Genomic DNA, 72,089 nt, shown 5'->3' with positions numbered 1-72,089 from the left:
TTATTGCATGTATTGGTGAAACATTATCAGAGCGTGAATCTAATAAAACGGAAGAAGTGTGCGTTAGACAGTTAAAAGCTATCGCAAGTAAGCTTATCTTAAAGTTTATTTCACACTGCTTTATTTCATATCTGTTCTTCAAATCATATTCTAAATTCTTAGTATGTTTTACTAGTATTCATACAAATATTATGTTGAATAAATTGCTATTTGCCTTGTTGATTTTAATTCTCTCTCTTGAAATGATTGCACTTAACTGAACTGACGGTCATTTGTCTCACATCCAGAATTGATGATAACTACGTAAAATTTTATGTAGTTCGTTATGTTATCATTGATTTCACAGTAGTATTATTAATAATCACCTGATATCTAGAAGTATATTACATCACAAAATAATCACTACTTTTATATGTACTTCAAAGTGTGAAAATCCTTAATTATCATTTCTTCACACTTTCTCTTGTTTTATTTAATTTCAAAAAAAGTATTTAATCTTGAACTAAACATATCATTGTTTTAACTTCTATTCTGTCAAAATAAGAGATTAACTTGGTTACAATAATGAGGATTACTTTTTTGTTGTTGAGCAAATAAACCATATTCATTTTTTCTGTTCTCCTCAGTGAAGAAGAATCTTTAATTTTAAGTTGGAAAGCTAAATAAATTGAGAAAAGTTTTAGTTGTACTATTAAAATATTGATCAAAATGTATCTAATTACTATTCTTTCTAATAAAAATGTTTATACAAGAAAAATTTGATACGATTAAATCTTTCATTTACTCATATTCTTATCAATCTTTATTTAATATTACTGGGCAACAAGTAAGCGACTTACAAACTGATTTTCATCAGAAGGGGTTTGTGGAGATTTTTTAGAAATTTTCACAGATTGAAATCATGAGTCAGTTGAAGCTAGACCACCATTGAGATATCAGCTCACTGAAGACAATGGTATATGGTAGCGCAACTTCGTGGATTGGTTGAAGTTAGACATTAACACCGTTGGATGCCGGCTCAGTGGTCTAATGCTTAAGTGCGGGCGCGCGAAGCCAGTAGGTCCTGGGTTCGAGCCCCGCGTGGTGCGGGATCGTGGATGCGCACTGCTGAGGAGTCCCATGCTAGGACGAAACGGCCGTCCAGTGCTTCCAGGTTTTCAATGGTGGTCTAGTTTCAACTGACTCATGATTTCAATCTGTGAAAACTGATTTTCATCAATCAGTGATATCATTTAATTATGTTGATTTCATTAATAAAAATTTGTGTATAACTAAATAATGTTATTACATGAAAAACTGTTCTACAAGTTCGTGGTCTTGTCATTGATCTCAAATTATTCAAAGGCTTATGTTAATAATTTAATCATATGGACAATCATCATTCAACCATATTGTATCTATGCTTACAACTTATCAACCAATATTCTGTTTATTCAATTCACTGATCGAAAATTCACTCATCAACTTTTTTAAAAAAATCCTTCTCCCTAACAGTGAAGATAAGAATGCAATGTTTGTGGAAATTTCTCCATATAAATTCGTACGGTAACTGGATCACCAGTCCAGATTAATCGATATTCTTCCTGTTTTATTCGTTGATGGATTAATGATGTTGACGTGTTGTAGTATGTGAATCTTCCGGCCTGCCTAGTTCGCATAGATTCCATTTCATATAAGAAGGATGTATCAGTTGTTTGTAATTAGAAATTAACTTTAGATATCTCAAATACATAGCATAAACATAACTAGTATTTTAAAAATCTAATCAAGACAACATTTATAAATTGTGCCTATCGAAATTATATACTCCTAGGATAACTAATGACGATCTGTAGGTATCATACAACTATTTTCTCTTATTACACAGTTGAACGTCATCAAAAGAAAAACCCCACCAAATTAAAATTCTTTTCTTTGTTGACTGCCTGACAAATTGACTGACTACATTTTATTCAAATTCATCACTGAAAATTTCTTTGTTGAGTCAAATATTTTGTTTTAGTCCAACAATTCACATGAATTTAGGAAGTGGTATTTTAAATTGTAAAATTTTAAATAAATAGCAGATATTGAGTCAGGTACCAAACAATGTTTCAAGTCCAGTCAGCATTTAGTTCGATACATGATAATCGCAATTACTAGATGTTGTGGATGCGCAGGAATAGACCAGTAATTATCATGTTAAGTCCAATGGTGTCCTTGGACTTTAAATGGACATTTCCTATTGGTCGATATCTGTTCACTTGTTGAATATTGTACAAAATGTTGTTCTCTATTTTATGGTACGATGTGGTATGCTTGATTGGTATATAAACAAAGTATGTTTGAAATATAATGATTCATATCTCCGAGGCTGTGACTTGTGTTCTGGACTCAACTGACTGGGCTAGACAGGGAAGCGAGACCAATAGAGACTCTAGGCCGTCCGTACGTGTTTACGTGTCATTGAATCGATCGATAACACAGGGTAAAAGTCAACCACAACTTAAAGTCATAACACTAGACAAATTTGTTCCTTATTTTATTATTCAAGTTTAGCTTACTATACAAAACCATCAAATATCTTGTAATAACTTTAACTGAAATAATACCATTTCATTTTAGATAAGATTAAATCGGCTGATGAATGGAAACGAGTAGTTGTAGCATATGAACCAGTTTGGGCTATTGGAACAGGTAAAGTTGCTACACCACAGCAAGCTCAAGAGGTTCATAATTTCCTTCGTAAATGGTTTAAAACAAACGCACCAAGTGGAGTTGATGAAAAAATACGTATTATCTATGGTGGTTAGTGAATCTTATTTTGATTTTCTTTTTAATAAACTTTTAGTCAATTGTTCTGTTTTTATTATATTTATTCAGTATAAAATTCTGTAATTAGATGACTTGACATTACATTATCTGATAAAAGTATCATATACTGAAGACCTTGGATGAATAATAAGCCAATCAGGAAACATCACATAGTTATAAAACAATTAACGATACAAAGTAATGAAATAATGGTGAAATAACAGCTTTGATCGTGATAAGTAACCATAACACGACAAATCATCCCTTGTAAAAAGAAAAAAGGGTATATGAATACATATAAGAAATCGTGCTAGTGTTGTGAGTTATCACTCTATAGAGTTCTTATCTGAAACTTATATCAGTTATAATACAGAAGATTTGGGTTAGGTATCAACAGTTAAGCTCGAGTTTTGAATTAAGTTTACAAATAAGGGTCAGGGTTTTTAACACGAACTGACATTAGCATTGATGAAATGCTTTTCCACCTTTTTTTCTAGAGGCTGACGAAATTTAGGGCTAAGATTTCGAGTGAGGGTAAGAAAACGAGAACATCTAAATACTCGTGATTACCCAATGAAGAACGTCAAGTGCCTTAACATTGTCTGCTTTTCGAGCGAGCATTTTATGTAATTTAGCTTAAGGGTCATTTAAAATCTACTTTATTGTTTCATGATAAATATCTTCATTGATTTTAAACATTTTAAGGACCAATCAGGTGGGCCACACCTCGAGCCTTCGACCTGAAGGTCTGATCCACAAGGCAGTGGAGCATCGTAAGGAGATGCAGTCCCATGGAAGCCAGTGGCCAGCGATTGGTTCATACGCCATTTGTTCCTTCAGGTTACTGGAGCCCATGTTCACCATTAGTTTTGAATCAGGGTTTTCCAACTCCCCTAGATGGACTGTTCGTGTCCACCAACCCGGTTAAAGCATCGGACATTCGCTTTTCGTCCTCTCAATTTCGTGGACAACACCCCTACCACGAGAAGGCAATGAGTAGGACTTTCCTGGCGGAGGCTATATACACGTGGTCATGTGAAAGCATTTGGAGAGGTAGAGCGAACTCTCCTCACTCTCGGCAGCACCAGGGCATTTGCGGGCTTGTTTTAAATTATTATTGTGTTGATATTTAAGAGTGAAATTTCATTATTCTTTCTTTGGTATTTGTGCTTTTTTTGTGAATTGTTCCAATATAACTATTTCATCGAATAGATATTTTGTGGTTAGCACTAGAATTCAAAATGAATCTATTATCCTATATGAAATTTATCAATTAGATGTATTTGCACCTTATTGTTAATATTTACATTGAGACTCAAATTCATTATCTTTTGATTTATACATTTGTACATTGTCCACTAAGCTAATGAATCTAGACAACCAATTACATTTTTTACGGGATATGATGACTCTATAACTGGAAAAAAGTGTCTGAACTATTTCACTGTTGACATTCATCATTGGATTTGAATTCTTCTTGCTGGAATATATACCTATTGTGTTGTATACTGACACTATATGCACATCGTTTACAGTAGATGGATTGTCACTAGTAGTAAAATTGACTATACATTTTATATTATTTTAGACTAATCAGCTGGATGTAACTTAAATACTTCACTCCTAATGATAGACAGATCTTCGCATAGAACAAGTCAGTGGCTCTCTGAACTCAGTAGCTCAGTGAATATTGCATTATCTTTTAACGTGAATGGCACTGGGTTTGATTCCCAACATGGATATTAAAACCAAAAAGCAGGTGAATGCAACTAGAGAGTCTCAAACAGTATAGTAGATGTGTCTTGAAATCCCTCGCTGTCTATAGTCCAACTATTCAGTTATTAATCCTTAGAAATGCAGTATTAATTTTGAATGTTAACGTCAATATCTATGCTCTGTATTAAAAAACGTATTTTTTTTCTTTCTCCTTTTATTTACTACACGCAAAGGATCTGTAACTGCTGCCAATTGTAAAGAATTAGCTCAACAACATGATGTCGATGGATTTTTGGTTGGTGGGGCTTCATTAAAACCGGAATTCACGGATATATGTAAAGCCAAACAATGTTGAACGTTTTGTCAGTCTTCTTCTTCTTCTTACTCTTCTTAATTTTGTCTCTTCTCGTGTCAGTTACTTCCCTTTTTGTATTAACAACCAAAGCACATTATAATTAGTGGTATTTTAATGTCTAATGTAAAGAAATATGACTACTAGTTCGAATTACTTAATTAATATCAGTCAAGAAAATAATACTTGTCGATTTAGTTCATTATTTCATTTATCGTCCCTTATATTTAAATTTCGTATGTCCTAAATATACCTTGAATTAATAATTTAATAAGTTCTGTAAAATTTCGCTGGGCCTTACTTAATATAGAATGTACAAAACTTATTGTCCGTATTGTCAATTAATTAAAACAATTTGACGATATTTTGTACGTTGAAATTGGTAGCTTGATATTGTTAGTCCGAGGCATATTAAAGACAATAAGTTTCAGCAAATGTTGCTGTAAGAATATCTAGAAAAATGGAAGAGATATCGATCATGTTTGTAATCAACCAACTTCGGTTGATTATTAGTTCACATTAAAGTCTATTCATACATAGTTTTGAACCTTTGAGATGAAGTCAACAATTAGAATTTATAAATGGAACCAATTTTCTAGCACTTGGTTAATTAAATCACAAGTTCTAATGGTTGTTCACAGTTAATCCTGCTTTAAGGAAAGTGAGACCTCTTCAGTTTACTGATAGCTGATTTGTATAACTCAGTAGTCAATCATTCTTCAGTTTTATATAAGTTGTTTGGTGTTCCATGATTGGCAAATATACTGCTTAGTTTCCATTTTGATAACTATATCAAAAAGTTTACTCCTAGAAGTCGACAAAAATATAAATGATTAATAGTTGAATAACCCATCTAGGATTGATTTTGTTAATATGCTTCAATACTTAAATGAAAATGATAGGTGTGAATACCACATAAATTCAGTGAAATGCCTACTCATAGGTTGGGTGTCTCAAGTATTCAAGTAATTTTAATTTATAAAAGTTAACTAACTTTTGAAAAAGTTGAACTGCCTATCAGCTACAGTTTCAAGTATTAATAAACGAATTCAATCGGAATTGTGGAAAGATATAGGCATATTCAAATGACTCAAGTATCAATAATAGTGGGAAATTTATTAGCAAATAAATCACTATTTAGACTAATGAGGCTAGAGTACTACTTTTTTAACTGGAAAACATTCAAATGTTCAATTATCTGAAGATATAAAGTAAAGTGATGATCAACGACATCAAAATGTCCTGCTATTACTAACATCAAACCTAAAGAGCAAAAAGGTAACTGAAAATAGTTAAGAGATTTTGTGGCTTTACATTACGGATTGATTTTAGACTATCATTGTAAACAAAGAATCACTGATAATCTGTTTCTTCATAAAACAAGACTCTAGAGAGGTGCCAGTACATTACTCTAACAGAAAGCGAATTCAAAACACTAAATCATCGTGGTGAACGACTACCACTTGAGCCTTTAAGTTTGTATCTTACGTTTTACATTTCTAAATTCAGTCGACTTGTGACACTGTACAACCATCTTCCAATTTCATTGGTGAGTAACTGCTTCACTAGCATGATTGAACTCTCCTGGTCACGAATTCGAACTAGAGATCAAAGAATTACCGCTGTAAGTTAGTCACTAGTAAGCAAATAACGATGTTTTTGAGTCTGGATAGCCTTTATGGCACGCACACATTGCTGTATTAAGATCTTAAACGTAGAATTTTTCTCTATACTACTGGTAAATTTTCGTAGTTACTCATTAAGCGTTTCCAATAACAACTTAAAAGCTCGTTATTTTAAGCTCAATAGAGGTTTTACAAGTAGCATTGATTGATATTTACTTGTGGTTTTCATATGAAGATCATTAACATAATAAGAATGATTTTAGCTTTTCTTGGGGGGGGGATTTCCTTTCAATATCTCTTTCTTGTACTTGTTAAATTCTGTTAAAAACTATGATAGTGAATAATTTAAAAAAATATTCTTTGTTTACAGTTCCGCTAGTTTTAATATCAACGAAATGTTCATTTTATCGATAGAAGATTCGATATTTTTGTTAAGTGTATGTAGATGGAATCTATATAAATGTGCAACTGTTTTATCTAATGAAACCAGTTATTTTAAATATTTCAACATCACATCTTAGAAGTCCCGCACTAGGACGAAACGGCTGTTTATTATTTCCGAGTTTTCACCGATGATCTTAGGTTGGTCCATAATATCAATAAAATTATCTCCATAATCGTTGAAAACTGTCAAATTTTATGAAGTTCACTTCTCTTTGGTCAGGAATCTTGTTCTGTAATTTACTGTTATCAGATTCAGTTCTCATGATGAGCTCGTTAATTTTCGATCTTTTATTCAATGATTATCAAGTAATTGTGAAAAAATCTACATAAACAATCATATCACGTAATACACAAGAAAGTACTAAATAGTAGCTATAGTATCCAAAGTAACATTTTGCTAAGAAATAGATGAAATCTGTAGGGCTAGAATGTATTGAAATCAAAAGAAACTTGATGAGCGATTATTTCTTTTTGAAGACTAGTTTACATATGACCATACATTAAATACAAACGACTTATAGTGGTCTATCAATTATCCCTTCGACTACAGATGATAGTGAGCTATCGAATAGTGTCATTTACTCATTTCTACACTATAACTCCCTTTTTTATTATTCAATATTTCATAGTTTTCGATGTTTTTCTAATTAAAATAAATCCATGATGTAAGTTATGGATTCTGAAGTAATGGTTAAAGTTAGATATTAACACTGTTGGATGCCGGCTCAGGGGTCCAGTGGTTAAGCCCTCGCGCGCGAGACTGATAGGTCTTGGGTTCGAATCTCGCGAGGGGGGAGGGATTGTGGATGCGCACTGCTGAGGAGTCCTATATTAGGACGAAATATCCATATAGTGCTTCCAGGTTTTCCATGGTGGTCTAGCTTTAATTGAATCATGATTTCAACCATTGAGATTTCTAAAATCTCCACAAAACCCCTTTTTGGTAAATTATACTAGGACGAAACGGCCGTCCAGTGCTTCCAGGTTTCCAACGGTGGTCTAACATCAATTGATTCATGATCTCAATCAAAAACTTAACAAACTCCACAACCCCCATACTGATAATAACAAATTATTGGACAGAGTAAATTACTTTAAGATTTCCATTCATTCATGAGATACATGTTAAACCAAACAAATCACATGAAATAAATTATACCATGGAACACTTCATAATGATGTATAAGAAAACACCAATTACAATATAAAATTACAAAAAGTAAATGATATTCACATGGATTTAGTTAATTAGGAGATCTGATTCTCAAAGTATTGATCACTTATTCTCATATGAATTACAGATATGGAAATGAAAATTTGTATAAAGTGAACTACATTTGTTTTAACAACAGAAGAAGAAATAAACGTTTTTATTCAAGGTTAGATTTGTTTTATTACTTGTACAATAATATAAGATGAGAAAGAACTCTTAGAAAACCTATTACATGATCGCAACCGTTAATTAAGTAATTTACTTTAAGTAGTTAAGTATAATGATTTCAATGAACGAATATAAAATAATCATTAGTGTATAAATAAGCTTAGATTTATCGAAAATCAATGAGAACGTTATTCATTATACATTAGAATGATCAATTTTATAATAATCAATATAAAATAAACTTTTTTTTTTAAGATTGGACCAGGGCATGTATAAAAGAGTTAACCTTAATAGGCCTGAAAAAAACAAACTCATTTGCTAGTTATTCAATATTTCTGATCGATTTTATTCAGCTCTTTGGGCTTATCGTATAAGTACCTCCAAATGCTCTGATACGGCCGAGAGTGGGGAGAGTCATCTCACCCTCTCGAAATGCTCTCACATGGCCACGCGTATATAGCCTCTGCCTGGGAAGACCTACTTACTGCCTTCTCGCGGCATTACTGTTGTTTACGAAATTCAGAGGACTAAAAGACAATGTTCGGCGCTTTAACCGGGTTGGTGGACACGGAGAGTCCACTTAGGGGAATCGGAAAACTCTGATTCCAAGCCAATGGTGCAAATTGGCTTTCAGGATCCTGAAGGAACAAATGGCGTATGAACCAATTATTAGTCACCGACTAACACGAGACTACATCTTATTACGATGCTCCATTGGCTCATGGATTAGACCTTCAGGTCGATGGCTCCGGGTGTCACCCCCTAAGAAAACCACCTGCTTCGGTTTGGGCACCCGGACAGTATCACAGCCCTCACACAAATCAAATGAGATTTGTGTGGCGCATATGTATTAGGTGTCCCCTTGTACCAATATTTATATGTTCAAATAAATGAAATAAATAAATAAATATCATATAAGTAATCGTTAATATTTTTAATAGACTAACATTCCAATCTTTGCCATCTTTAGCACTTATTCGAAAATATCACAGAATCCGCATGTTAATCTATTAAAACAAATTATTCGATGTGTACATTAGATAAAACTTGAGGCAAAACTTTCAGCATTACTTTTATGTTTTTGTTCGTCCAGGTAACAGAAAACTATATAGTTTTATTTGAACAGTTAGTTAACATAATTTCTTAAGTTCATTAGCCCTTTTGAGGAATAGACTGTCAACCAGGGATCTCTAGATAGTTCTGTTCTGGGTTCTACGTTTCAATTGTTAGTATGTCCTATCCTTAGTCTTGATTTTTGCTTCCAACTCCGTAAGCCAAGTTTCGGCCTGTACAAAAGAACGGTTTTAACGTCAATGTTGAAAATTCCGGTTTTGGTCCTGGGTGGCAGTTGTTTTAGGCTTCAGATATTCTTCAGTTTTAGGAATATTGCCATTGATTTGTCGAATCATCTGTCTGTATCCAATGTGTCCATCGAATTCTTCGCTTTTCCTGAGATGTGAAGGTCTCTCGGAAAATGACCAGAAGAAATATAAATGGCAAGAATACGCATTCTTGTCTGATATCAATCCTCTGGTGGAACGAATCTATGTTCAACAACACTATGTTGAAAACGTTATTTGATGCCGATGGTAGTGTTACCCCTTTGTCACGCACTAAAATCTCTTTTCTTTTGTATCTTGATAAGACGTCTTTTGTTTCAGACCGTTAGTACTTGTTCTTCCTCCCGAATCTTTCTGAAGGAAATGTGGAGCGTCTTAGCAGCTACCCTTAAATTTTACCAATGCCTCAGCCAGTATACCGTCTAGCTCAGCCGCTTGCCACTCATTATTCTGTTATTGGTGAGGTATCATCTGTACGGGAGTTTGTGCGAGTCGTTTCGACATCCGGTGGGTTCAGTGGAGCTGACTGATTCAATAATTTTTTTCAGTACTCTCGACATCTGTCCTAATGCTCTTGAATCTCAATTGCTTGTTCTTGACTGGTCACTTTGATTGACTTAAGTTTCCTTATGGCTCCTCTGTCGTATAGTTCTTCCATGTTTTTCCCGTTTAGTTTTTTCTGAATTAGTTGAAAGGTCTCCCTCTTATGTCTGTTTGTCAGCTCAAAAGCTTTTCCTGAATCGTTTGTTTGCTCCTGTATATTCAGCCTGTGCTATAGCTTTTCAGCCCTTGTTTGGATGATGTTAACTGGTGTCTTCTTGTACTTTCTTTAATCTTGTCCAGAGTGTCTATGAAGATCCATTCATGCTCCTAGGATGTCGAAGTTCTTGTTTCTTTAATCTTTTTCCAGTTATCCTTCATCATAGTTTCCACTTCATTGAGTAGATCTTGTAAAGCTTGAAACTCATTGTTAAAAGCGATCCTGGACTTTGATCTTGCTAACATCTCGAAGGAAGGCTGTACTAAACTTTCGTAGTGCTCTTTGTCCAGTTGTCCACTGCTTCTTTAACTTCGATTTTAGCTTGGCTACCACTAGGTGGTGATTAAGTTATATCAGCGCTTCTCTTTGCTCTCACAACTTCCATGAATTTTCTAGGTTTTCTGTTGATGTAGATGTGATTAATGTGATTCTTCGTAGTGCAATCTGATAAAACTTATGTATTTTTTGTCTATTCGTTTGTGGGGAAGAGTTGTGCCAATTAAAAATATTTTTGAAAGTGCATAGGTTTACCGGTCTCTTACCATTGTCGTTTTTTCTCCCATATCGCCAAATGGTGTTCTTATACCTGATATAGCCTATCCCGAGCTTGGAGTCTATACCCTCCGTCAGGATGGTCAAGTATTTTTCTGGGAATTTTCGAACACTGAACTGTAGCCTCTCATAAAACTGGGTGATATAGTCTTTTCTATTATTATTGGTGAAAAGAGATTGATTTGTAAGATAATTATTGATTTCTAAAGATTATGTTTATGAGGAGAGGATCTCACTTATTTCAAACAGAGGAGAATTTTACCTCCACATTTATAGAGCTCCAGTTTCAAGCATTGTCCGATAATTCTGCATACCTATATCCCGATGAAGTACAAGTACCAACAATCTGGAAAGAAGGACACCTCATCAAGATACCAAAGAAAATCGATTTCAGCAACTGTGAGAACAACAAAAGCATCACTCTTCTATCAATACCAGGAAACGTCTTCAACAGGGTATTGTTAAACAGAATGAAGGACTCCGTCGACGCACAACTTCGAGATCAACAGGCTGGATTCCGTAGGGGTCGATCGTGTACAGACCAAATCGCAATTCTACGGATCATTGTAGAACAATCAGTTGAATGGAATTCATCACCCTACATCAACTTCATTGACTACGATAAAATATTTGATAGCGTGGACAGGACAACACTATGGAGGCTTCCTCGACATTACGGCGTGCCCGAGGAGATGGTCAATATCATAAGGAATTCCTATGATGGATTCAACTGCAAAATCGTGCATGGAGGACAACTGACAGACTCGTTCGAAGTAAAGATCGGTGTCAGGCAAGGTTGTTACTTTCACCCTTCCTCTCTCTCCTGGTGACCAGCCGGATCATGAAGATGTCAACATCTGGTGGGAATTACGGCACACAGTGGACATCTAGGATGCAGCTGGACGATCTAAACTTCGCAGATGTTTCGGCTCTTCTATCGCACATGCAACAACAAAAGCAGAAGAAGACGAGCAGTGTAGCAGCAGTCTCAGAAGCAGTAGGTGTCAACATACACAAGGGGAAAAGTAAGATTCTCCGATACAACACAGCATGCACCAATCCAATCACAATTGACGGAGGAGATTTGGAAGATGTGCGAATCTTTACATATTTAAGCAGCATAATTGATTAACACGGTGGATCTGATGGAGATATGAATGGGCGGATCGGAAAAGCCAGAGCAGCATATCTACAACTGAAGATTATCTGGAACTCCAAACAACTGTCAACCAACACCAAGGTCAGAATTTTCAATACAAATGTCCAGACAGTTCAACTGTATGGGGCAGGAACTACGAAAGCCATCATCCAGAAGATACAAGAGTTGATTAATAAGTGTCTACGCAAAATACTTCGGATCCGTTTGTCAGACACCATCAGCAACACCTACTATAGGAGAGAACAAACCAGATCTCAGCGGAACAAGGAGTCGGGGCGAAGCGCTGGAAGTGGATAGGACACACGTTGAGAAAATCAACCAACTGCGTCACAAGGCAAGACCTCACATGGAACCCTGAAGGTAAAAGGAAAACAAGAAGACCAAAAAGCACATTACGTCGAGAAATGGAGACAGACATGAGAAGAGTGAACAAAAATTGGACGGAACAAGAAAGGAAGGCCCAGGACAGAGTGAGTTGAAGAATGCTGGTCGGCGGCCTATGCTCTATAGGGATTAACATGCATAAGTAAGTAAGTAAGTAATATCCCGTGATTGAGACCATGAACCGACTGATGTTGGACCTGGAAGCACTGGACGGTCGTTTCGTCCTCAGCAGTGCAAATCCACGGCCCCACTCGTGGAATTAGAACCCTGGGCGTTCAGTTTCACGCGCGAACGCTTAACCTACTGGACCACTGAGCCGGCATTCAATGGTGTTAATGTCCAACTTAAACCAATCCACAAAGTTGCGCAACCATCTCCCGACCTCAATCGGTTCATGATCTCAATCGAAACTTCACAATCTCCACAACCCCTATACTGATAATATCCCCTGATCGTCAGAATGGGTTATGACCTGATAGTTTACAAATCACCTCAGATGTTTTCATAAATTGTTATAATAATTCTACATGTGCACTATTTGACTCCAACGGTAGTGTTAGAATGAACTTATTAGGTTACTGTGTTTAGTATTTTTTGACGAGGTAGGTTTACTAAACACATGCTCAATTCACCTTTTTTTACCCGGGCTTGGGACCGGCGATAACCCCAGTGAGACTCCAATAGGTGTTAATCAGTCAGGAGAATAGAATTAATAATGTTCGATGCTCGCGCGCGAAGTCACCCTTGTTTATGTAAAACTACGTTGATTTTATCAATAAGACATGAAGTTAGGGTCATACGGAGTCAGTTTATATTGTTGTTTATGAAACAATCATGTCACTATAGAAATTTTTTTATTGCCTGACCCCAGATTGAAATCATGAGGAATACGTTAGTAAATAAAAACCTACAATTTCACGCTAATTTTACTGAATTCTAAAAAATTTCTTTCTTATGGTAACTCAGATTGATGTAAACGATATTCCTAAACTTTTCATTTGTTTAAGATACATAATTTTTAGCTAAAATATTTTTATACATCATCAATAAGTTGATCAAGAACTGATCTCATTTTTTCATCAAAAAAGATCACTCATGAATCGATAAACATAATTTCCTAATTTCAGTCACGAGCTGATCTTATTAAGACAATCTTCGGAAATCAGGATGTACTATATAGCCGTTTTGTTCTCGTATAACTATACACCAACAAACCAGGAATCAAACCCAGGACCTAAAAGACTCATGGTAAAAGATTAATTTCCAGGTTAAAAAGCCAGCAAAAATGTTTTACATTTCTAACTAAATACCTTACTCCCAACATTATTAAAAACTTGGATCCAGGTTCAATGATTTCAAGGTTAAGTGCTGGCTATGAGTTTTTAAAGCTCTAGGTTTGTTCCTTGATAGGAATATGAATTGGTACTACTGAGGAGTTTAATGCCTAAGGATTTTCAATGACTGTCAGTTAGTGAAGCAATTTATGAAATCTAATAGTCTTCCCATACCTTCCTTAGAAAGAATGGTTTTGAGTATGCGATTAGTAATGAATATTTAACATAAGATCAATATTTTACTGTAGACATTTGAGGCTTGTCTTCAAATTATACCGCCAACTTAGACTCATATTCTCATTTCTTTGAAAAACTAAACTCTGATGTTTATGGATCTCGGAAACTAAATAAGACAATGCTTGAGTATTGAATTTTGAATGATACAGAAATGCCCGTTTATTGGTCCAGGATGATATGCCGACAGAAATAATGTTTTACATAGTTAAATCTGCTGTCTTTTTTTGGCGAATAAGCTCAAGTTCATAGATAGCACAGTATATATCAAAAAGAACTTTATAATGTTTGCAAATTGCCAGTAGATTAACAAAAAACAATCCGATTTTGAAATTGTAATAAATAAAACTAGATAGGATACTTTACAAATAGTAAAGCAATTGCATATTTTGGTCATGATGCAGGAAATAATTGACAAAACTGTAGAATTTCAGATAGTGAATGATCAAATTTTTTGCAGTACTTTTTAATTGAGGAAGATTTTCAACAAGAAAAAAAAGCTACAGAATTCATCTTGTTACTTGATTAGTCGTGTATTTGCGAGGAGATATCAAAAATCTATCGCTGAATTCCTCCCGTGATTACTGGTGTTGTCGTAATGTTGTTTTTCAAATGTTTCGGAATCACCATAAAATCACCCTCAGTGATAAATGCACCAAATATTTTAAACACATTTACATTTATCACCGCTAATTTTAAGACAGTGCAATTCACTCATATAATCACTGAAGAATAAGTAAATCCTGAGACTTTGTGAGTGCTGGAAAACCATGATAGCATTATAAACATTGAATATGATTCATTGTAGTTATCACATACCTTTAAGTCAAAAATCTTTTATTGATGTCCTGATATATGGTTGGTCGTAAGACAGATAGCCAAAATTTCAATGATAATTTGTAGCCTCCTCCGGTTAATCGACTATTCTATCACGATAATGCAATACCTGTAAAACATATCAAATTTGAGTTACTAATTTAGAACTCAGTGATCTAGGGAACAATGTTTTTGGTTTGTTACTGAAATGTAACGACGGAACATACTATTGTGAGCTTAATTTAGAGAAACTGTATCTAATAATATGCACGTTATTCATGAATAACGAAATAAGCTTTGTACAAAAAATGGAAATTTTTCGCGTCGTTTATTAATAAACAAATTAGAGTACTACTGTTAATCAATTATTATTTTAACGTTTGTGCTTTGTTTGAACTGTCTATTTTACAGTTAGTCGATACAATAAGTAATTTAGTTATGTGTCTAGTGTGTACTTGGCGATGTGTATTTTGTACCTCACACACATATATAAAATGTATAATCGATTATCTAATCAAATTATTGGTTACAAACTGATATCACAGTCTAACATCTGACACCACCAGCTAGAATCCAATCTACCTTGTATATGGTAAAGACAGTTGATAAGAGATTTCAAAAGTAGGTTTTGTGATACTTATCACTTGCCAAATGGATGATGCCTAAATATTTGGCCTAATACACAAACATTGATTAATTAGAGAGAAAAAATATGACCTACAAGCTAATTGCCTCTTACAGCCTATGAGATTTTGTATTCATTTTCAGTATAAAAGTACGTTATTTTATTAGCTGAAAAAATCTATTCACCTGGCTAGTAGTCTTGTGAAGGACCATTACCCAGATGCATCATATCATTTGGCTTTATCATTTAGCATTCTACTTATTGACTTTAACAATCGAAAATCCACTCATCAAATCATTAATGATAGTCTAGCTTAGATTAGTTTATGATTCTAATGAAAATCATCTTCTGCATAAAAATAGTACAGATACCTAATCATATGGTACAAAAACTTTAGTATATTTATATTTCAAGCATAAATTGTAGTAATCAACTAGAGAGGAGATTTAGTTATAAATTTCTACTTTACTAGTATTTATAGGCAAGGTAAATTTATGGTATTGAAAGTATGCTAATCTTTATTGTGCTTCAAGTTACTTATAATTAAATGAATTTTGATATTTTGAAAAACGAATTAAATCATAACAACTTGGTACAAGTACACGTTTTTTTCTTTTACATTGATTGATCACTGGGTATCACGTGAAATTGAAGCTTAGTATGAATTGATTGGCGGCATTAAAGCCTGTTCATCAATTTTAATGGACGTGTGATCTGTTATGATTAAAGTGATAAGAATGAAAGCTTGATGTCAATTCTAATGAACTTAGATGTATGCTGGTGATGATGTTAGATATGCTAGAGATTTAATTCAAAGCTGTTTAATGTCCTGGATAACCTATGCTACTTAATGTGACCTTGTAATTGTTTTATGCCCGTTCGATTATTATTCATTTATTTTTATGAACCGACTGTCTTAATAGATTGAATGAATGACTTATTAGGCGATTATTAACTGATTACGTTGAACTTTCTTTTTAAGAACAGGAAACTCCCTGTTACGGCCGAGGATGGGAAGTGTCCCCTCACACTCTCGAAATGCCCTCACATAGCCAGGCATAAACAGCCACTCACAATTGATTGATCACTGGGTGGTGATCAATGTCATGCTTGTCTAGTCCTTATTAGTGCAGATCGAATGCTATCGATCATGTTGCAATGTGGCCACCAGTCTAGGTGACTCGACACTGCGGGCACTATGTATTGAGATTCAGATGGTGCACTAATAAGGACTAGACAAGCATGACATTGATCACCACCCAGTGATCAATCAATTGTGATTACATCTCAGTCCTACAGGAGGTTAGTCACGGCTCGGATAGCTCAGTGGTAACGTCTCTGACTGTGAAGCTGGGTGACACGAGATCGAATCCGCCAGGGAGCACCAGTTCCCTCAAGATTACAGGTACACCTTGCTGATGAGTGCCAAGTAGCACGAAACCCGGGTCCAGGGTTTCCTGTTGACTACCTCCAACCACCATATAAACAGCCACTGTCAGGTAAGTCCTACTCACTGCCTTCTCGCGGCATTACTGTTGTTTATGAAATTCCGTGGACGAAAAGAAAATGTCCGGAGCCTTAACCCGGTTGGCGGACACAGAGTGTCTGCCTAGGGGAATTGGTAAACCCTGATTCCAAACAAATGGTTCACACGGGCTCCAGTATCCTGAGGGAACAAATGGCGTATGAACCAATCGTTGGTCACCGGCTACCATGGAACTGCATCTCACGATACTCCACTGCCTTGTGGGTCAGACCTTTAAGTTGAAGCCTCCGAGTGTGCCCCCCCTAAGAAAACCACCTACTTCGGTTTGGACACCCGGGGCAGTATCACAGCCCTCTCACAAATCGAACGGGATTTGTGTGGCGCATATGTATTCGGTTCTCCTTTGTACCAATATTTATGAGTTCAAATAAATAAATGATAAATATTTCTTTATCTGAGGTCTCAATCTAACAGAGAAATATACATGACTGATATATGCAGAACTAGACCACAACGCACATTTATACAATGTATGGCAAAATAACGCATTTAGAGTACAAAACAGTTTATCATCCTTTTTTAATATACTCTTTGAGTTTATTCAATCAACTAACATTCAAACTGATATGATCGACCTAGTTTGATAATGTAATCGGAAACGGATTTTTACTAATAATACACAAATTGACAACAAATATGATTCTTAATTCCCAGAATTTTATATTTTACTGAGTCGAAAAATATTAAGAGATAAAGTATGTCGTTTGAATGAGAAGAATCTATTTCCTTAGAAAATGCCACAATTACATCTTAATAATTATCATTTCAGGGAAACAAAACCCGACTCACACGTTTGCGTCGTGCCTCCTGGATAGTGGGATGGATGACCCATGAGCTAACGTGAGCGGTAACCCGGGTGGTAGAGATCGGGCTAATCACCCACTCGACCGATACCCTCAAACCGATTACGAAATCCACAAGGAATCACAGCACAATTACTCTTCGATGGAAAAACGACGAAAAATTGACAAAAGTGGTGCATGTAATGTACAGGGTTGCTCCTTACAGGGCAAACTCCAACTGGTTGCAAAAACAATCTATTCTAGCCACAGTAGTTGTGCCGCGCTTCGATGTGGCCTGTTTTTCTTCAGAAAGGCCTACTAGGTTTCATCAACTTGTTTGGTTGGAAAGGGGGACAATTATCATTTCAAAATCAATTTCAGACTAAAAAAAGATGAGACTTTTGAACAGAACATAATAGAATAGCAAAATAATAAATAATATAAATTGTTAGAATAAAATCAAATGTTATACTGAACGATTATCATACCAAATTGATCGGAAATCTCACTTTCAATTGCATGCAGTGGTGAATCACGTACACTAGTTAGTACACTGCATTTGCTAATAAATATTGATCAGGACAGTGATCGCTATTCAGGGAAGTTTGTACGAATATCTTAGTCAATTTGAGGCCAAATGCGGTACAAAGAGCTTAATAGGTATGCAACAGGCTGTAAACGTTGATGACGTAGGTTCGAACTATACAAAAGACATCAATTCCTTCAAGAATATAGGTACGCGTTGGTAACGAGTTCAATCTGACATGAAATCTTAGTACATGATTTTCAACTGACTTCCTCCAACTGGTCAAAATTTATTTTACACAACATGCCTCTGAATCTAATTTTAATTATATTTTATGTTTCCAGCTTGGACAATTTATGATTCATTGAAACAACCTACAAATAAAAATCTGTAGGACAAATAAATACCATAAAGTTAGGTTAAAAATAATTGTGAATCATTTTGTGGATACTGATAAAAAATGTAGAAGATTAATTAAAAATATCAATCACTGACTTTGAAACTTAATTAATCGACTCATGAATTCAACTATTAAATTATTACAATCTCCACAAAACTCCTTTCCTGATAATAATCATCATGTGTTCGCTAGTGACTGGTTTCAAGATGTATTCCCTGGACTTCTAGTGAGGAGCCGTAACCAGTGCAGTTGAACCGTGTCTGTTATGAGGCAGTGACTCACTGGAGACAATGGCGGACGGTGGCGAAATTTCGTGGATTAGTTGAAGTTAGACAATAACACTGTTGGATGCCGGCTTAGAGGTCTAGAGGTTGAGTGTTTGCACGCGAGACCAAAGGTCCTAGGTTGGAGTCCCACATGCACTGCTGAAGAGTTCCATACTAAGATGAAACGGTCGTCCAGTGCTTCCACGCTTTCCATGGTGGTCTAGCTTTGATCGGATCATGAATTCAACCATTAAAATCCAAATGCTTATATGTCAATGTGGTGTTTGGATGAACTAATGATACCTTTGTACTTGTTGAATGCTTGATTTCGGATTCTAAATACAATACATTCGTTCGTGCTTGTCTAGTACTTCTTGATTCAATTGCGTTATTTCTGGGACTCTTAGTTCGTACTATAATTCAAATAATTCGAAACATTATATTGGCGTCGCGAGCAGGATTCTGTGATGGAACGGTTGGATATACATTCAGATTCTGATGCTTTTGAGGAAAGGTTCGAAATCTGGTCTATGACCAAGGAAGATGATGAGGATGTTAATATTGTAGCACATTTCCGCACATTCATCGGAAAAGAAGCATATGGCTTATTAAAAACTCTAGCTTTACCGGAAAAGCCCATTTCGAAACATTATAATCAACTGACCAACCAATGCGAAACCATTTTAAACCAAGAATTCGAACACTATTGTTATTCAAACAGCCAGTCTTCATGGATTTATTTCATCTGAATAATTCATAGACTAGTAAAAAAAATAAAATGATGAATATATGAATACTACTGATACAGAAAGTGAAGAAAATATGACATTTAAAAAGAGATATGAAGACAAGTTCGATAATTTTGTATACATGTAAGGGTTTGAGTTTTCCCAGAGTTAACGTTAAGGACTTTAATCAAACAGTCTGTTTCAACCTATGTGTGCTCCGATTGGATTGTCATCAGTTACAAGTTCTAAAACAAATGGATTATGTTTAAAATTGAAATTAAGGACGTGTGTTTTGTTTTTCTCAGGTCACATCACCTGAATGTATCCGCATCCCAGTGTTTATGTCCACATCAAGAATCACGCTCATTGCATTTGTTATCCGCTGAGCTACTGATAATGTTAAATTTTAAAAAGTAGTAAAATTTCCTGTCTTTCAGTCTACTTAGATCAGGAAAGTAGAACATAATCTTCTTATGTAAGCGATTCCATATTCTCGATGCCTCAGTTTGCTGAAGCTTTAAAATTTAACCGTTGATCAGTTTGTTCTCCATCTAAAAGTACTTATACAAAGGTAATTAAAACATGTGAACTCTAAAATGGAGTGTTTCAGAGTAGAGTACTCTACTTAATTTGGTTTTTTCTTTCAATTTGCTTGTTTATATGGTACTTTAAAGCTTAACTAAACACATTATTACATGAAAAACGAAGTTAAAAAAGAAAACTAATGTCTGTTTATATGATGAAGTACAACACACTGCATCATTAAATCAAATGAAAGTAATTGTTTATTGACTGGTATCTTCTTATCTAACATTAACTTCATGACGTTTTTTTAATCTTGGGGAATGCTACATAGGAAAAAGTATCAGACAGCCAACTAAACCCAAGTTTCACAAATGATCAAGCACTTATCTGCAAGTGTGTCTTCAACGCCAAATGATTTAAAGTGAATAAACAGTAGTATTTATGTTTGTTTCTAGATAAAATGACGATTACCAGTATGGGATCTTAAAATTTTCGTAGATTTTAAATCTTAAACTGATCTTACTTAGATTATCACTAAAAATCTGGAAGTAGTGAATGGTTGTTTCATCCTAGTGTGGAACTAGTCAAAAGTATGCGTCCGCGACCCGGCCGGGGATCCTACCCAGGATCTATAGTTTAGCTTATGAGTGTTTAGACTCTAGACTACTATGTTGGTATTCAGTGGCGCGGATGTCTGTTTTTAATCAATGCGCGATATTTTGCGACCATTTCCAATGCATCCTCGTTTACAGTGGCGTTTTAGGATAAATCCATGATGTAAACTATGTATATTATTTTCATGAATTCAACATAAGTTAACATGATAAAAGTATATTTCTAAAATTATAACTGGAATATCTGAATCACATGCGTAAATCTAAACACAGCACTTTGGAAATTGAACCCTACACTGTTGATTTCTAAGGATGTAATAAAATATTTTCCAAATATCAACGCCTCTTATAAGGCTTCGTTTTCGTCTGAGATGGTGTTAGAACTTCCGTTTCACATTGTTCCCCCAATTATTGGGTCAAGAGTTATTGGAGGGTATAGGACAAATTCAGCTGAAAGTTACTTGGTTACACTTTGTTATTTTGAATCACGTAGTTTAACATAAGGTTATAACATCTTTTCAAATAAAATTAGTCTATAATTAGAGTATCTCACAAATCGTCTTTTTCGTTCAACGTTTAACTTACAAATTTTAATTTTATTCATCGCTCTACCAAGTAAACTTTAATTCAAACCACATCCAATAGAAGTTTCACGCATACTTTTAAATTATGTTACATCTTTCGTATTACCATGAACTTCTGAAGAATCAAAGAATAATTTCCACCAGATTTCAATTACTGAGTGATCATCAAAATGACCAACAGTAAACTTATAACCTGTTCTTTAATTCCGCAGAAGTATGCGCATATGATATGATTGAGGTTTAGAATTGCAACTTTTAAGCTATAAGTGACCAGGTTACTATGTTTATTTCAAATTATAAACTTTCTGTTAAAACGCTATCGACTCTTTCCTACATAAATAAACTGTTCGTATATTTTAGATGAAAATATGCAGATTTTCAACGAAGTTGGACAGTGGCTAGCAGTGAAACTCAGAACCTGAGTTTCTTCCAATTTAGGACTCGTTTGCTGAATGTTCTTTCGTCGCAGTGTTAATATTCACTCTGATACTCGAACTCAACACCTTTCGCTTCAAAGGCCAATGCGTTATCCAAATGACCACAGAGTCTAGATATCCGCTGACTTGTCCAATGTGAACAGATTATATTTCAGTTCTAGGGGTTTGGTTTCACTTATAATTGTTGTTAAGAAATGCGATCGATCAGTCTCTTCTGGTATGTGCACATGACAACTAAGTAAATAACGCAAAAGACATTGAGTTTGGGTCCCAGAGTGATACACTAACACTGAAATTCAAGTACACTGAGCTGGACGAAGTGTGCACTCTGGATTCAACTGCTAACAACCATATCTAACTCTGCTTAAAAATGCTTGTGACTAATGGTAATGAATCAACCCGTCTCTGAAGCACATATGCCGAGAGTGATCACTTACATTCCTTAACACAAGCAATAAGTAGATTCAAAGCCTTATAACTTGATTATTCTTAGCTTGAGTAACGGTTGTATTGTAAACTGATTAATGATTAATATCAGAATGTGTTTTGTGGAGATTTTTAGAAATTTTCACAGATTAATTTCACATGATTAATTTCTGTCATTCAATCTGTATATTATGGCACATTTATTTGTAAATCAGACATTGATAGATTTTGAACCTCTATTGTAAAATTGTAATTTCTTAGTGAAAGCCAATGAAATAACGATAAAATATTGAATGATAGGTCATATTTACTATTAAGACATTAGAAATAACACCGGAAATATAGACTAAAGGTCAATCAATTATCAATGGACAGACATATTTTATTACCTGATAACCTATATTTTGTTTACACTCATATGATAAATGATTACCATATTACATATTTGTTTAGTTAGTTAACATTCATCAGAAGGGGTTTTGTGGAGATTTTAGCAATTTCACTGGTTGAAATCATGAGTCAATTGAAGCTAGACTACCATGGAAAACCTGGAAGCATTGGACGGCCATTTCGTCCTAGGATGGGACTCCTCAGCAGTGCGTTGACATTTGTTGACGTGATAAGAGTTTACATAAGCTAATCATTATCAAAGATTAAAATGTTTCCATTAAACAACATTTATTAGTTTAGATAGATTTGAATATCATGCTTAATGTTTACGTAATACTAAAGACTGGGATAAATTTCAATTTGTAATGGTAGTTGAAATACTTATTTACTTAATTGTAAGGTGAATTTGATTATTGGAAGTAGATGTTTTTATTGTAAAACCTATGTAGGAAATCATATTATCGATTAAATCATATGAAGAGGTCATTTGTTACTAGATGCTCCGGATAGTTAGTGTTCATGAAATAATTATAATAATTTCAATGGTTGAGATCGTTAGTCAGTTGAAGCTAAACCCCCATGGAAAACCTGGAAGCACCGTTACGTCCTATTGTGGGACTCCTAAGCAGTGCGCTGAAATAGTACAAATTTGTAGCTCAGAAAGATTTTGAATGTATTATGTTCTCTGAACTGGCTAGTTTACCTATGAAATTTTCATTGTCTTTCTAAATAGTATTATTAACACATAAAAATAACTAAAGACTTATTAGACTATTTGAGATGTTAGATGTAAACTCAAATGTAAGTGGAGGTTTTGGAATGAAGTAATCAGTAGTATGTATCTGAAATTATGAAAATGTATGAAGTTTGCTGGAATTACACAACTACCTTGTTCATAAGTGGCTATAAATTCAAAATATAGGACCCAAGTTAGGTGCAAATTATTCTTCGTGTTAGTTAATTAGAATATAGTAAATAACTTTTAATATGTTATTTGTCAATAATTGATTACCGTGTCATCCAGACATGATGAAAATAAGACGATAACATCAAATTGATCATGCCTGTAAACTGGCGTGAATTCTATAATTATTATTATTTTTCAGAATATAAATTATTATATTAAAGTGAACTATTTCACTGAATACATCTTAGAAACATGAAAGGTAAGATTGTTATATCCGAGCGAAGATTAAATCACGAGTAACTTCTGAGACATATTAATTGACTAATATTATCTATACATTCTTATGGCATAACTATTCAATAATTAGATTATGTATATTTATATTCCTCTTATTATAAGCTTTATTTTGACCTATAATTTATTATAGGACGATTTACTGTTCTTAAGCTATGTTCAGTTTATTGACTACTGCCTCTCACGTTCACAGTCACTTTTTGGCTTTATTGTATACAGATGTTATTTCCTATTTTATGGTGCGTTGCGGTCTGTTTAATTGATATATAAACCCAGTATGTCTGAGATACATGATTCGATTCTATTCGCATATCGGGAGCTGGACTCAAGTGGACGGGCTAGGCGGGCATAGGACCAATAAGGACGCTAGATTGCCCATACCGGTTGAACGTCATTGGTTTGGCATAGTGCTATGACTGTATAAGTCGTATTTTGATTGGTGGATAAATCACGTGATAAAAGGCCGGACATAATGTCACAACAAAGATTACATAATATTTTTCATCTATCAACCAATTTTTAGCAGTGTTATTTTGTTTTCCAGTAAAACAATCAGCATAAAATTATTCTGAGAAAAGTTGGTGTCTAGATATTAGCGTTTCACTGACTTCTGGTGGAAGAAACATATTCGACGAACTATTGTTTGTAGAATACTTAAAATGTACACCAAATTTCTACAGATAACTTACACCAATAGTATAAATTTTCCAAAAAAGCTTCGATCTACTCATTCAACTAACGGCTGAAAACATGAAGCTACGAAAATAATTTCAGTCATTAATACACTTCAATAGAAAAGATATTGTAATGGTTTTCAATTCTGCTAATAAAAAATGCATTCTGGAACATTAGTGTTAGAATCCAGTGGTTGTTAAAACATCGACTATTAATGAATTACTTTAGAGAAAAATTTTAAGATCATACAATCGCACGACAACATTTAGATCATCAATGTGGACATATGTCATGGTGATCTAGCTTCAATTGACTCATGATTTCAACTAATGAAAATGGATCACACGAATATTGTAACAAATCTTAGTAAAGAAAACATTCGACTATTGAGTGATCTAATAAATTTAAATAAGTTAAGGCATATGTGGTTTGATTATTATTTATTATTATTAATTTAACACATAGATATTGGTACAAGGAGGCACCAAATACATATGCGCCACACAAATCCCATTCAATCTGTGAGAGGGCTGTGATACTGCCCCGGGTGCCCAAACCGAAACAGGTGGTTTTCTTAGGGGGTTACACCCGGAGCCTTCGACCTGATGGTCTGATCCACAAGGCAGTAGAGCATCGAAAGGAGATGCAGTTCCATGGTAGCCGGTGACCAACGATTGGTTCATACGCCATTTGTTCCCGCAGGATACTGGAGCCCATGTGCACCATTGGTTTGGAATCCGGTTAAAGCGCCGGACATTCGCTTTTCGTAAACAACACCCCCGAAAATGTGGTTTGGTACTCCATATAAGTTCACTAAATGAAAAAAACAGTTTGAAAATGCTTTTTTCTATCACATTCACGTAAGTTATACAAGAAGAACTGAATAACTGTTTAGTATTAATTTAAAACTTTTCAGTACGGCAAATTTGAGCCCTGAATACACGACAGGATATCTAGTATTAATGAGTTTTTCAGCAAGACAATATTTCTCATACATCACTTAATTGTATTCATTGGCAAATTGACAATCTATATGCATATTTTGTAAAACATATCCTGTATTGTCAAAACTTAGGGAAATGTTAACTTAATTTAATTGTAGTGATTAAAATTGTTTATAAAAATAACTTATCGATCACTTGTGTTAAGATAATAATAAAAGGTCGGTTTCATGGACTTATAAATCCAAATGATAGATAATATGCATGAATCGATACTTTGTCCTATTTCCAGATGAAATGCATCTAATATATGGATATTTGATTATGATGAATTGGTGGAAGATTCGTCAGTACTGAACACTATTAGCTTTTAACTCAATGATATGAGATGAAAGTTTTAGAATGATGAATATATGAGATATTGTTTAGTCAGTATAAGTATCCATAACATTATTATTAAGAAAGAACACTTTATGTGAGAAAGTGAGTAAAACAATTCTCTTATTTTAGTATTAGTTTACTAGATCTCCATGAAATAACTGGATGACCTACTGCTTTTTAAAAATATTTACAATATATCCCTCAATCCTCATACATGAACTTAACCGTAGTATGCATTAAGACCACAGGATTCCTTTTGAGGAAAGCAAAAGGTTCATTTGAGACTAAAACTTTGTCCAATCTTAAAGTATACCACTCGATGTCAAACTGTCCGTAAAAAAAAAACTCATCAAGGTTGAATTAGAAAACAACAAATTTATTACAACTAATATGAATGATTTTTATTAAAATTCACCATTACTGATTGATATTTATAAAAATATCGTGGGTGCTCACTGTTCAGGAGTCACACAATAGGACGAAACGGCCGTCCAGTGCTTCTAGGTTCTCCATGATGATCTAGCTTCAATTGACTCGTGATCTCAACTATTGAGAAATATATTTCTTACAGTATTTTTCAATATAAAACTACTTAATATACGAAATTCTTTTCAAATTTATTATTTCATTATTTTCACGTTTCCTTTTCATTTTAATTGAAACAAATTACTGGTTAAAGGAAAAAAAATTAACTGCAATCGCGAGGAATCATAAAATATTTATTAGGAAAAAATACGATGATCAGGCACATACATTTAGGACATCTTGATGTCCAAGTTGATAGTTATTAAGGAACAAATAGAATAATCAAGACTATCACCCTTCTTTGTGGGTGTCGATTCATAAATCAAACTGTAAACATTATTCATTCATGTCAGCTACAATGTAGGACCAGGAACATCGGTCCAAGTTGCCATACCGCATTAGCACAGCAAGATGAACACCGGATTCATAGAAGTAATTAATTCAATGGTACCAGTATATAAAAGAAAGATTACATGTATGACTGGTTAATAATTCCTTTCTTGTATATGCATCTCGTCATACAGATTAGTAACAAATTGTTTGACTTATATTTACACATGCCCAAGTTTCATATTTTAATCATGAGAGATTTCCATTTATTGCAATAAGCAATTATCCTATCTGTTTACATTTTTATTTAAGACGGTTTGCCTTGTTTTTCAGGTGGATTAGCATTTTTTTTCTACCGCATTTATTGTTGTTCTTTTATGTATGCTACTCTTTGAAAATTTCTTTAATTACGAAAAGTGACATGTTATTTCCGGTTATTTGATAATTGTGTTTTATCTTTATTTAAGTAGTTGTACGGCACTCTCTATCTACGTGGTTGGGATTTCGATAATGTAACAGATTTCTGAACACTTTGAGATTCAATATTAATAAATTCTGAGTGTTAATACTTTCCTTATTAAATTATTTGTACGTAGTACTAGAAATATACCTTATTATTATGACAGAATACTTCAATGTTCACTCAGGGACTTAATGACATTATAGAGGTAATCCACATGGGATGCACATATACCAAAAGAGACTGATTGATTTCAGCCCTAAACATAAAAGGGGATATATATATGTTTGAATATCAACAAATCTGTAAATAACGTCTAGAAACTACTCATTGATGTCAACTGATGAACAGTATTTTACACAATCAACTAAATTGTTTGTATTTAACACATGATAACCCAATATAGCTATTATACACTGTGGCAACTTCAGAACCTCCCGACATGGATCCTACTGTAACCTTAGTGATATTAGCAATATGTCCATATATCTCAACGATTACAATAGGTCATCTCTCCAATCAAACCACTACTCGGCGTACAGAACCTTTCTTTAAACAAATTCTGACTTGATAACGCATAACAGGAACACAAACGGTAACAAAACTTTAAAAAGTGATTCAAATGAACAGAATTTGGTATTAAGTTGTAAAAGATTAACATCAAATAACTTTGTTGACAATGGTTATGCGACCACTTCTTAATACTAGTGATGTTAGTTACAGTTAAGCCTAAAAATTCTGTTGAGATTCAATTTATTCAAATAACCTATAATTGCTGAAACATCAACTCGTTGCCAACAGTAATAGACAACGAAAATAAATGGTAAATATACTGGGGAAACGAGATTGATAAAGAGAACAACAATGATGAATTCAGGAAACTGCTTCTCAAAAAAAAACGAGATTTTACTGTTGATAAGTGGTGAAATCAACCACACAAATATATATACAATTTTTAATTGTTATCAGATATACATTCACTTTCTGTGTCAGAACTATCAGAGAATGATGGAAGCATATCTTCTGGGATATAATTGTCATTCTTTATTGAGGATTCCTTTGATATGTTTACAGTAAAAGTTTCCGGCCTATAAAGAAGTGATAGGGAAAATAATAAATATTACTCAGCCAAAAAAGCGGTTGAATTTATTTGGTAATTAAAATAGTATACCAAGAAATCTAGACACAAACAAATCGCTTAGCATAGCATTTAAAAAGCTGTGACCAATTCGTGAATAAAACCATCGGTTGTATTTTTTCAACGGAACAGTTAGCAATTAAAACTATGATTAAATACTTATAACTCAAAACGATAGTTGACACAAATAGAATTAGAATTAAAGAGTGCAACTATATCATAAAAGTAATGCAGGGACTAGTAAGCTAAGTCGTACATGTTGTCAGCACAAAATGAATGCATAACTAAAAATTGTTTTCACTTACTGGGGTGCAGGTTGAAATCAATTCTAACTGTTTATGTTTAGGGACCTAGGTATTATTGCTAGAACCCACTCAAAAAGATTGATTCACTGAATAAAAGGTGATTAATAGAGCTAGGTTTCATATTAATTAATGATTCTGTAGCTTCTGATATTCTTTATTCAGAGCTACACCAGAATTTCAGTTCACATCAAAACATAAGTAAAAAAGTATTAAAAGGCTGGATATATATGTGATTAAGTATATGATTTGTAATAATTTTATTTAACACACTCCGAGTCCAGTTTCCTGTATACTTTATTAGTGATTATCGAGGAGTGTATTGGACATAGCCAACAATTACGCGAAGCCAGAAGTGGCTATGAGGGTCAAGAAAACGAAAGATAAGCCCTTCAATAAGATAACAAAGGCTCTCCCAAGCACTTGACGACAGATGTTGGTATAGATTATAGTATTTTTATACCGATTTATTAGATGACTATAAAAAACTTGTAAATATTTTGATTGAAATCCACCATAAAGGACATTAACTAATTAATGTCATGTCTTAAGGTAGCATTAGAGTAAGAGGCTGGTGACGACTGATCAACCACGCGGCCTAAACTGTTGCTTTCTAGAGGTCGTACTACTTCAAAGATTGTCAGTGTGTAGACATGTATTGAGTTACTGAAAACTCAATGTCCAAACGTTTCGTACTATGATTTGTACTATTTATAAATTATCAGTAGCTACAAATTTATGCATAACTTGTGAAAATGTTAAGCCAAACGGTGGATACAAACTTGATTACAGCCTGTCCGATCCAGAACAGTGATTATGAAATGTAGGTTATCGTTGACTTATTTATTAGTCAGGAATACCAATTATTAATAAGAGCAACAATAAATAAACTTACGCCTACCTAGCAAAACACTACAGAGCAATTTCGAAATACTACTGTATCTTTAGGTATATTCTACACCTTGAAAACATGAAAACAGCTAGTGTATTCGCTTTACGAAACGCTAGTAACATTTTTCATACAACACTCAGGTTACGTGATGATTTTTCTAAATATTAAATGTCTAGTCCTAACGAATGTTAGTTGACAGAAATATAGAAGAGATAGATCTAACTGCTAGTTCTTTCTTACATTTTGAATCCTTGATACATTTTAATAAAGTGAGAAGAAAAGGGATTCCAAAATAACATGAATGCACTATATTTCAAAGCTTCTCACCAGTTTCAAACGACCTGAAGTTACAAATGATTATCATACTACAAACAGAGTTTTTCATACCTTAATTACTGAAGTTGGTTTCGAAGTGACACAGAAAAAAACATACGAAGTACGAAAAGAAAACAACCTATTTCATATAATAGTTAAGACTGGTTAGTATTTATATGTAGAAAATGAATTCCCATGCAAGCGCAACGTCGAATTGTACATAAATATGGTTTCTGATCTGAGAAAAAGGATCTTAATGTGGCATGTATGTTTTCAGCTAAACTCACAACGCGTTGTCAAATGATGATTTTATTATTATGGCTAGTAGTCAATGAGGGATAAAACATCAACATTTGGTATTTTCAGTTCAGAAGACAGGAGTGCAGATTACAAGAATCAGCTGAAAACCGAACACCATTAGTTTTTACATTCTGGCATTCCATCACATTATTCATAATAATGATAATAAGTAATTTAAATAATTTACGAATAAGACGATATAAAATTATGGCACGACTATTAACATATTATACACTTACCAACGGCCTTCATTAACCAGAGCCTTAATATTATCCTTTTGTAACACAGTTCGAATTTCTCCCTTCACCTTTTTGCTATCCAGCGGTGAACAGATAACAAAACCACCTTGAGCAAAGTAGAATGTATTGCGAAATCTTTCTGGAATGGATACGAAAACTTCCTCTCCCTGTTCTGTTATCGCAGTGAACAAATAGTTGCCGCATGATTTGACTAACTGGAGATCAGATCATTTATTTATAAAGTAGTTTGTACCTTACAAATGATTTCATTTGATTCTATGGTATGAGTATCTTTAAAAAGTTCCTTTTCTGCCTTTTTACGCTTAGGCACAGAGGAGGGAAGAATCATTCTTGCTTTATAGGATTTATAGATTAAAATGTCGTCTTACAGATAATAGCTGTGCAAAACGTGGAATCCCTAGAAAACAGAGTAACAGTTAAATTTTATCATTGGAATAAACGTATAATAGAGGTGGATGAATTCTGTAAAAAAACACCCTTTGTGTGAACTGAAAAGTTGGTTGACTAAAGTGTTTGAAATCGCAAACTAAGTATTTGGTTAACAAAAATATGACCCTCTTACGAAAAAGAGAATGGTCTTGCAAAAACCTCATACATCTTACCTGTGTAGTCAAGTAAAACATAACGAAATGATACATGGCATAAAACTACTACATTATCCAAGTGAGGTAATTCAATATTAAAAGTGTAGACCTTTTATTCAAAATTCACCTGATATATGAAGCATTTTACAGGTAAATTTTCGAGTAATTTTTCATAAACTACTAGTGAAACAAATTTAATATCACTGTATATACGGTAAATCGATCACTTCCTGCCTCTTGACACTGACCAGAAAAATTACAATGCCAAGAATTATATTGCAATCCAATGGTGAAACTATTGGTACACGCTTTTAACTTATTACATACACTTTATTATTGTGGAGGTGTATGTAGAACAACATAGTCCAAAAATCTATGTAAATCAGTACGTTGGGAAACAATCAAGGATATATATGGAAAGATACCTATCACAAAGATTTCGGTTAGTTTACTGCTTTTATTCTATTTTTTTCTGGTTGATAATAATTTTATGAACTACCTAACTGGACTGAAACTACCTAACGTAATACTACTTATTTCTACTCTTCATAACAATGACATATCACTCTTTTTACTGCTAAATTCAGGATTTTACATACAGCGTTCTATCGTTAGAAGGAATCGAAAAAAATGTCAATACGTCCTGACATTCACTTAAGACAAACATGTTTTTGACAAAAAAAGTGCTTGGCAGATACATGTAAATAAATTTTAATGTACTTTGTTGCTTTTTATACCGATGAAAAAAACTTCAACCGACTGGAAAATGTTTTGCTGCAAGCTTACAGCTTAATGCTTTCATATAATAATCACAATTCGATCTGGTCAAAGAGTGAGCGATGATGTTTAAGTAAAATTATTACTGAAATAGGTCGTCAACGTTGCATACGATCGAATCAAAGCAACACCCATTGAGGTTTAATGAAAAACCTATTTCAAACTGTTATCCCTGACCCACAACTACGATTTGATGGCTAACATAAAATTTATAACTATATTTTCAAATTTTGACTTAGAACCTATAACCAGATCCCTATGACCTAAAAAAACGTCCACAAAATAGCCGCAATTAGCACTTTAGGGCTAATTGAAGTTTTATGTGTGCGCTAACGACTGTAAAATACCGCGCAAATGCTTCAACGCTTTACCAAATATATACTCTGGGAGTTTGAATTTGTACATTGGATAAATTGGCGACTACTTGATTGCAGTTTCAGATGAAGAAACAACTCTCCAAAATGTGGATCCTCATTTGGAAGACTCCGAAAACAAGCCATTAAGGCGAATATTTAGAGGCAATAAATTGGATCACTGTGCTTCTTAGGATATATCGATCGCTTCACGCAATGGTATAAAGTTGTGCTCAACACAAATCACTGGTGAAACTATCGCACGCGCTTTAGGCGAACGATAGATTGCAAACTTTGGCTGCCAGCTAACTATTAAAATAGACCATAGATGCCATATTGAGACTGGATTGTTTTACAACTTGATGACGTTTATAGACATAAAACGATTTCGAATGATCTCATATAGTCCCCAAACATATGATGTTATAGCAAATTCACTAACCATCACTTCACTTTTTTCCCTGAGGATACAGCACACTGAATGGACGTACTTCTACTTTTACTAGTAACTCGTACTCCGGTAAAGGCTGATGCCGTGTGCATTGCACATTAACCCCTTTATGACATGACCATCCAAATCCCAAGAGGATATGTGAACTTTTTACATTCACTCAATATGGGCCTAACCCACGCCTTCAGTCAGTCAGTCAACTACAAAGTAAGACCAGGCACATATATGCATCGGTTCAAGTTACCACACCTCATTAACACAACAAAATGAACACCAAATTCATAGTAGTCACTTCGGTCAAGCCATACCTAACGCAATACCAATCAGATGTCTTAATTCAACCCTTGTGCTAAACTGCATATCTGGAAAGTAACTTCTTCAAAGTTGATCTCCCGATGGCACCAACCAAAGACTGCATGTTGTAGATTGCCATAAAACATCACTCGCTTTTCATGTTTACCGTAGAATAATGAATTTTTATATACTGATGTGAAAATGAACGAAAAAGACTACACGAAAATTTTTGACATATATCTGGCAAACATTTGTATCGAAGTACATTTAGGGATTCTTTGGCATTTTAGACGCATAGTATTTAGATTAAGTAGCATTCAACAAACGCATTAACATAGCTCCGGTCTAACAGTCTATATGAAGACGGTCAATCAGCAACATGCTTATAGAACAACGTAATAAAATTTGTAGTTTTATCCGAAAGTTTTGGAAATTGCGTTAGACAGTATATACTGTCCATAATAATAATAATGAAATTTCCAGACCAGAAGCACAAGTTGCAATAAGATCGAATTCAGAATGATGAAGATTTCTACTCGTGATTGAAATATAATCTAATAACTTACTTTCCCACGACACAAACAAATACAGTACACTAAGACTTAAACTTTTTAAGAAGTATGCACTCTGTAAGGTCATTCCGCAGCCGCTTGCTGCTCAATCTCCAATTGAATCGCACAAATATGCCGTATGTTAAAATAGTTATGATCAGAACAGAGCAAACTTACGGTTGAGGAGCTTCCATTACTAGAAGTGATGAAACATTGATGACTCCAGGTGGGAACTAAGTGGTATAAAACATATGTGTGTATTGAGGACAGAAGGCCGGCCTACGGACTATGTTATCCCTTTTCTATTAAGCTTCTGATAATTCCTCGTCTTCTCTTAAATAATTCCATCTAAGGGACAGAGAGCATCTCTTCGTGTATCAGGTTGCGAGAATTGATTACTTGGTGCGAAAATCTGTGTACCCCAAGTACCTAATTTGTTCTTAGCTTTTGTACTGCCGTCGTATTTCCTCTCAGTTGTACTGACCTTGTAGCAAGATAACGAGGCGATATGCTAGGTTAAAAATGACTTCTTAGTATCCTATACATCGAAACCGGACCACCTAATCTGCGACCAGACAGAATTGAGAGGTCTATAAGATCCTGCTCTGAGTCTTTAAGAATATATATGTCTTGGCTTTTAGGAGCGCCCGAGAAATCTTTCAGACCCCTTTTTAGGTAGTGGGTCAAGACACTCGACTTCTTGTAAGGAGTAGAATGCATGTCTACAATCCAGTTTATCATGTTCCACCTATGAGGTTAGTGTCTGGGTGTAAATTTATTAGGTGTCCGATATGATGACCACGAACGTTTAGGATTTTTTAAGTCACTCGGAATTCTTGACTGTCTCCTGATAGGTCTTGGGTTTTGGCCTCCAAACTGATTAACTGATTCTCTTCCAGATACTCTCCTCAGAATTTATATCCTTTAACAGTGAAGAAAAGAATACCATATCTTCATATGCCGAGTAAAGCTGAGTGAAATAATTGAAAATTGAATATAAGACCACTGTTAAACTGACAGAATTGATGCTCTCAACTTACTAGTGAGTGTTGTTCTCTGCTGTCATTTTTGACATGTGATGACATTTTAAGTTATCATCATTCGCGTAGTGCGTTCCTAGGGGTCAGTTCTTCATGTTATACATGGAGTTTGAGAAATTTCTCATGCGCATCAAGCGTATTACAGACTTTCGTGCCTATCTGGTATATATCGTTCCGCAATTCGGTCACATTTAAACGTTCGAAATTCCGTCGATCTTTTGGCAAGGCGTTTAAGCTCGGTCTTACAACTGATAGTAAAGCTTAGTATGGCATGGGCACCCTCTGCAAATCTAAACAAAACCTATTAGTTATCAAATAAGAATATAAAGTCAGTGAGAACTTCAATGTAGTCATCCCATCTGTTGCATGTATATTTAGTCAAATCATTCTAAGGAGACTAAATAAATTTGTATTAAAGTTCAAGAGAGTAGAGTAATCCTCCCAGCATCTCATGGCCTTAATGAATACCAGAAGCAGACTCTAAGTAAGCAATCTCATCCAGATGCTAGATACACAAGTGGTGAACAAGTCATTTTCGCAACACTAAATTCTGTTCATACAACAGCGGTTGTTAGTTCCTAAGAATTCCATCAAATATAAAGGAAAGGTGCGTGATGCACAGAAAAGTATTCACCAAGTAAATTGAGCCTTTCTGTACTGTGTTTCAGAATTTAAACAGCCAACTTTGTTAGACTCTGTTATTTGACAAATAATCGCGAGCTTTCATCATTACTTGTCATCTTATGAACTAATCATACTGATAACAAACAAATGATTGTGCTTCAGTCATGCCATTCATCGTCGACCATATCAATCATTTCAAGCGTGAGCTTGAGATGTGAGATACTAGATGCTGAGATAAGTTATATTCTTTTGTTTACCATGTATTTAATATGAGTGTGACATCAAATGGTTCACTCTCTTGCTTTAGTATTATAACCACAAGAGAGTTACGCAACACATAATGGAGTTTAACTCATTTATACTCATGATTCGAATTGAAACTTGTATGTCCACCAGCTAAATCGAGGTACTATGCATATTGTGACATAATGCGAACGAATATTACACAGTAGAAGGCATGTTTTCACTTCTTGTCTACGAATAGCAGACTCAACCTCTCTTATAGCTCCTGTAAAGTGATTGACGATCTCAAGCTCGAGAAAAGAGGGGAAGCCAGATATAAAATCAGTGACCCTATCACGTAAAAACAAACTTGCTAAAACAACGCTGACCAGAATAAACAACTTAAACCCATTAACCTCTGCCCTTTGAGTTGAAAAATCTTCACTCGGAAGAATTAGGATAATTCACGAAGAAAGCCAGGGTTCTTCGAAAGTCACGAGTCTGACGCGCCTTCTAGCAACCAGAGCAACAATCAACATGGGGACATGGAATGTCCGGACAGTGTGAGAGACCGCGGGAACCAGTCAAACTGCCACGGAAATGAGGAGATACAACTTGGTGGTGCTGGGAATCAGTGAAGACCATGGGACCCAAGTCGGACAGAAAAGGACAGATATGAGAGTGATGCTGCTGTACTCTGGTCACAGCGAGAAAAATCGCCCGTATACTCAGGCATTTGCCCTGTGCTGCCCAATGAAGCGTGTAGAGCATCTATACGATGAGAATCCCATGGATCCACAATTATCAAATCATCATTCAAAATAAAGGAGGGAATCACAATGAATGTTATCCACTGCTATGCACCCAATAATGATAACAGCGAAGACAATAAAGATCAGTTTTACTAAAGGCTGCAACAGATCGTAGAGAACTGCCTAGGACCTGACCATTCTGATGGGAAACCTAAACGGCAGGGTTGGATGGACTACAACGGATATCAAGATATCATGGGATGGTATGAACTGACTGACATAGCTAAATATGTCTCACAAGATCTCACTACAGAGAATCAGACCGGCCACATTTGCACCACTGAAAAATTCGCAAGGTCAATGGAAGACGTGAAAACCAGGAGAGGAGCTGACATAGCTAGCTTCAGATCACCGCCAACTGGTGGCTGTCAAGATGAAACTGAATTTAAAAAAGCACTAGACAACTGAAAAACAGCATTACAAGGGTTCAACACAGCCTTCCCTCGACATACTGACAAACTAAACGATCTTAAGATAACTCTCAATAACAGATCCCAAGCATTACAAGATCTACTGAAAGAACAAAACACCACTATGTAGGACAACTGGGAGGGAATCAAAGAAGCACTAACTTCAATGCGTCAGGAGATTCTGGGACGCAAGAATTATCATCACAAGGAATGGATCCCTATCGAATTACTTGACTAGATTCAGTAAAGGAAGAACAAGAAGACAGCAATCAACAACAGTCGGACAAGAACAGAGAAAGTCGACGCACAGGCCGAATACACCAAAGCAAACATGCAAGTGAAGAGAAACATTAGAGCCGACAAGCAGAAATATGTGGAAGACTTAACAACGACTGCGGAAAAAGCTCTAAGAGAGGGAAATGTGAAACAACCATATGACACAACGAATAAACTGTCTGGAAAATACAGGAAACCAGAGAGACCGGTCAAGCATAAAAAATGCAAGACAATCACCGAGATTCAAGAACTGAACAACAGATGGGTGGAACAATTCGAGGAACTCTTGAATAGACCTGCTCCATTAAATCCACCGGACATCGAAGCACCATCCACAGACATTCCTATACGTGTCACTCTACCAATGATCAAACAAGTCAGAATGACCATCACATAAGTCAAGAGTGTGAAAGCAGATAGACCTGACAATATATCATTCGAAGCACTAAAGTCAGACAGAAATAACTGCAAACACGCTCCACGTTTTATTCGGGAAGATTTGGGAGAAAGAACAAGTGCCGACATACTGGAAATAAGGATACCTCATCAATATAACAAAGAAAGTAGATCTGAACAAATGTGGGAACTACAGAGGAATCACACCAATAGCGGTAACAGTAAACGTTTTTAACAGAGGGTTGTTGAACTGAATGAAAGTATCAGTAGACACTCAACTCCGAGATCAGCAGGCCAACAGGATTCTGTTACGGTCAGTCGTGAACAAACCAAACTGCGTCACTATGGATCATTGTTGAACAATCAGTGGGATGGAACCCATCAGCACACATCAACTTCCTTGACTATGAGAAAGTATTTGACAGAGTGGAGAGGAGAACCTCATGGAAACTACGTCGACACTGGTGTAAAAATCACCAACATCATCCGGAGTTAATACGACCAACTAAACTAACTCCACCTGGAGTCCCTCCGGGGGCTACTGCCGGTCCCTAGCCAGGATAATGGAGGAAGGTTGGGTATGGGGTTAGCGTCCCCATCCCGTAGAAAACTAACTCGCTAAAAAAACATCAATCACAAAAAATTATTCAAACCACTTAAACTCTGCCCCGGGAGTCAGATCTTCATTTAGAAGAGTTATGACGCCTCATGTTGAAAGCCGAGTTTCTTCGGAAGCCACGAGACCGACGCCCCTTCTGAAAACCAGAGCGACCATTTATTTAGGTACATGGAATGTTCGTACAATGTGGGACACCGGGAGAGCCTTCCAAATTGCTGCAGAAATGAGAAGATACAATCTGGAGGTGCTTGGGATCAGTGAAACACATTGGACACAAGTTGGACAACAACGACTAACTTCAGGAGAACTCCTGTTATACTCCGTCCATGGAGAAGAAAATGCCCCAAATACACAAGGAGTTGCATTGATACTGTCCAAACAAGCACAAAATGCGCTTATAGGATGGGAATCTCATGGACCAAGGATCATCAAAGCCCCCTTCAAAACAAAGAAAGAGGGCATTTTAACGAACATCATACAACGCTATGCGCCTACGAACGATTACAATGAAGGCGCTAAAGATCAATTCTACAATAGGCTGCAGTCACTCATCGAGACGTGCCCAACAAAGAACTTGAACAGTCTGATGGGAGATTTCAACGCCAAGGTTGGAATGGACAACACCGGATATGAAGACATAATGGGACGACACGGACTGAGAGAGATGAACGAAAATGGTGAGAGATTTGCAAACCTATGTGCCTTCAATAAACTGGTCATAGGCGGCACCATATTCCCACATAAACGCATTCACAATACCACATGGACTTCACCGGATCACACCACGCAAAACCAAATCGACCATATTTGCATCAACAAAACGTTCAGGAGGACTATAGAGGACGTGAGAACCAAGAGAGGAGCTGATATAGCATCAGATCATCACTTGCTGGTCGTCAAAATGAAATTGAAACTCAAGAAGCACTGGATAATGGGGCGGACAATATCATAAAAGTTCAATACGGCCTTTCTTCGGGATACTGACAAACTCAACGGATTCAAGATAGTCCTCAGCAATAAGTTCCAGGCCTTTCATGATCTACTCAATGAAGAGGGAACTACTATGGAGAGCAACTGGAAAGGGATCATAGAGGGAATCACTTCAACATGCCATGAGGTTCTGGGCCACAAAAAGCAACATCACAAGGAATGGTTCACTGTTGATACACTGGATAAGATTCAAGAAAGGATGGACAATAAGGTAGCAATCAATACCGGCCGAACAAGAGCAGAAAAAGCCAAGGCAAAAGCTAAATACACAGAATTAAACAAACAAATGAAGAGGAGCATCAGAACCGACAAACGTAAATATGTCGAAGATTTAGCAACGACAGCGGAAAAGGCTGCAAGAGATGGAAACATGAGAGAACTGTATGACACGACAAAGAAACTCTCTGGAAATCGACGCAAACCAGAACGACCAGTGAAAAGTAAGGAAGGCGAGGTGATCACCAACATTGAAGAGCCATAAAACAGGTGGGTAGAACACTTCAAAGAACTCTTGAATCGACAAGCTGCACTAAACCCACTCAACATCGTAGCAGCACGCACGGACCTCCCAATCAATGTTGGCCCACCAACAATTGGAGAAATCAGCATGGCCACCAGACAAATCAAGAGTGGCAAAGCAGCAGGACCAGACAACATTCCAGCAGAGGCACTAAAAGCAGACGTAGCGGCAACTGCAAGGATACTCCACATTCTCTTCAATAAGATTTCGGATGAGGAACAAGTACCAAAAGGCTGGAAAGAAGGAATCCTGATCAAAATACCAGAGAAAGGCGATCTCAGCAAGTGTGATAACTACGGGGGCATCACTCTTCTCTCAATACAGGGAAAAGTCTTCAACAGGGTATTGTTAAACAGGATGAAGGACTGTGTAGACGCCCAACTTCGTGACCAACAGGCAGGATTCCGTAGGGATAGATCGTGTACAGACCAAATCACAACTCTACGGATCATTGTGGAACAATCAATTGAATGGAACTCATTACTCTACATCAAATTCGTTGACTACGAAAAGGCATTCGATAACGTGGACAGAACAACACTATGGAAACTTCTTCGACACCACGGCGTGCCTCAGAAGATGGTCAATATCATACAGAACTCATATGATGGATTACACTGCAAAATCGTGCATGGAGGACAGTTGATAAAGTCGTCCGAAGTGAAGACCGGTGTTAGGCAAGGTTGCTTACTCCCACCCTTTCTCTTTCTCCTGGTGATCGACTGGATCATGAAGACGTCAACATCTGAAGGGAAACACGGGATACAATGGACATCTAGGATGCAGTTGGACGATCTGGACTTCGCAGATGACCTGGCCCTTCTATCCCAAACGCAACAACAAATGCAGGAGGAGACGACCAATGTGGCAGCAGCCTTAGCAGCAGTAGGTCTCAGGATACACAAAGGGAGAAGCAGGATTCTTCTATACAACACAGCATGCACCAATCCAATCACACTTGACGGAGAAGATTTGGAAGATGTAAAAACCTTTACATATCTGGGCAGCATCATTGATGAACAGGGTGGATCTGATGCAGATGTGAAGGCGCGGATCGGCAAAGCAAGAGCAGCATATTTACAACTGAGGAACATCTGGAACTCAAGGCAACTGTCAACCAACACCAAGGTCAGGATTTTCAATACAAATGTCAAGACAGTTCTACTGTATGAAGCAGAAACCTGGAGAACTACAAAAGCCATCATCCAGAAAATACAGGTGTTTATTAACAGTTGTCTACGCAAAATACTTCGGACCCGTTGGCCGGACACTATTAGCAACAACGTACTGTGGGAGAGAACAAACCAGATCTCAGCGGAGGAACAAATCAGGAAGAAGCGCTGCAAGTGGGTAAGACACACATTGAGGAAGGTACCTAACCGTGTCACAAGACAAGCCCTCAATTGGAATCCTTAAGGCCAAAGGAGGAGAGAAAGACCAAAGAACACATTACGCCGAGAAATGGAGACAGACATGAGAAGAATGAACAACAATTGGATCGAACTAGAAAGGAAGGCCTAGGACAGGGTGGGATGGAGAATGCTGGTCGGCGTCCTATGCTCCATCGGGAGTAACAGGCGTAAGTAAGTAAGTAAACTACAAAGTCGTTCATGGAGGATAACTGACAGATGCATTCCAAGTGAGTATAGGAGTCAAACAAGTTTGCCTACTCTCCCTCTTACTCTTTCTTCTAGTGGTTGACTGGATCATGAACACCCTCACTTCTTGAGAAAGCACGGAATACAATGAACAGTTTGCATGCAACTAGACGATTTGGACTTTGCAGATGACCTGGTACTTCTATCCTATACGCACGGACAAATGCAGGTCGAGACAGCCAATGTAGTAGCAGCCTCAACAGCAGTAGGCCTCAACATAAACAAGGGAAAGAGCAAGATCCTCAAATACAACACAGAGAACACCAACCCAATCATACTTGATGGAGAAGCTCCGGAAGTGGTCGAAAATTTCACGTATCTGGGAAGCACCATCTATGAACAAGGAGGATCGGATACAGACGCAAAGGCAAGGATAGGCAAAACAAGAGCAGGATTCCTATAATTGAAGGACATATAGGACTCAAAACAATTGTTAGCCAGTATCAAGTTCAGAATCATCAATACGGATGTCAAGATAGTTTTACTGTACGTCGCTGAAATTTTGAGAACTACTACAATTATCAACAAAAGAGCACACGAGTTTTATGTACACAAAGGAACAAAGAAGCATTGACAAAAAACGAAAGCTATTTTTGTGAACGTTATTTCGCTTCATTCAAAGCTTGTCAAACACTAATATTTATTTTTATTTCTGATTTATTCTACAAGCCATAAGCTTTCAGTCGATGTATGATTTACTGGCACACCTTTTTTCGTTCTAAAGCTATTGTAATTTATAGATAACCTTTAGTAGTCTATTTTTCTACCCTAATTGTTATTTTTGGACATAATTTTATTTCCTAATTGCTTGTGCATTTTGATCACTTTAGTCATCTATTTATTCATGTATCTGTTTTCGCTAATCTGAATCGCATATGGGAATTGATGGAGTAGTATTCCAGTCGTCTCTTCTTTCTCGCACGCGTTTGTTAACCACTCAAATGATGGGATAATTTCCCCTCAAACTCATGCGTTTCTAACCTCAAAGAAAAAAGTCAGCTTATCGCGTTTTATTCCAGTTTGAGACAAATTATCGTCTGTATATTAGTGGGTAGACAGATCAGGAACGCAACAGTGTTTACGAACAGTTGTCTGCGCTAGATAATTAATGCCAGTCGGCCGGATACCATCAGCAACAGCCTACTGTGGTAGAGAACAAACCGACTTCAAACTGAAGCGTAAATTAAGAGACGTTGGAAGTGAACAGGACATACATTGCCGAAATCACCAAGCTGAATCACTAGACAGGAGCTAACTTGGAAAAGAAAAACCAAAGAATTGGAAGCAGACATCAAAAGGATGGATAGAGACTGGAAACAACTGGAAAGGAATGTCCAGAACGGAGTACGATGGAGAAAACTGGTGGGAAGCTTATGCTCCTCCACGTGGGGTAACAGGCGCAAGTAAGCATGTAATAACAGACTTGGAAAACTGTATGCATGACTTCATACCTATGGTAGTAGCAAATTCATTTGGGTAGGAAACGATTGAAACGGCGTGATGGGATTCGAAACGCGTTATAAAGTAGTGAGGATAATTAGATCTGCAGACGATAAAGTAAGGCTATTCTGAGTCAGCTAGCAACCAGATATTCGAGCAGAAAAATTGTATCTATAACTTCGAGGTAACTAATTCCTCATTTGTTTTTATAACCTACTAACGATTTGTGAGTTGAACGTCGAAATATTTTGAAGAACTGAGTGACAAGTTGGTTCGTTGAAGTTTAAACCAAACAAATATTCAAACACTAACGTCTTATAGAAACACATGACGACTGGTCTTGGTATTACGCACACATTTTTGATCATATTTTGTTTGATATTTCTTTTGTCCTTCAAAAAGTGTAAGACTTAAACTCTTAAATGCTTCACAAATTCATTAAACATCCATTTGTTCTGAAAATAACTATGGTGACGCCAAATGAGATATTAGTTGAATTGAAATTACTTGAATTAATGTGCTAATCAAAATAGTACAGTCTAAGGTAGGTAGAACTAGATGAGTTCAAGTTAACATATTATATTTGGGACTCGTAATCAGCGTGCATAATCAATACAAAGCAGTTATTAGTTAGTGTAAATACTACAGATATGGATTATATGTGAAGAGAACCTGCGATTATAGAAACTCACGTATTCGTCCTCATCGTACTTTAGTAGCTGCAAAATGTCAGTCGCTTGAAGATGGGAGACGACAATATACGGATATGAAATCCATGAGTTAGAACTAGAATATATATTGTAGTACTTGCGGGACTATGAGGGTGTACTTCGTACACCAAACGTTAACATTTTATCTCAAGAATCAGGAAGGCACCATGAATTGTCCTACTGAGCATTAAACTACAAGTGAATCTCGAGTGATAATGTACTCTGCCAGTTCAATTCATTTATCGGTGAGTTATAAACTAGCAGAAGTCTGTATTACACTCTGTTATTCTTCGTTTGCAAAATTCCGTTGATAAACAACGACGTTTTTCCTTTTACGGACATTTGTGTAATCTATTGAACACTCGCCTTGTAAGCTTAAAATCTTTCGGGAAAATATTGAATTGGTAGTTAAATTGGATTCAGTCTGCTTTTATTGAGTCGAGAGCGTTACTGGTAAATGCATCATGCCAGTAAATTGAATGCATGTGGTATTTTTGTAGAGTGATATTTTCTTTGTACATATTTAACAGCACAATGTCAATATCACTCTGTTCACACAAACATGACCGGGCGGGTTCCGTCTAAGTTGTTAGCCACAAATAACTGAAATATTGAGTACCTAACAAAGTAAAACTTACTGTGCAACATATTTTTGATCATCAATATTACACATAGAACCAATACAAACCACTTCTGGACATTTTTAGTGCAACGTTTGCTCATGAATGCAAAGGTGGATCTGCGACGTGCCAACACAGTATCCTCTCCACGTATCTGTCGGAACATATTGAAGACCTCCATCCACGTACCACAACCTGAAAATACGATAGTATGAAGTCACTGATGGCTACGTCCGTCTTAAATGCTTTTAGATCGTTAATATGTATTTTCTTGCCAGCCCGTGACTTCACTTTTTCTACTGCATCATCAAATGCCACCTAAGAAGAAACGCGCCTCAAGGTTTCCTTCGCCTCAGTTAACGATCTAGTTCACTGATAACAAACTAATCATGAACTATCGCACAGCTGATTATTGGTCATCCAGAGAGACGTTACGGATCGCTTATCAGGACAGGCGAAACCTCCTTGACCCAAGTCTCTCGAGGCCGATGTAAAAAAACAGAATCCGACTTGGCCAGAACCGAACTTTTTACTTCATTTTTCTGTTTCTAGCTCTCTTCACGTCATAACTGCTGGATTACGTACTGATTAGCTCTGGAAATTACTAGTTACAATATTTTGTCGCATGTTATTGATGCTTCGAAATATTGTACTGACTCAGAAAATATCAACTAAGCTTATTTGACTGTACGGAAACTTCTTTTCCACCTAAAAATATGATGTCAAATGTAAAGACTGAAGTATATGAACACACTTATCGGATTACTAGGTAATTTTCATACTTGAATTATAACTGATGTTAGCTCAAGACATAGGCCTCAATAACCCATGTATAAAAGTTTATTGATTGTGCCCAAACCTAGTTGCTAATTATTACTGTATTGACTCCTTATCGTAAATCGCCTTCATACCTCAACTGAACTCTAGATGATACAATTCATGATCGTTTTCCAGATACGATTTATCACTTTAGGTGAGTGGATCTAGTGCCTATTGGCAGACGTAATACACTGGTACGATGTGGCTGAATGATGACTGCTTATTAGGAAGGAATATTGACTAAAATCTTCAAATAAAGTGGTATCGGAAAACGGAACACCAAATCAGTAAAAATAAAGATCGTTTGGTCTAAGAAGTAAATATGCTAATGTATAAATTATTAATAGGGAAATAACATGATTAAATGTCATGAACGATTAAAACAATCTAATCCTACAGGTTATTCACCTGAGAATGAGTTAAGACCTAACCCTAGGCTTAACTTTTGTTCATCATACAATGATTATAAAAACCAGCAGAGCATGATGAGTGCGATTTATATCGGAAAAATGAAGGAAGCTAAGTGGATTTGGGGAATGCAGAACCGTTTTTATAGTTAAACTACGATGTTTAAATATTGACCAAAACTTTTAGAAGTAAATCTGACCCAATTTCTACTGGGCTGGTCATTTAAGCAAGGAGTGATGGGTCCCTAAAAAAGTCCATTTGCCGAAAAGAAACATGAGACGCTCAACTTTTACAGCTTACTTGCATTAAGCAGAAAGAGGAATCTTATTCACTCTTTATGTTACCGAATAAGTAACATTCATGATAATGAAAGACATGCGTTCCTCAGAGAAACGTTGACTGAAAATAACTATCCAGGCCGCTTTGTAGAGAACATGGAAGGAAGCCGGAATTCTTTTCTCGAATAAATGTTTTTGTATGGATCTGGACTTAAAGGGTGGCCGCAACATAAGTCTACCTATAACTCGGAACAATTATTTTATATCCTAGAATTAAAGTCATTTCAACGAAGTTAATTTTACTCGCTTTACGAACTGGCATAACGAAGTACAAATAATTATACCCAGCCACACACTGTCTGTCAAAGAACACAGAAGAAAACACCCACTACATGACGCAACAGTTAATACAAAAAAATTAGTAGGATTATGATTTATTGGCTTAGGAAATAATATAAATCATAACTGTAAGGTGGACAAATCAAAGAGTATCTCTTCGCCATTTTGATGAGCCTATAATATCAGTAAAGTGTCTGTTCTCAAACGATTTATTTACATAGTCATCCGCTTGTCCATCCACTTCAGCAGTGAACCAATCAGGAGTTGTAGGATGCAAATACGGTGCCTCGCTGTACTCGTCACGAACTACAACAGTTTGGGCAGCGATAAGTCTCTCTTCTAACATTTCTAACGCTTTTAATGATATGACTAATGTGTCATGATGTACCATAGACCAAACATTTAAACTGTGAACTGGCATTAATGTTAAACCTCTACCAGGATGAGTAGCTCGTGGAGCAATAGAATCAAGTTTGAATGCTGATGACTCCGGTGAAATCTCGCTCTTCACATGATTTTCATAGGAACCGCATGCCAAACTAATTGCTAGATTATCATAACTAGAGTTCATGTTGTCTGTTTTATCATTATCAATGTTTTCGCTCCCAGGACATGGGACTGCCAATTGACTTGCTGGAGAATGTCTTTAAAAAAAGACAAAAAATTTACATGATAAATGATAACAAATTGCTGCTATCATAGTAAGGAAAGACAAATAAAAGTAACATCCTACTTATACTAGTCACATATATCAAGAAATGATAACATGAAATTTCAAATATCAAGGCTACTTAAAGTGGTCAAACATAATCAAAATTCTACATCAACGTATATTGGTAGGTAATATCTTGAAACCTGTAAGTACCAATGTTGGGATATTCAGGAAAATATCCCAAAAATTATTCTGTTAAGCCTAATGCTATCCTTGGACATGAAATGGTATTATCTTATTGGTCAATATTTATTTAACGTGTTATTTTCCTACTGGTTAATATTGTACAATGTTATTTTCTATTTTATCGTACGATGTGGTCTGCTTGACTGGTATATAAACAAAGTATGTTTGAAATATAATGATTCATAACTCAGAGGCTGTGACTTGTGTTCTGGACTCAACTGAGTGGGCTAGAAAGGGAAGCGGGGCCAATCAGAACCCTAGGTCGTTCTACGTGTATGTGCGTCTTTGGTCCGATCAATAATTCGCTACCCTCTAATCTGTTTTGTCTTCCACTAAACTAGATAGATATAAAGTTGGTGGGAAAAATCAAGATTAGATAGTACTTTAACACACAAATTGCTAGTCAGTATTCTAGAAAGAATAATTCTTCAGTAAGAACAAAGGTTGGTGCAGAATAATATGAATTCATTTTATTTCGTTAGGTTCTCATCAGCTGCTTACAACCTAAAATATTTGAAATTTAACGTTATTATAGATATTGACATACTTATACAACAGAGGGCGATGAAGGATGAATATATGTAACATAATGTGGTAAAGATTTCGTTAGAGTTAATGAGGTCATCAAATTTTTTGTTTCGAATATATAGAGTTTGGGAGGGAAGGTTCCAGAAAATTGAAATAGTGATTAGAAATCATGGAATTAAAACACATTAGACGATTATGTAATGAAGTAACTGAAAATAGATTAATGTTAATAAAGAGAGATATGAATTGAAATTGGTCAGTTATGAGTGATGTAATTATAAAATTCAGAAAGAGTTGAAATGACGTAATAAAAATAAAATAAACGGGGTTGGGGTGAATGTTACCAGGGCAAGGAAAGATTTATTACTGTTTCTTTTTGTATACAAAGATCTGGTTTTAAACGTTTGATTGCTATTGCTTCGGCGAATTTCAAAAGGTTTGAATTTGATTGTTTGTTGATTACCCTGAAGGACTTCAGTATATCGACTTCGTGTCCTGTGTCAATGAGATGTCTTGCGACAGCGCTGCTGAATGCTTTTAGTCCGTTTGATCTCAAACTCTTCGGAATATGTTCTTTGAATCGGACGTAGGCTCTCCTTTCTGTTCTACCAATGTAACTGCTTTGGCAGATACATGTAAATTTGTATATACAGTTGGTGGTAACATGAAAGGGATACCTGTCGACCTTTGATTGTTTCAAAGAACATGTCGTTTTGGACAGGACAATCAGTTTAGCTGCAGGATATGTTTTTGTTAGTGCAGTTTTTAGTCTCATATTGATCGATCCTGTGACATTATCGCCTTTGAATTGAAGTTGAATAAAAACAGGTTTTTTATTTACTGTAGTTTCTTTGGGTGTTTTATCTTCACGTTTTCCATATTTCTCAATGAATTTCAATGGGTATCCGTTATTTCTTAAACACTTTTTAACATTCATAATTTCCTCTTCTATTGTATCTGCAGTGCATATTCTTTCTGTCCTATGAAACAGTGTTTTAACAAGCGCCTTTTTATAATTGATTGGACAAAAACTGTTGAAATTGAGATAATTACCATTCCATGTGTCTTTCTTATAAACTGAGCGTTGAACTGTGCCATCCTTTCTTCGTTTTATCGCTATATCGAGGAAATGGAACATGTTTTCTTTTTCATGTTCCATAGTGAAATGAATATTTGGATGAGCTTCATTGAAAAACTTTAACAGATTTGTTGCATGTTGTTGATTATTACATAAGATGAATGTATCATCAACATACCTCGAATAATACATCATTTCATCAATCGCTCCTTTGAGCCTGGTTCTTTCGAGGTTAGCCATGAAAATGTCTGCTAGGACGGGGCCTAACGGACTTCCCATTGCTACACCATCGGTTTGTCGGTATATAGTATTGTTGAACTGGAACTGAACATCTTTTGTACACAAGAGTAATAGACGTTTGAATTCTATTGCTGGTAGAGGTAGGATATCGGGATGTTGACAAATTATGTCTATGGTTTCAAGAAGTGGTATTTTTGTAAACAATGATGTCACATCAAACGAAACCATAAACTTACCAGCAATATTCATGTGATTCATGCTATCAGCAAATACAAATGAATCCTTCAGTGTATAAGCAGCTAATCGTTGACGAAGTGGTTCTAATTTATCTGCCAGCCATCTTGCAACGTTGTGGTATGGTGAATTGATCATTGACATAATAGGTCTAAGAGGATTATCTTGTTTATGTATTTTCGGTAGACCATACATGTGGGGCAAACGAGACCCACGAGGTCGTAGGTTATTGTAAGTAGAATTGTCGATCATCTTCTTTTTCAGTAGGTCTCTGAGTACTTTCGTGATTCTTTTCTCGGTGGAGTCAGTTAAGTCTTTGTTACTTTTTCCAACTTGAATCTCGTGTGGTCACTCAAAATGGAGTTCATCTTAGAGACATAATCTGTTGTGTTCATTAGGACAACACTTGAACCTTTATCTGACCGTAATATCATTATATCATCATTTCTTTTAATATTTCGTAGTGCTGTTAGGTGTTCTTTGGATAACAGCTTAGATTGCGTTGTGGGTGAGACGAGGTATTGGTTTGCGATATCGACTAGTTTAGATTTAAACCAGCCTTTCTTTTCTTCGCTAACTGGGTGCAACTCTTTAATTTGATCAAATAAATTCTCAAATTGAGTTTCTGTGTCGATTCTTTCGGCATGTGTTTTGGGGATATGAAATTTAAATCCAAGAGACAAGGCTTCTGTTTCTATCTGATTTAACTTCACTGTTGACAGATTGTAGAGGGAATTTTCAGGGTTTTCTGGGAAGCCGAAACAAAGTTGTTCCTTTGATAGAGACTTGGACAAAGTTACGAGGAAGTTCTTGCTTATTTTGTTTTGCAATGCTTGGATAAAATTGATAAATTTTATGCGACATACGATACTCATACCGTTAACTAATTCATCAAAGGCATTAGTTTCTGTTCTCAAACGTTCAACCAGTAACTTTGTAGATTCTATGTGAGATTTTGTGATGCGTCGAAGGTTTTTAAGAGAAGGTGGAAGTTTACATGAGCGCAAACATTTTAAGAATTGACGTGGGAAACGGCATGACTTGAGACATTCATCAAAAAACTTAAGTCGGGTAATTTCTCTCGATATTCTGCAGCGTATTGTCACTAGGCGATTCAGTGACTTGAATGACTGTGCAGGGAGACGCATTTTCAGAAATTTCATACACATAGTTCCCTTTATTATTTTAAAGAGAGTAAGAACAAAGGTTGGTGCAGAATAATATGAATTCATTTTATTTCGTTAGGTTCTCATCAGCTGCTTACAACCTAAAATATTTGAAATTTAACGTTATTATAGATATTGACATACTTATACAACAGAGGGCGATGAAGGATGAATATATGTAACATAATGTGGTAAAGATTTCGTTAGAGTTAATGAGGTCATCAAATTTTTGTTTCGAATATATAGAGTTTGGGAGGGAAGGTTCCAGAAAATTGAAATAGTGATTAGAAATCATGGAATTAAAACACATTAGACGATTATGTAATGAAGTAACTGAAAATAGATTAATGTTAATAAAGAGAGATATGAATTGAAATTGGTCAGTTATGAGTGATGTAATTATAAAATTCAGAAAGAGTTGAAATGACGTAATAAAAATAAAATAAACGGGGTTGGGGTGAATGTTACCAGGGCAAGGAAAGATTTATTACTGTTTCTTTTTGTATACAAAGATCTGGTTTTAAACGTTTGATTGCTATTGCTTCGGCGAATTTCAAAAGGTTTGAATTTGATTGTTTGTTGATTACCCTGAAGGACTTCAGTATATCGACTTCGTGTCCTGTGTCAATGAGATGTCTTGCGACAGCGCTGCTGAATGCTTTTAGTCCGTTTGATCTCAAACTCTTCGGAATATGTTCTTTGAATCGGACGTAGGCTCTCCTTTCTGTTCTACCAATGTAACTGCTTTGGCAGATACATGTAAATTTGTATATACAGTTGGTGGTAACATGAAAGGGATACCTGTCGACCTTTGATTGTTTCAAAGAACATGTCGTTTTGGACAGGACAATCAGTTTAGCTGCAGGATATGTTTTTGTTAGTGCAGTTTTTAGTCTCATATTGATCGATCCTGTGACATTATCGCCTTTGAATTGAAGTTGAATAAAAACAGGTTTTTTATTTACTGTAGTTTCTTTGGGTGTTTTATCTTCACGTTTTCCATATTTCTCAATGAATTTCAATGGGTATCCGTTATTTCTTAAACACTTTTTCATGGCTAACCTCGAAAGAACCAAGCTCAAAGGAGCGATTGATGAAATGATGTATTATTCGAGGTATGTTGATGATACATTCGTCTTATGTAATAATCAACAACATGCAACAAATCTGTTAAAGTTTTTCAATGAAGCTCATCCAAATATTCATTTCACTATGGAACATGAAAAAGAAAACATGTTCCATTTCCTCGATATAGCGATAAAACGAAGAAAGGATGGCACAGTTCAACGCTCAGTTTATAAGAAAGACACATGGAATGGTAATTATCTCAATTTCAACAGTTTTTGTCCAATCAATTATAAAAAGGCGCTTGTTAAAACACTGTTTCATAGGACAGAAAGAATATGCACTGCAGATACAATAGAAGAGGAAATTATGAATGTTAAAAAGTGTTTAAGAAATAACGGATACCCATTGAAATTCATTGAGAAATATGGAAAACGTGAAGATAAAACACCCAAAGAAACTACAGTAAATAAAAAACCTGTTTTTATTCAACTTCAATTCAAAGGCGATAATGTCACAGGATCGATCAATATGAGACTAAAAACTGCACTAACAAAAACATATCCTGCAGCTAAACTGATTGTCCTGTCCAAAACGACATGTTCTTTGAAACAATCAAAGGTCGACAGGTATCCCTTTCATGTTACCACCAACTGTATATACAAATTTACATGTATCTGCCAAAGCAGTTACATTGGTAGAACAGAAAGGAGAGCCTACGTCCGATTCAAAGAACATATTCCGAAGAGTTTGAGATCAAACGGACTAAAAGCATTCAGCAGCGCTGTCGCAAGACATCTCATTGACACAGGACACGAAGTCGATATACTGAAGTCCTTCAGGGTAATCAACAAACAATCAAATTCAAACCTTTTGAAATTCGCCGAAGCAATAGCAATCAAACGTTTAAAACCAGATCTTTGTATACAAAAAGAAACAGTAATAAATCTTTCCTTGCCCTGGTAACATTCACCCCAACCCCGTTTATTTTATTTTTATTACGTCATTTCAACTCTTTCTGAATTTTATAATTACATCACTCATAACTGACCAATTTCAATTCATATCTCTCTTTATTAACATTAATCTATTTTCAGTTACTTCATTACATAATCGTCTAATGTGTTTTAATTCCATGATTTCTAATCACTATTTCAATTTTCTGGAACCTTCCCTCCCAAACTCTATATATTCGAAACAAAAAATTTGATGACCTCATTAACTCTAACGAAATCTTTACCACATTATGTTACATATATTCATCCTTCATCGCCCTCTGTTGTATAAGTATGTCAATATCTATAATAACGTTAAATTTCAAATATTTTAGGTTGTAAGCAGCTGATGAGAACCTAACGAAATAAAATGAATTCATATTATTCTGCACCAACCTTTGTTCTTACTCTCTTTAAAATAATAAAGGGAACTATGTGTATGAAAATTCTTCAGTACTTTAAACAGTAGAATGTAAACTAGAAACAGACAATTATACAGAATGAGACATGAATGAACATATTAGGTTATGCAGTGATACTATTATGCCAAAAAATGTACATGGTAGCGTACGGAGACGTTAGATCGTAATCCTCAGATTTTGTGTTGGCCGTAAAAGAAAATATTTTTTCTTCTGAGTGAACAAAAAGATTCGAAGTGTATTTAACATGGCTATGTAAACAATTGATAGTGGATCTTTTCCATCACCTACAAGTTTATGCAATTGGTTTCAAGCTACACTGTTTCGTGAGATCACTAATGATACTATATATATATATCATAAAATCGAAAAATGTTCTTACAGTTACTGGGCCAAAAAATGGATTAGGGTTGGAGAAGTCTAATTGGTAGTAGATCTTCACTCCATTATAGTTATCTATTAGGAATCATGTATAAACTAATGTTAATTGCTTTAATTCCTATAAAGAGTTGATATGAAAGAAGAAAGTCGTCTTAGAAATGTTTAATTTGATAGCCTAACCAATCATAGATACATTGAAGTTAGCTATCAAAGAACTAGGGAAAAGTTCTAACTTAAAAATACAAGTACCCGAACGAGGGAAACATGTAGTGTAGGTTGTGATAAACACTTGTAAATTCGGGCTCAAACAGCAGTTTAAAAAAAGGAGACATCACAGGATAAGGATAAGCACTACCATCGATAAAACTTTAATAGTACAAAATCAACACAGTTACATCGCATTCTAGAAAACAGTTGGAGTAATTCATTTATTTATGGTCGATGAAACTTAAAATTGATTTATACCTTATGAAGAGAATTCTTAGGGTTAAAACTCAAAGAAACACCCTATGGAATGATACAGGCTAAACAACTACAGATAAATATATTAGATGACACTTGCAACTTCTCAGAAACAGGTAGAATCGATCAAATGTATGAGATTAGTGCAATACCAATGAAGTAGTCGATTAGAATCCAAAGTGTAGCTAAGAACATAATCGACAGCGTATACTGCTAACAAGTACAAAAATGTCCCAATGTAACTATTCAGAGGTTTAAAATTTCCTACAAGAAGCCGAATAACGAGAACCTAATGAAAGGGTAAAAATTCAACTGCTCAAAAGAGTATTTCAATCTAAAAAATCATTATATTTTTCATAACCTACAAATGAACAAGATAGTAACTAAAGTAATAATTAACCTCTAAATCATAAGATAGATGATCAGATGAGGAAATAATATATGATCACTACTTAGAATAATACGACCAGTGATGCGGATGAGCAATACAATTGTATGGACTGCCGGGATTTTAAAAAATAACAGCACGATATTTTGATTCAAAGCTTTTTGTTGACTACAGTTACGAAATCTTTCAAAACTAACTTATATGATCTATACTTCATAAATGTATAATGCGGATCTACACTTACGCATCGACAAACAAAATAGATGGACCCCAACAACGTAGATCTGCCAATTGACGAATATATATTGCTGCTTCGTTCATTGTTTTAGTTAAACGATAATGACGTGTTTTATTAAGTGCAGAGAGTGGATCTTCCAAATCATTCAAGTTAAGAGAAGCAGTTTGTGCTTCAGTTAAAATAGTTTTAGCATCTTCTTCCAACGTTTTTGAAAGCATAAAATCATCAACAATATGTAAGTCATTCTACAGAAGGAAATAAATGAGATAAAAAGATTAAGTTTAACAATTAATTTAGGAATAAGTTTTCAATTTAAAAATGGGAAATTTAAATCAACATCAGCATCTTGTACAAGATTCGATTTTCAGTTAACGGAGTTCATTTTGTGAATACTTTGAGTTCAAAGCACCTTTTTTCTTTCCTTTTCTTTTCTTTTTACAATCACCAAAACATGTGTGATAAGCGTTCATCCAATATATCTTTCCCAAAATAAGAAGTCTTGGATAAAAATGAACAAAATGCTTTCACCTTCCGGATTGCAATGCAGAACTATTTTATATATGGGAAATAAACTCAGATACAATTAGAAATTCCAGAAATCTACATAATTCATTATTTACTTTCGATAGAAACAAAAATTACCTGTGCATGCTTTATAGATAACATTGATAATAAACCAGCAAGGCGTTCATTATAAGGGAGAAGATAGAAAAAAGACTCTGGTCCACGTGGGCCTTTACACTGTCCTCCATTGAGCCATATATGAGTACGACGATTACCATGTCGAGCTTTTCCAGTTTTTTTTTGAGGCCAAGGTTTTTTTCTAGTTCGATAGGATAATTCTGCTCGTGTTGTTATACAACGCCAATCCTAGGGAATTATTTTTTAAAAAACGTCAACTCATTTAAAATAGACATTAAATGATTAACTCATTTATTCAATATTTACATATAAAACAGAAAAATAATCAGCATCTCCATAACATTTCACCTTATTCACAAGAACTAAAAATTGTTCGACAACAGTTTAATCACTATACAGATTGTTAGAGACTTGAATTTTATAGTTAATATTAAGAACTAATTCTAGATAAATAACTAGAGAAAAGCAGGAAGCACTGAAAACTGTTTCATCGTAGTATGAGACTCCTTAGCATCGACGATCCACGACCCCACCAGGGATCGGACTCAAGAACTAAGGTCTCGCAAGAAGCCGAAGTCCTATAATAGGACGAAGCAGTTGTCCAGTGCTTCCTGGTTTTCAACGGTTTTTCTTAATGCTAACTATGAACATTTAGGTGAAACCTCAGATACAGGAAACCTTAGATTAGTCGAATAGCATAAAAAATATGAAAACAAACTTAAAGTTGGTTTAGCGGACTGTTAGTTAGATATATAATTTGAAGACCAAGGGCAAGAATCGTCTATTACCATTAACGAGATAAGCATCGGTTCTTTAAAAATAGTGAATACACTGTAAGTATATATATATATATATATGAGTGCAAAGAAGAAGATTTCAACTATTTATTAACTTACAATTAACCGATAATGAGCTTGCCAGTATAAATTTTTATGCACCAAATCGATACGTGGAAATACAGCAAATATATCTGGATGCAAATCAATCATACCAAGTAAACTTTGAGAATTGGAAGATTTTGAAACGCCTAGTGGTTTCAATGTTTCTAACCATGTTAATCGAGAACCACGAGAATTAGCAGAACAGTAAACCGGAGGTTGAAGTTTTCTTGATGTCATAATTGGTTGGTTCGATGGTTCTGGTTGTAGCTCATCACATCTTGTATTTGTTTCCGGTATTTTAAATGGACGAGATGAAGCACTTCTTGTTAGAATAATATTGTAATTGTGTTTTAGGAATGAATCACATCCATATTTTACCTGAAAACGAGAATAAAATAGTTGAAATGAAAACACAATTCAGTAAGTAGGAACAATACGTGAGACTCTAAAATATTGAAGACAACTACATGTAATAAATGTTGAAAAGAGCAACCATAAAACTTATTTTGAACATATTAGAAAATATTTCGGTAAATTTTTAACTTCATAATTCAAAAGTGTATAATTCTTAGAATTTAAAAAATTCAGTATGGAGCTCAGTGGTTCAGAAGTTGTGCGTTCGCACGCGATGCTTTAAATCCTGGATTTGATTCTGCACTCTATGCTTAACGATTTCATTATACAAGAGTGACTGATCCTGTACATAATTCTAACCGACAGTTGGTAGGCATAATTGAAATTACCGCAGTTACGATGGATGTTAAATACACCATTAGAAGATTGTGTTTCTATACATCACGGAGTAACCAGATAAATTATACATTAAAATCAATAGTATTCCTTTGCACATACGCAAAATATTATATATGGTAGGGCAGAAGTGTAGGCAAGCCGCTAAATAACTTTTGTGCACGAAAAATGTACAGAAAGAAGCTGTCAAAGAAGCAGAACAGTAACTATATCTTGTTTGGCAACCTTTCTATTAATCACTGTTGATCAGATACTAAGTAGTTAATTGTTCATTCTATGGAAAGAGAATGTGTCCAAATACATGTTCAGTGAATTATAAAACTTCAATAACCATTATATCTCTACATGTGATAAAAATTCAACTTATAATCAAAACTGCTTTTCATAATACACCAAAACATTGGATCAAGAATTGCGAAAAGAAACAATTTGTTTTAACCTACTAGTAAGCTGGTAATTTCACGTATATGAAAAACCATAATTAGTTTTTTTATTTCTCCCACAGATAATAACGAATAGAATGAAGCATGAAATCAGTATCTGACAGGCGTATGATGCCAAAAGATCCCACAGTGAAGAAAGTCTGAAATAATACGAGAAATGCATACGTGCATGAAAACTTTAAAATGCTAAAGTTCGTAGTATGCTAGAAATCTGTACAATTTACACAAACGAAAGTGGTGGAGGTAAAGTGATGTAATTCACTGAAATTATTTTTGTCTACAGTGTACAGCCAGAACTAATATGTGTACCTTTATAAGCGCATTTACCGAGTAAGTACGTATGCGATCTAGGCGCCAATTATAAATGACCAATGTCTGTGAGAAAATAACAGTAAAATTACGAAGTCAATAAACAGCTGTTGTCTAACACACAACTACAAAAGTTACTGACTAGCATGAAATCATCCCAGATACTATGTTTAACAAGAATTGTTGAGAAACCTCTTGATAACAGATAAGTGCCTTTTGGAAATATCCAAGGAGGTTAAAGAACATGTTTGTATAGAATAATATTGATCTATCACCAATGTGATCAGAGAATTTGCATCTAACCGTATTTGTGACATCAGAGTTGTTGGTAATATTTAAGCAAACAGTGACTGCTTTTTAAGGTAGTAGCCTTCTGTAGAAATGAAACAAAATACAATCCAGAATTTTACAAATAATGTCACATGTGACTTTTTCAAAGTGTATTACCTGTGGAGTATGGAGATATCCATCAATCAACCGAAGGACGTATATACTACGCATAAGTCTGCTCTGTTCTACTATATGGCTGGGAAAAATGATCTATGAAAGTAGGACATGCGAAGGCCGGCTATCGATCATAAGTATCTTTAAAACGATTCTCGTTTGTTAGGTCCCGATAAACATAATGAATGGTAACTTTGGGATCCATTTATGGACCAATACTAAACGTATATTTTTATCGTATAATTGTTAAATAACTAAACTATTCGTATTCATATTCCTCTTATTATAAGCTTTATTTTGACCTATGAACCATTATTATACGTTTTACCATTCTTGAATTATGCCCTGTCTATTAATCACTGCCTCCCACACTCACAGACACATTTGGCCAAATTTTGTAAAATTTTATTTCTATTTTATGGTACGTTGTGGTCTGTTTGATTGGTATATAAACCGAGTATGTTTGAAAAAAATGATTCATATTGCAGAGGTTGAGATTGGTGTTCTGTACTTAACTGGCTGAGCTAAACGGAAAGTAGGAGTAATCAGGACTCTAGGCTGCTCATATGTGTTTTACGCGTCCTTGGTCCGATCGATAATTCACTGCTTTGATTGGTGGTATCGTTACGTTATACATTAACAGAGCACTCAGGCCACAAGATATAACATTTTATGGAACAACCAAGTAATATTGGTTATACATAAGGTGCTACGTAAATATGCCAAATCGGTTGGTGTTATCGTCAAGGTGACTATGACATGTCCAGGCACCACCTACTTCGACAGACGATATTTTCTGGAGCCAAAATGCTCTGGGAGAAGGTTGGGGATTGTCGGACTAAGACACAAAATTAGTTTATGAAGTTACTGACTGTTGGTCTGAGCCGTGTTAATGAAAACTATTTAGTTGGGATCCGTGAGATGACCGGGATCAGCGGTTGGAGACGCTGAATGACATAACACAGAATAGTTCAAAATGGAACAGGTCTATTCACTCTTCGTTGTCATCTAGATATTGAATCCCAGTACCCTTTAATAGATACTTTGCCACCCAGTCCTTTCGGATTATATTTTCAGCGTTCAGTTTTTCGCATTATTATTATTACATTATTTCGGCCACTTTTGCTATAGATCCTATTAATCTCATTTTGTTGTGGTTATGTGGTATGGCAATTTGGTTCAGTGTACATCTGTACCAGGTATTATGTTGAACATTATTGACTGACTTCTAAATGACGTATGGCAACCTGGACCGATGAATATATGTGCCTGGTTCTACGTTATGGATGGCTGACTGACTTCTATAACGAATAAGTAGCATAATTCAACACAATTACTCGCAACTTATGATTCATCGTTTTTGAGTTCGTCGACAAAACCTTCAAGTTAGACAACATCGAATTTTGGGAAATTTGTGCCCAGTAATAACCAATATATAGTTTACTTAAGATTATATGAAACTTCATAAACACATGGCAAGAATATCACCCTCTAAACAGCATTCTTACATAATTTCTTAGTTACAGCAGAATTAGTAGGTAAGCTATAATATCAAGCAGATATAGTTCAAGGAAGTGTGTTAATGCATTTGTGAAACAACAACTAGTCCTAAATCATGTCAAGTATGGTCTGTAAAAACTATTATCTATCATCTCAGTGACCCCACTTAGAAATTCCACACTTTAAAACATAATTCATGTTAACCATCAGTTATTTCACAAACTAGGTATGACGTGTTCTGCCTATCATCGGCTTTTCTACGACTCGAACCAACTAGTGGTGGTTGAAATGTAAGTTGGTAGAACTACAAAAGTTTTTTTTCAATAGTAGCGATACTTTATAGGTGGCTAACCTATCAGCAACAGAGCGACTTTTCAAATTAGCCCAATGATCCATATACACAACGGTGTAAAATATTCTCCTAAATTAGATAAGAACCAATAACTATATCATTAACTTGCATTAGGCAGACAAGAAACACATATCTAACATTGTCATATCGATATGAAAAAAGTATTTTAAAAAAATAAGCGAACGTGATTTCTTATTGCTTCGATAGCCTACTCTTTGTCATATTCTTTTCGCTCCAATAATTCATCAAACAACATTTAAAAATCTGGCCAGTCTGAACATTTGTGGACTATTTGGCTTCGTAATTTGATTCTCGTTAGAGAATCAGAATCATGATTTTAAATATCTCAGTTATGTTCCACAAACTATTTTTCTAATTCTTCGAATACATTCTTGAGGTTTTACGACTTCATGTGTTGGAAAAAGTTCATCACGTATACTTTTCAAGAGTCTATAAAAGTACTGAAAGGCACTTAAAACAACTTGAGGAGTCTAAATAAATGCTTCAAAAGCAGGAATCAACTAATGGCGTGCGCTAATTAAAAGGACAATGGTATTTTTCCTCGCTGAGTAAATTCTATTGTTTTGCTAGTATAGGGGTTGTGGAGGTTATTAAGTTTTTGATTGAGATCATGAACCGATTGATGTTAGACCACCTTTGGAAACCTGGAAGCACTGGACGGCCGTTTCGTCCTATTGTGGGACTCCTCAGCAGTGCGAATCCACGATCCCGCTCGCGGGATTCTATTGTTTTGATAGTTTATTACGTACCAAGTCTACTGCTTTCACTTTAATTGAATTTATTTCAGTTAAAGTATTTGATTAGAGTATCGTTTCTGTGTCAAATTAGTTCGTCGTCGGTGTTTCGAAAAGGGCAGTGATTTTGTACTTGTTATGATTACCCTTGCTTTTGTGTAATTATTGCATTAAAAGCATTCTTGGTCTGAATCAAAGTACTTTAGTTAAGGTTTGAAATCTTGCTAAAGTTTGTCTTGTGGTACCCTTTTACTCGTTGACTGACACTATGTTCATACTGTGATCATATTGTGCTTTACATCTTAATCTGAATGCAGTGTGATGAATGCAAAACGTGGTTCCATAAGATGTGCACCCGTTTAAGTCCCACTGCATACAAAAGATGTTCGAAGCCTAACTCAAATTGGCTTTGCATGTGTTGCTGTGCAAATAAGACGTTACTAATACAGGAGGCTATGAGCCTATTGGCTTTGGCCTGTAAGAAGAACGATGGCGCATGCACTGATAACACGAGCACTGACAGTGACGAATGTGTCAGTGTAGTACGTGCTGTTACGAGACGCCTTAGACAACCGACTATGACTGACCGGAAAGTAAAATCTCCGTTAACATTAACGACGGGGGTGATACCACCTGATACTGACATTGATAACCATGCACCGTCACTGCTCCAAATAGTCCCAGTGTCCTGAGGGATGAAAAATGGACTACAGTACGGAGAAAACGAAATGAAAAGAAAAAGGCTGTAGGCAGTGAGCAGATGATTAGCAAGTCACTAAATGCACTACCAAAATCTGATAGTAGGAGAGAAACCCACCCTGGCGTGAGTGAGAAGAAGAATCTAATCTCATCGAATATTATTGTGAGCGAATTGCTGGAGTCAAACGACCCTGATCCCAAAATCAGACACGCGCATGATTTAGAGAAGCTGGGAGAATATATTCATAGTATCTTACCAGATGACTCTAAAGGAGTTCAGGTAAAAAAACTGGTTAGAATAGGCAAGAGAACTGAGGAAAATGTTGAATCCCGACCATGTAGACTCCTTAAGGTAAACCTAGGATCAGAAAAGCAACGAGATCTCTTGTTAAGTGGTGCTCGTTGTCACGACAATTTCGATATGCGGGTTAGACCTGATATGTCTCTCGAAGATAGAATAAAAAGAAAGAAAGCATTAGCTGAACTAGAAACCCGTCGGCAAAACGGTGAGGAAAATCTCCGGCTAGTGGGTTTTCGGATAGTCAGGTCTTGGAAGCGAATGCTACCAAGGCCTGTGTGGATAGGCCGTTCTACTTAGGAGTTTTATATGCCAATGCTCGTAGTCTAAGAAATAAGTTCTATGAATTAGAAGCATTGGTGGACAGATTAAAGCCACTCATCGTAGCAGTGACAGAAACTTGGTTAGCCCATGGCTTAGACATTACACCAGAATTATTCAGATACCATTATCTCAGGAGTGGTAGACACAGATGTAGAAAAGGAGGTGGCATCCTGTTATATATAGCCAATAATATGAATATCCGCTCCTCTGTTAGAGAATCCCATGACAGCGGTACTTGTGAAATCATTAGCTGTAAGTTGGCTATCGGGCTTAGTACACTTATGCTCGGTGTCATCTATCTCAGCCCGATCTGCTTAGCTGATGACTTTATTTTAGAGCACATTCATCTTGGAAGTGCAAATACCAGATGTTTGATAATAGTATACTTTAATGCACCTGATATTAGTTGGACTGAAATGACCACGGACGGATCTACAAACTCCTTTGATAGTAGGATCCTGGTAACAATAATGGAGCATGCACTAGTGCAGCATGTATCCAAACCCACACGTTTTGGTGCTAACCAAGGTTCTTCTCTGTTGGACTTGGTAATCACTCATGATACTGAGGATATTGTCGACCTAAATATTCTTCCACCGTTAGTGAACAGCGATCACGCTGTTTTGTCATTCACGTTTAGAACTAGGGACATGTTATACGATCAGGTAACACCTCGCCCAAATGTATGGAAAGCTATTTTATTTATTTATTTATTTATTTGGACACATGAATATTGGCACAAGAGAGCGCCAATATATATGCGCCACACAGAACAATGAATATTCGAAGAGGAATACAAAGAAAAAGAAAGCTAAGGAGCACAAAAAAAAGAGAGAACAATAACGAAGAGATTGGTGTAAGGTAATGTGCTAGTAATCAGGGAACGCAAAGGTACAATCGGAAGAAACCTTTCAGGTAAGGGAGACACAACCACTTTTTATGAAGAAAGTAAAAGTAGGTTACAGCAGGATCGCCACTGGCTTCTATTCTGAGCCATATCTGATAACGTCTCTAGCCACTGTGTAGCACCATCTCTCGGACCCCAACCAGGGAGTCGTGAAGGACCGACACAAGCCAGCCCTTTGCAGCTTTCTTTCATACCACGACACCATGTCATGCACTGACCACCTCTCCGCTTCTTCCAACCAGTCCCAGAGTCGGCAAATAATGCACGACGTGGAATTCTCTGGGATGACATTCGGAGAACATGTCCAAGCCACCGAAGTCGGTGTTTCAAGATGGCGACACCAATTGAATTATCATCTCTGTGCCCGAACACACGATGCCGAACCTCTGCATTACTGACATGGTGTTGCCACTGAATGTCAGCAATCCTTCGGAGACAGCGATGATCGAACACAGAAAGTCGTCTAACGTCCTCAACTCGGAGAGGCCAGGTTTAACAAGCATAGGGCAGAACTGCTCTTACCGACGCGTTGTAAATCCGACCTTTTACAGCCAGACTAACATCACGAAGGCGCCAAAGGTGGCCCAGATTGGCATAAGCCGCTCTGGCTTTCACTATTCGTGCATTGATCTCACCACTCACACCCCCACCAGCACTTATGCAGCTACCCAGATACACGAACTTCTCGACTACGTCTATCTGCTCACCATCCAGGGTGAGTACAGGATTGGAATCCTGCCAGTCTTGTAGAAGTACTTTGCACTTCGAAAGTGCAAAGCACATACCATACCTACGGACACTGATTGCCAACTGATTAAGTGAGGATTGCATGGCTTGGGTATTATCGCACAGTAAGACAATATCGTCCGCATACTGAAGGTCGAGAAGTCTTTCTCCAGGCAACATATCCACACCCCCATTACTTTCATTCATCAGAGCTGTTTCCAGAATGTCATTGATGACAAAGTTGAAGAGGAATGGTGAGATTGGGCAACCCTGTCTAATCCCACTGCTCGAATGGAACAATGGAGAGAGGTGGTTGTATGCCCTCACTCTGCCTGAGGTGTTTTTGTATAGGGCTTTTAGGATGTTAATAAACTTCTCAGGCACACCCTTCTTCAATAGACAATCCCAGAGAACAGTCCTGTCCAACGAATCGAAGGCAGCCCTGATGTCAAGAAACACTACGATTGTTGGCCTTTGATAAGTATGGCGGTGTTCTAACATTTGGCGGAGGGTGAAGATATGATCAATACATCCTCGACCAGAACGAAACCCAGCCTGCTCCTCACGAGTCAATCTTTCTCGGGTTTTGAACAACCTACGAAGTGTGACGGAAGCCAATAGCTTGGACGCAATCGGAAGTAGACTTATCCCCCGATAGTTGTTGCAGGAACGACGTGAACCCTTTTTAAAGATAGGGACAACTATCGACTCATTCCATGACGTTGGTACACTCTCTAGTTCCCAAACCTTTGTAAACAACGTCGTCAATTCCTTAGTCAAAAAGTCACCACCATCTTTAAAAAGAGCCGGAGGTAAGTCATCTGGGCCAGGTGATTTGTAACGCTTCAAGAGTAGGAGTTCCTTGCGGACTTCCTCCTCGTTTGGTGGATCAGTCGTCACCGGCCATGGAGGGCAGGACAGTCTGACCGATGTTGCCGGAGCAGCAGGCCAGTTGAACTGCCCTTCGAAAAATTCTGCCCATCGTCCAAGACGTCGATGGATGTTAGTCATTGGCATCCCATCATCCTCGCAGATTGTTTCACTCACACCAGACTTCTTGCTGCCAGTGGCTCGGATGAGCTGGAAGAGCTTCCGTTAATTACCAGATGCAGCTGCTGCTTCCAGCTCATTAGCACGCTTCGACCACCAGGCTTCTCGGTCCTTACGTAAGCTTAAAAGCGGGACGTTTCGCAAACCCACAACTGACTGTTCCCGCCATTTTCATGGCGTCATGCAATTGCAACCAATGCTCATCTATACTTTTCGGTGGAGTGGTAGCTAGCCTAGAGGCTAGCTCGGTTCGATACTTACTAGCAACAGAAGTTGCAACCAGCTTGCTAATATCAATCCTTTGCTGGCGGTCACTTCGTTGTCCACTGAAAAGTAAGGTAAGATTGGCGCAGACCAAGGCATGGTCAGAGTCCAGATAGGTACTCCAAAAGGAGCGCCAATCTTGTACACAACCACGCCAGCGGTAGCTGATCGCGATGTGATCAATCTGAGTCCAGGCTTGGGATGCAGAGGGAGGAAGCCAGACGGCACATCGGCGATGACTGTGCCGAAAGTTAGTGCTAGCCGGAAACAGGTTGTGGTCTGTGCACAGTTGCAGTAGACGGTCCCCGTTATCTGACCTGAGACCAACGAGTCCCCATCGGCCACCTAAACGACTCTCTTCTGTGCCTAGACGCCCGACCTGAGCATTCAAGTCTCCGGCTAGTACTACAATATCTGTCGAACGCACTTTCTGGAGATGAACAGTTAACTGGTGGTAAAACTCATCCTTGATTGCATCCGGGCTGCAATCTGTCGGGGCATAGGCGAAGATAACGAAAAGACATCGTTTCTCACGCCGATTTCTCACTTTGATGGAACTTTCTAATCTAACAGCACATAACCGACTGTTAATGGGGATCTAATCGATTAGTGCTGCCTCAGCTCTAGCGCTTAGTGCGACACCAACGCTAGCGAGACCAGACGAAGATGCCACAGGGTCCCCGGATAAACGCACGTAAAACAATCTTTTTGAAGTGACAGATGTAGAGCGAATTTGTAGTACTTCACCAGAGTCTTGAATACGGGTCTCGGATAGACAGCAGACATCGATATTAAGACTTTCCAAAGACATAGCCAGTCCTATCTGTTGACCAACCTGAATAAGTGTGCGAACGTTGAAGGCAGCCAGTTTGAATGGCGCACGTGGTTTCAGAAAACTGCTTCAGTACTCATATTCGATGGTAACATACAATTTTCGACCGGACAGTGACTCGAGAACGTTTAGATACAGTCGGATTTCCACCAAAGACGAGCCGCTGTATAAGTATAAAAGAGGGTGAATAATGTGGATAATAATAATAATAATAATAATAATAATAATAATAGTATTAATAATGACAATAATAGTAATGATAATTATTTGAATCGATTGTTTTTCGGAGCGAGAAAAGTAGTTGCCATAGACATAGAGTACATCGTTTGTGTGTGGGCTGTGATACTGCCCGGGTGCCCAAACCGAAGCAGGTGGTTATCTTAGGGGGCCACTCCGCGAGCCTTTGACCTAAAGGTCTAACCCACAAGGCAGTGGAGCATCGTAAGGAGATGCAATCCCATGGTAGCCGGTGACCAAAGATTGGTTCATACGCCATTTGTTCCCTCAGGATACTGGAGCCCATGTGCACCATTGGTTTGTGATCCGGTTAAAGCGCCGGACATTCGCTTTTCGTCCTCTCATTTTCGTAAACAACACCCCCGCCACGAGAAGGCGATGAGTAGGACTTCCCTGGCAGAGGCTGTATACGCGTGGCCGTGTGAGAGTATTTCGAGAGGGAGAGCGGACTCACCACACTCTCGGCCGTACCAGGGCATTCGGGGGAATGGAAAGCTAACATATCAGCCATTCAGGAATGCGCTGCTAAGACAGATTGGTTTGTAGATACTAGCTTATCAGTTGAAGAAGCGTGGTTTGTATTTAAAGTTTAGTTCAGTTTAGTTACGTCCTCGTTCATACTATACCTGGTACCGCGAAGACGGAATAACAGTCCACCATGGATAACTAAATCAGTCAGGAAACTTCTTAGGAAAAGGAAGAAGCACTGGAATATGTTCATCTCTACTGGCTTAGAACAATACAGATCCAGTTATTGTAAGATTAGGAATGCCTGTAAAGAGTTATTAAGTAAGACTAGACAACCATATGAAAAACAATTGGTTAGGGATTCTAAATATAGTCCGAAACGGTTATTATCGTATTTAAAAAAGCAAACTCAGAGAAGCGATGGAATTCCATCACTTTTGATACGAGAAAATCCATTAATCTTGGCATAAAATGATACCGAAAAAGCTGAAGCTTTATCGAAATATTTCAGTAGTGTTTTCTATTGGTAATGAGGAACGACCAGCGGCTCGCTGATGGACCCTGTAGTCATTGAGAAAGGTACTGTTTTAAGGCTACTTCAGCATCTCAAACCTGATAAGTCTAGTGGTCCTGATGATATCCATCCTAGGATTATGAAAGCCATATCAGATTTAATTGCTGAACCATTAGCGATACTGTTTGACATGTCTCTAAGACAGTCCAGACTGCCCAGAGACTAGAAAGACGCTATAATAAGTCCGGTGTATAAGGCTGGGAGTAGGGATTTAGTTAGTAACTATAGGCTCGTTAGCTTAACTAGTGCAGTTGTAAAACTGATGGAAAAAACCATTCGGATATCTGTTATAAACTATGTCTTTTCTCCAGGGAACAACATGGTTTTCGGAGAAGCCTATCATGATTAACAAATCTTGTCATTGCAAGAGAAGATTGGGCTGCTGCAAAAGATTGGAATATTCCTGTGAATGTGATCTTCATAGATCTAAGTAAGGCCTTCGATAAGGTCTCCCACTTTGGTCTTAAATTCAAACTGGAACGTTTTGGAATCCATTATACAGTCGTAGTTTCGATAAGTAACTTTCTACATGACAAAAGACAAAGGATAAGAGTAAATGGGGCTCTCTCCTCGTGGGTACCTGTAAAAAGTGGAGTTCCCCAAGGTACAACCCTCGGTCTTCTTCCCCTTTTACTTTATGTAAATAAATTACCAACTATAGCGAAATCATCCGTTCTACTCTCCGCTGATGACATAAAGATTTGGAGACCCATACACAGTATGTCGGATAGGATAGTATTACAGAATGATCTTAGCTCATTGGTGATACGGCTGGACAAATGGCCACTAGAAGTAAATCCTAACAAGAGTGTAGTGATGCAAATAAGTAAATATGATGAATCGTACAATATGTGGATTCGTGCTACCCAAAGTAAGAAACTATAAAGATTAAGGAGTCGTATTAAGCCGTGGTCTCAAAACCACTAGTCACTGTGAGGCTGCTACTGAGAAAGGCTATGGGGTATTATGGTCTACTCTTAGGTCTTTCCAGTATTTAGATGATTAAATATTTAGACTAGTAAACCCAATTTATGTGCGACCACAATTAGAATATGGGATTCAAGTAGCAAATCCTTGTTTCAAATATGAAGCAGAGATGCTGGAAAGAGTCCAACGACGAGATACTAAGATGGTACAAGGTCTATCTGGCCTATCTTATGAAAACAGACTGAGACACCTTGACTTATTTCCGTTATCTTACCGTAGAGTACGGGGCGATCTAATATTGGCTTATCGTATAAAGAACGATGACCTTGGTATTAACATGTCTTATCTTTTACTTTCGTCTAGGACTGATCATTTGAAAGGACATTTGGAGAAAGTTCAAAAACCGAGATCAAATCGTTTACGTCTGGAGTTTTGTTTCTCGCACCGAGTAGTGAATTACTGGGATTCTCTACCGAAACACGTAATATCAGCACCTTCTGTTAATATATTCAAAGCGAGATTGGACCTCCGCAGTATTAAAAACTGCAAGGATTAACATAGGTCGATAGACCTATCCTTATTACTGAAGACTGATATTCCGCACTGATAATGTCGACGTCCCCATGATCAAATGAAGTTTCACTATGCACAAAGTTGATACTCGTGGAATGAGTGCTTACCAAATTACAGCTGCTGTAAACTGTTATCTTTGTGAATAAAACGTTGGAAATTTAGATTCACTACTGAAACGTATTGAAATTTCAAGCGTCAACAGCTAACTTTAACTGTTTGGAAGTTGAGGAAAGGTTGACACCAAAGACAGGATATAAGACCAGTTGATAATGACACCAGTCAAGTACAGAAGAAATATAGACAAATGATGTTTTCATGCCATCTGGACTATGACCTCTTTCCTTGAAAAGCCTAAAGAAACTGAATTAGAATCGACACTATAAACCTGTGAGTGTAATAGGAAGCACATCTATATAGCCATACTTTTCTTCCCTAGACAAATAAAATTAAGATTCCTAGTTGTTTAAGAAAATACAACTAACGATTATTACCACTGATACATGGATAACCTGTAATTAGGACTATCGACTACTATAATAAACTACTCAAACGCTAAGCAGGCACCTCAGAGAAATCGCAAAACCTATTTTTCACGATACGCTTAGTTTAGGGTCGACTGTACTAGTGACAGCATGAGAAATTAAGTCTTACTAACGTTTCATAAATGTCTCACCTTAAGGTAGACAAAGATTTGAATTGGCTTCCTATTTTTCCAATGATCAATGGACCGTTGTTGTGTCTAATATATCCAATGTTTGTCACGAGCTTACATGAATAACATTCAGCCTTTCATAGGTTTGCACCCAGCCCAAAGGTATATTGAGTGCTGATAGAGTTTGAGGAGCAGTATGTGAAAATTTGAAAGAGGAAAAGTTAGTCGACGACTAAGTAAGCACATAGAATGGAATTACGTTTAATGAACAAAGTAGTTGACAACAATTAAAAACAATACAAACATCATATGGAGACGATCTGATGATCGAGACTAGAAACTGAGAGCGTAGAATTTCGGATGCGTTACATAAATACCGATTGATTTCTTTGCGTTCGCTTCTTGTTGCTTCGGTACGTTCCCAAATTTTCACAATATCCAGTGACAGTTGGTATAACCTTTTTACCGCACTTGTTCTAGTCAGTTCAGTAGTAACTGTTTATAGATTCGTGTTGAGGCTAAACTTGAGTAGGTATTTAAGGGGATGTCCGGAAGTGTTAAGGATACTGTAAGACATCAGAAGGTCACCTCTAAGACGCCTGTACTCTAATGGGTAAAGGTTAAGTGATTGGAGGCGCTCTTCACAAGGTTTAAATTTGAGTCTCCGAACTGACTTCGTGGCTCGCCGTTGGAGTGTCCTTATCCTCTTGGAGTGAGGAAGGAAAGACTATGTTTCCATACTCTAAGTGGGGACGGATAAAACTGCTGAAGATTATATGGAAATTTCATCCGTTAAACTGGCCAAAAATGAGCTTCAATGTTACCAGTGCGAGGTTTGCTCGAAAGGCATTTTTGTCACAGTTATTGTAAGACTTTAAATCGTAGGGCACCAGGACTTCTAAATCTTTTTCGACTCGGGATACTACTAGAGAGGAGTTTCCTAAGTTGCAACTATAGTCTGCGACATGTCGCAGATGGACAACTTCACACTTTGAAGTGTTAAAGGTAAGTCCGTTATTGTCTGCCCAACTTTGAAGTGGAGTCAGATCCTCCTGAAGTGCGTGTATATCGTCTTGGTTGTGTATCCCTCTCCGAGGTCCACGTCGCCAGCAAAACGTAATAAGTCTGACGTTACCTGTCGAGGAAGATCATTTATATAAATCAAGAAGAGAAGAGGTCCTGGTACTGAACCCTAGACGACCCCACTAGGACATTCCATAGCCTGAAAGAAAGTGAAGTTAACACTGATCTTAAAATGTCGATTTTTCAAGTATGAAGTGAACCAATCAATTAGAGGTTGTCTGATACCCAATCGTTTCAGCTTATTGATATGACATATATTGTTAACCCTATCATAAGCTTTTGAGAAGTCAGGGTAGATTACTCCAACCTACTTGCGATCGAGGATGGTTGTCCATCTGTCCACCACAGTCAATAGGTTGGTTGTACACGAATGACTCTCCATGAAACTGTGATGTTGGGGTGGAAAGAAGTTTAATGATAATTAATAGTCATGTATACCAGGGATTTCATAATTTTTGAAGGTTTAGGGAGAGGAGCCATCGGTCGGTAGCTCGAAGGTTCTCTGCGCCGACCTCGTTTAAATATTATTTTAATGTGAGCCAGCTTCCAAATTTCCGATAATGTGTCTCGGCTTAGCGAGTGTGGGAACATCACGCTAAGCGACGTTGCCAGGACTGAAGTTGCCTCCCTAAGTATACCAGAATGAACCATATCTGAACCAGGATGCGTCTTTTTTAGATGCTGCAGATTCCGATACGTCAAGTCAGCGCTCAGGTTCATTTTCGCAAGTCCTGTGCAGTTGTAGATGAAAGTTTCATCATAATAGTTAGTCAAGGGTCAGTTGAAATGTCAGAGTGTACTATCCAGCCAGAAGATTAGCGGCGTCACCGTCGTTGTTGGTCGAGCCACTAGTATCTAGCAGTTCGAAAACTCCAGTTTTGGCTTGTCGTAGAGCGGCTACACAACGGAATTGGCTTTTCGGATTGGAGACAAATTTATTCATAAGCTTTATCTGGTAGTGAAGCCTGTCTTCTCTTGTTGCCTTTGTGCAAGTGAGCCACATATTACTCACGGAGTTGGCGATCTCTGTCACTCTAATTTATACATATTTCCTTCTGTCAGTTATCGTTCGACGGTATTGTCTAAAGACTTGACTATACGTTCTTCCAACACTTTCATAGTTGACGTTTTATATTGACGTTGTTAGTAACGGGATTAGTATACGGAATACATGCGAAGCATATCGGATATAAATTTCGCAAAGTTTAATATCATTCGACCATTGCTGGAGACAGATATAAGTGTACCAAGTGATAATTAGAAGCTGTAGGGGCATTGCTTCTTTTCCTCGCAATCCCTGAGGCTGAACATACAACTACTGAAAAGACTTTGATTGAACGCTGAACGCTTGGAGAAGGCCAGACAAGATGAAGGATGGGACACTTAATGAAGGTGACATGCATTGGGCCTAAAGAGACGGTTTCTTTTTGCAACGTGTTGCCTTTTATATTCAATATATTATTCTACCATCACCTTAAGTGCACTCTTTAAAGGCTTCTAAGACGCATACTGCTGACTATCATAATGAGACGAATCGATCTAACAATCATATGTCTTCTATGTACGCTCCTACAAGTTAGGTAATCATATCATGCCACAGCCATAATATTGGATTGTTTCGATTAACCTACTAGAGTAAATAAGTGCACTAAAACTAACCTTGGCTTAATTCATGCAAAGGTTTTTTCCTCACTACTGTGAGTCCGCTTGAAGTGTTAAAGGAGCTTCTTGTTCTCTCTTGCTATGCCCTGTGAGAATACCTGGGGAATGTATTCTGAATATCGCTGTCTAATTATGCAAACTTAATAGATTTACGGAGACATTCGTTTTTGGTCCGATGACAATTAAAAAGCCCCTAAAAATTGCCGCAATTAATCGAAGTTTGACAACACCTCTATAATCGGAGTATGCTGACCTAGTCAAGTCATAAGTCAGAAATGAAGTTCGAAAATATATTTGGAGGGTTATATGTATGTCGAGGGACGCTCGATATAACCTGTCTAGTAGTTGAAAGAGATATGAAGCATGGCGTACCCGCTCGTGATCTGGTATGGATGTGTGGCCGAGCGCCTTCAGCTAGGTGAATCCAATAAAACTAATGCGGTCAGCACCAAGTGTCGAAGACTTGCGAAACAATTTATTTTGGGAATTTCTTAACCGCTCTGCTCATTTCCTCCCTAGTGGGATAGTGATAACTCTAAGACGTGGCCAGTCAGAAGTTTAGACCCAACAATATTGTCACTGGTGAACATTCTTCTGATGGCTTGTCATCTTCAGCAGCGCCTGGTCATCTTTACGTACTATGAGAGGCCATGTGGTACAACATAGTATTGAAAAACAGTATAATAAAAATTTAGATTCGTCACAATCTTTGCCGTTTTTTCATCTTTTCCAGCTGTACCCCCAAAGAAAAAAGGATAAAAGGGGGCATGTGAAATTACACTCATGCTTGTGTAAAGGCATAAAACGGGAAAAAAGGGAGACAAACTTATACATACACGTTTTGTAGATATGCAAAGGGCCTGGAAAGATTTTCAGGTTACGAATTGTCTTTGCAGTAAAAATATATATATGGTCATAATAAAAATAGTGTTTTTATGGCACAGTAATGCACAAAACCAGGATAAAATATTATGTAGTGTCTTACGTGAGGTAGG

At 36.6% G+C, this 72,089-nt stretch overlaps 3 protein-coding genes across 5 annotated transcripts in view; 1 reads left to right on the top strand and 2 right to left on the bottom strand.

Moving 5' to 3' along the window:
* TPI1_1 (triosephosphate isomerase) overlaps nucleotides 1–6,517 on the top strand; it is a gene marked incomplete at its 3' end in the record, with an annotated part of 11,996 nt that extends 5,479 nt beyond the window's left edge. Inside the window, exons 4-6 of one of the 2 annotated variants that reach the window (XM_051209667.1) lie at nucleotides 1–87; nucleotides 2,605–2,787; nucleotides 4,743–6,517. The exon at nucleotides 1–87 is cut by the window's left edge and continues 46 nt beyond it. Coding sequence is in view for 1 of the 2 variants with exons in the window: in XM_051209668.1 (XP_051073096.1) it covers nucleotides 1–87; nucleotides 2,605–2,787; nucleotides 4,743–4,864 (392 nt within the window). The remainder of the gene's footprint in view (nucleotides 88–2,604; nucleotides 2,788–4,742) is intronic. The other variant, XM_051209668.1, reaches the window with a different exon arrangement.
* An 18,507-nt stretch (nucleotides 6,518–25,024) lies between these two features.
* EIF1AD_1 (putative RNA-binding protein eif1ad) lies at nucleotides 25,025–33,578 on the bottom strand. Of its 2 annotated transcripts, XM_051209659.1 has the most exons (5): nucleotides 33,485–33,578; nucleotides 30,692–30,856; nucleotides 30,439–30,653; nucleotides 28,228–28,340; nucleotides 25,025–25,428 (listed from the first exon to the last, which is right to left on the bottom strand). In XM_051209659.1, the coding sequence occupies exons 2-5, from the start codon at nucleotides 30,785–30,787 to the stop codon at nucleotides 25,295–25,297; spliced, it is 558 nt and encodes a 185-aa protein (XP_051073093.1). In that variant the 5' UTR covers nucleotides 30,788–30,856; nucleotides 33,485–33,578; the 3' UTR covers nucleotides 25,025–25,294. The 2 variants fall into 2 exon arrangements, with proteins under 2 accessions (XP_051073093.1, XP_051073094.1); XM_051209660.1 differs by lacking the exon at nucleotides 25,025–25,428 and having other exon boundaries at nucleotides 28,157–28,340; nucleotides 30,697–30,856; nucleotides 33,485–33,555.
* Nucleotides 33,579–44,716: 11,138 nt separating this feature from the next.
* On the bottom strand, nucleotides 44,717–68,408 carry MRPL4 (54S ribosomal protein L4 mitochondrial). The gene is made up of 6 exons (XM_012939595.3): nucleotides 68,371–68,408; nucleotides 56,459–56,598; nucleotides 55,281–55,643; nucleotides 54,385–54,612; nucleotides 53,749–53,987; nucleotides 44,717–46,294 (listed from the first exon to the last, which is right to left on the bottom strand). Exons 2-6 carry the CDS (start codon nucleotides 56,492–56,494, stop codon nucleotides 45,793–45,795), a joined length of 1,368 nt encoding a protein of 455 aa, XP_012795049.1. The 5' UTR covers nucleotides 56,495–56,598; nucleotides 68,371–68,408; the 3' UTR covers nucleotides 44,717–45,792.
* Between the last annotated feature and the right edge of the window lie 3,681 nt (nucleotides 68,409–72,089).

The sequence above is a fragment of the Schistosoma haematobium genome, chromosome 1 (assembly GCF_000699445.3).
Source record: "Schistosoma haematobium chromosome 1, whole genome shotgun sequence".
In the NCBI taxonomy this organism is placed as follows: domain Eukaryota; kingdom Metazoa; phylum Platyhelminthes; class Trematoda; order Strigeidida; family Schistosomatidae; genus Schistosoma; species Schistosoma haematobium.
This window is presented reverse-complemented; position numbering and strand designations above follow the sequence as displayed.

Coding starts and splice junctions, on each gene's coding strand:
- EIF1AD_1 (XM_051209659.1), bottom strand. CDS start 30,787: ATGATTCTTCCCTCCTCTGTGCCTAAGCGTAAAAAGGCAGAAAAGGAA. Junction 28,341..30,438: donor CTGGTTAATGAAGGCCGTTG/GTAAGTGTATAA, acceptor ACTTCTTTATAG/GCCGGAAACTTTTACTGTAA. Junction 25,429..28,227: donor TTCTGACACAGAAAGTGAAT/GTATATCTGATA, acceptor TTTTTCATTTAG/TGAACTTATATGGAGTACCA.
- MRPL4 (XM_012939595.3), bottom strand. CDS start 56,494: ATGGTTTTTCATATACGTGAAATTACCAGCTTACTA. Junction 53,988..54,384: donor TATCTATAAAGCATGCACAG/GTAATTTTTGTT, acceptor TTCCTTCTGTAG/AATGACTTACATATTGTTGA. Junction 46,295..53,748: donor TCTATTTTGTTTGTCGATGC/GTAAGTGTAGAT, acceptor CTTTTTTTAAAG/ACATTCTCCAGCAAGTCAAT.